Below are 72,089 nucleotides of genomic sequence, written 5' to 3' on the forward strand. Positions count from 1 at the left end.
TGACAATTTTAGCGGCTTGTTTATAATCCGAAAGGTTAATTAAAGAATAAGGACGCATACAATGAGAAAAGAGTAGATGGAAGCGCACCTTTTATTCTAGTTTTGTGCGCATTTGCAACAAGAGCGTACACTGTAGCAAGCAAAGACTGTTTAATTTGTCTATTAGAGCTCCGAAAATAGTCAGGGGAAAGAAAAGACACAACACAAGAGTGCTGTGCGGTACAAATAATGATTGACAGTAAGGTTGGCCTGATATGCTCTGTGGATTTTTTGCATCGGCATTTAACTGCTGTGCAAATAGATTAACGTGAACAGTTCAACTTATAAAGTGTTTGAAGGCTCTTGTAATGGTTATCTCATCAACCATGCGAACCATGCGGAAGAGCTCTGCTAATTTAGGGTTTTTAGTGCGTATTCTATTCTGGGGGTATTTTTTATAAAGCAAACCACCCAATTGTACCGCGGGCCTGTATACATTTAGTTAGTTCGCACTGTCACTGTGAAAATCTAATTATGATCGATAAACTCACTTCAACTGCCTTTAACATGACAGAATTTTTGTTAGAATCCCTGTATGTGGCACACATTGTAAGAAAAATGTTTTTAGGCAAGCCCAATAACCTAAATAAATGAGAAGAGGAAACACACGAGCTACAAATGTATTGTATATACCTAGAAAGGAGGGGGTTCTATGAATCCATTTTTAAAAAGAGATGGTTGGCTTTGGGGTAGCCGCTTCAAGATATTTATTGTAGGATGAGGATTGGAGAAAGAAGAAGAGAGCATAAATTAAAAAGGCTCTGCTAACGTGTCTAGCGTTCGTGCTCCTGCTCGAGCACAGATGCAATGCATTGCTACGCAGATGAATCTTTATGTAATTTTGACTTCTGTTTGTTTTGTGGTTTAAGCTTAAACTCTTGACGTACAGCCTGCACTTTGACAACTGTTTATAAAAATTGAAACGACAACACTTACATACAAGATAAGTTAACAAAATGTAATGTAGAAATGCATTGGGAAAAGAAACTATAATAAAAAGAAATTATAATTGAAAAGACAACATGAGGTGCCAAAGATGTAAGGGGAGGTCAATATTAGCAGGTCTAAATGACATTTCGCATTGGCACGTGCAGCTTTAAAAAATGCCTCAAAAATCCATTTCGCATTTCGTGAGTGTGATGGAATGGGAGATTACAACGTTTCAAACGCCTTGAAGAACATTGCAAAGGCCTCGAGGGTTTCGCGTCCGAGTGGATCTTTCGGTCTTGACAAAATGATTGTTCTATCATGCTGGGCATCGCATTTGCTCCTCGCACAGTGCGTGTCCAGGTTTACCGCGTACGTTACCTTCTGGCACGGATATATGTGCTCTCGTAGCCTTTCCAAACGTCTAAACCTCAAGTGTGTGGGTCTTTTTAGTCTGTCTTGTGTTTTAACTAGCCAAACACAACCACGGATATTTTATCTACTAAAAAGAAAGACGAAGCTTCGATGAGAGCGGTGACAAGCATTTGCTTTTGAAATACGGGTTTGGTTTGAAATACTCCTTGGGTTGAAATACTCCTTCTTTAAAACAAGGGGTTTTTCACTCAGATAGCACAGGGATATGCGGACTGAGGAAAAATAAAGAAACATTGGTTGCAAGCGCTACTTGTTTCTCTTTTTAAAAAATGTTCTCCCACCTCGACGCAAGCAAAGCTGGCCTTTCCAAATTTTGTTTTGGTTGCGTGGGCTTGAGCCCTAAAATTTCGCATCCCAAGCATGATAACACAGAAAGTAAACTTTTTGATCAGCGGGGAATTTCAAAACTGACATCCTCTTTTCGGGACACTACACCTAATGCCAGATATGATTCCCCTTCCCCCAATCGTAGCTTGTCTTCCTTACGCAAACTGGACAACCGCTCCCTTAGTGCTCACTGGAGGGGCGAGGAATGCGTTATATAAGGCCTTTTTTGACAGCCCCAGACCAAATGGTTGAGCGTTCAAGACTGCAACAAAACTGATCCGTATACTGGGTAGGGTACAATATCTGCAGGGTACAATAGCTGAAATTTGCAGTTGCAAGGCAACGTGTTATTTTCATACGAGTAATACATCCCCCTGCTCTTTCGTAAAAGATTTGTAACCGGCTAAAAAACCTTGCACTTCATCCTCTATGTTGAGCGACCTTTGGAAGGTCAGTAGTGCGACCAAGCTTGGTGGGGGCGAGGCATGTTTGTTAGCTCTTCATATCTATTACGGGCAGTGATATTGAATGCAGCAATCCATTGTGCTGTATTTCAGTCTTCTGACTTGTTGGAGCCGACGCTGTAGGGAAAATTTTGTGGGGCTTGAATATTCTTTTTTGAGGTGGTGTCTGCATGCCAAATGGCAATCTGTTGTAATTGCATCTCCGCTCGTCTGAAATATTGTCGAGACAATGGCAGGTTCATCCGAGTGAGCAACAGCGGTGCTGGGTATGGTGATGATGAAGATGAAGGTGGTTGCGGTTGTTTAAACAGCAGTCATAAAACCTCTCCTCAGACGTAGTCTGCGGCCGCATTATAATCCGTGCTGTGTTCCTTATCATTTACATTTGAATGGATGGGACATTGCATCTCCTTGAACATGCGTGGGGGAGTGTATGTAGGTTGAGTTGTATGGCTACAAATGAAATCTTGTCTGAAATATTCTTAGAACATCCGGATACTGCCTCTTGTTGTGGTACGTCATTCATGGTTCATATATGGGCCCTTTCGAGCCAGAAATTAACCCCAATCATAGCAGCCGATTGAGAGATAGCATCGACGACCTCGGTCACTGTTACCCTGTGTAACTATGATTCATTCAAGGTCATATCTGAAATCCCCCGACACAGTTTTTTATTGATGATTAACACTTTTAGTTTAGTAATTTCTCAGTTATCGACTATACCACAGGGAATAGCATAGGACGGCCAAAACACCGCAAAGGTCTCTTCGAGCCGAATGGTGCCCACCTCTGTCGCGCCAGCAAAATCTGAAGTTTGTTTATGAGACTATTACGAACATACGAATAGCGCCTACGCCTGCTTACCAGGACTTTGTAACTCAGCGGAAAGAAAATTCTCAAACATTTATCTGAGAAAATGCCCTATGGTATCACCTTACATAATAATTGCCATGTTAGGGTCTTGAACCTGAGTGGCCAATCGTAGACAGTCATGCATCACTCAAACGATCCCTAGCAGGGTAAAGCCGCTCTATCGCCGGCATAACGAAATTGTGCAGGTATATTATGGCCCTCAGTTCATCCAGTAAGCCAATGACCTGACATTGAACATGGGTGGAACAGTACCGCTCTTTGTGTCATACTCCACCTCGGAAGCCGATGGGGACTGAATCTCTGCTGCTGACTTGAAGAATGACTTTCCCACAGGATTTACTTTGCACAAAATCTGGCAAGTGATATAAACCAGCTGCATCCTATTTGCACCTGAAAAAAAGACAGTGCTCATATCTGCCAATTGACCTTGATTTGTATAGCTATCGATAGCTAATACCCGATTTTGTAAGCCTATCCTACAAAACGGACGAAAAATATTGTTCCTCGTCTAATAATACAAAAGCTGAAATGATTAGCCACGCACCAATTAAAAATACGCGATCAACTTCATCAGGTCAAAGGCAGGAAGTTCTGGCGAGATACGGTTATATGTCAACAATACATTTCTGCCACTCGCACCTTGCCAGTCAAACTTCAAACTGTGAGCATTACCGCAGTGAAGTTTTAAGATACAGTTTTGTCTGATGCCGATCTAAACATACGTTCTTCTTGTTTCAGCTTTCGCTCAGTAACCGGTGTTTTCACATAAGTGGCTTTAAAGATTTCGAAACGTTTAACCTCCCCACCTCTAAATATTTTTGACATTACCTAGAGTGGTTTCCAGCTTAAAAAACGGACACCCTATCTTTGCTAGGCGGGTGCTTAAGTGTGTGTTTTGAACTGTGCAAACCATCGCTGAAAGTTAGAACCGTCGTCTTTCTTGCAGAACCTTTCAAACAGCAAAAAACCTTTAGAAACACTTTCACAATGCCATAATAAAATAAATAAACAAGCACACACAAGCAGTTCATTAGTAATGCTCAACCAGAGCGACTACATTCAATCAGCCGATAGGCCATCATCAAACTCATTCTTGCAGAATTTACTCGAAGGTGATCCTACAGCCGGAAACACACCGGTAAAAAAACTCCCTTAATTGAGAACGCATGTTAGCATCATCATCATGTGCCTGTTGTTGTCCAGTGCAGGACGACAGCCTCTCCCAAAGATCGAACCATACCTATCGCGTGCGAGTAGAGTCCATGTTTTCCCCCCAAAATTTTCGCAACACATCTGGCAATCCTTTTCTGGGCCCACCCCTATTGCGTTTCTAGTTTAATAGACGCAAATCTGCTATACAGATGGTGCATCTGTTGTCAGTCATACGCATTTAGTCATCCGCCCCTGTCCATTTCATTTGCGTATTTTGAACTTGAAATTCCTGATCCATAGTCTGTTCACTAATCTACGCCGCTGGTTTCCTATCCTCTAGCCTCTAGCGTGACCCCTAGCATTCTCATTTCTAAAGGCCATTTGGCCAACATAAGTTTCCTTTCAAGCCGTTTAGCGAGATCCCCATTTTCTGCCCCACATTACTGGAAGAACGCACTTAATAAATATTACCTTTTAGATCGAATGCGGAAGCTTGCTAGTGCGGATATCTGAACTCTTACCCAAAGCAGCCCATCCCATGGTAACTCGGCAGGCAATTTCAGTTTCATGGTTTGGATAAGCAGATATGATTTGTCCAAGGACACGTAGGGGCGTACGGTCTCTAAGACTTAGTTACCTATCCTAAACGCTCGTGTTGCATGCTGATTGAACATTAAAGTCGATTTGTTTGTGCTAGTTTTTAAGCCTGCTGCCAAACTTTCGGAGCACAATTGGCAGAGCATACGGTGCGTACCCAGCACCTCACCAGATGTCACGTAGACAAAGAGGACGCAGCTGTCTTAAAGAAAAAAAGCTTATTGGAGCGAACTTGTGCTCCCCTAACAACTCAAACTATACACAGGCGGCGAAGCAGCAGCCAACAAACTGACGTTCCTAGGCAAATCTCGGCGAATCGAATGCCGCGGCATCTGCTCATCGGGAATTTATCCCTCAGGCGCGAGGGTTCCTGGAATAGTAGAATTGTATGCAGCACACTGTAGATCAACGAATATTATTCTAGGCTGCTCACGTTAGTTCGGAACGCTCTCCCTATCGAAAGAGGTAACACATGCGGCACAGAAAGAAAGAACAGAACACGCGCCTCCCTTGCACACACAACACTGATAACACAGACCGGCGCTGCCGGGCGGCAAAATCAAAACATGTATAAACAAACCCAATGCATGGTTCGCGGCAATATGTTTGTATGTATGTATGTATGTATGTATGTATGTATGTATGTATGTATGTACGTATGTATGTATGTATGTATGTATGTATGTATGTATGTATGTATGTATGTATGTATGTATGTATGCATGCATGTATGTATGTATGTATGCATGCATGTATGTATGTATGTATGTATGTATGTATGTATGTATGTATGTATGTATGTATGTATGTATGCATGCATATATGTATGTGTGTGTCTATGTATGTATGCATATATGTACTTATATTCAGCCTACCTAAGCAGTGATCCGTGGGAATGTAATTTATTCTGTAAAGCACTCCCAAAAATTATTTGCACTTCATTTCATTATTTCATACAAATCAAATAATCAGTTTTCTGCTATTTATAGTTCCATTTCTGGGTACCAATTTTGTCACCTGGGGGGTCCAGCGGTTTTCCATTTTGAGCAAAACATTCCCAAGCCAACTTCATTCTCAGGGCGGGTACCATCTTCTTAATTTATATCCTAACCCAAGAGGCTCGTTCCCAACCTCCAATCGTTTCTATTAACCCTCCTTTCGCAGCTGCATTGACCAACCAGGGATTCGTTTGACGAAATACCTCGCTGGGCTCTATTCGTATACGAAAACAAAACCAAGCAATCTAGAATTACGGCGAAATTACAGGAAATGCTTTCCCCTAAAAAGTGCAAACTGCCCTAAATGAAATCCCTCTATCGACTCTCCTTTGATTTTGCGGCATTGTGTATTGCGTCTGTAAACGTGTATTGCGTCTGTAAACAACGCGTGGCGGCTTGGAAAATGTTCTTTTTAGGTCTTCACTTTGAACAAGGATATCATGACGTTTCCTTAGTATGGATGGAACTTTCGGGGAAGAGGCCGCATTGGCCAAAAGGAAGTGTGTTTGTGGATTTGGTTTTGAAGCTTTTGTACGAAGAATTTCTCTTCCATTCAAATGGTTAGCTCGGGACAAGTTACATTTAACAAGTTGCCCACAAGTCACAAGTTCTATATAAATAGTCTGCCATATCATGAATATATATTCTATACCCTTTTTTTAGTACAGTGGCTTCAAATTTTCGGTTGGGAGGAAGTTTTACTCTAGACATCCTATAAAGGTATTCGCGTACTTCGGCCCGATTTTTGGTTTCCATCGACGTTCTGCTGACTTGCACGTAATTGAGACCATCAAACTCAAAATTGTTATACTCAAGGAGAAGGTAAAGGAAAAATTCAAGAGTGGAGAATCGATAGATTTGTAACCCGCCGACTGCTCATAAGCACATTATACAGTGGTGATACCATCCGTATGCGGAATGTTACTATATAGCGACACGACATCTTCGGTAACAAGTCAACGGTTGTTAGGAATTTGAATATTGATGATATCCACGAGACAATCCTTTGTATCCTTAATGAAGGACAGAAAGATGGGGGGAACGTCACGAATTACAGAGTCGCCAAAGAGTGAAAGGTTCTCGCTGACTGTACCAATGCCAGAAACAACGGGGCAGCCTGGGTTCTTCTCTTTATTAATCATAGGGAGAACGTAGAATCTACTGGGTAACTGAGACTAAAGGGATAAAAAAACGAGCCGTTGTTTTGGTAATTTCTTCATTTTGAACAAGCTCCGTGAGTTTATCTTTGACATTTAGAATATATTCATTAGTGAGATCACTAGAGAGAACTTTGTAGAACGTTAATTCTGATAGTTATCAATGAGCCTCGTTGAGATAGTCAGCTTTGTCTTGGATCACAATGGCGCCTCCTTTATTGGCTGGTTTGATCACTATTCCGGGGCAAATTGCAAGTTCTTCCAGGGCTTTCTATTCCTTGTCAGTGATGTCACGACGGAAATAGATTTGCGTTTGGTATGTTGCTCGTACATCGCGATGAATGGCTTTAAGGTATATATCGAGATCGAGGCATGTATCCCGCTGCATTGGAGGGGTCCAGTGGTTATGGCAAGGTAATGCAGTTCGGTCTTCTGCGTTGGAGGATGGTCATGGATCGAAGTACTCTTGCACTCTCATATTCCTGGTAAAGTTCTCTAAGCTCTTACAGAGTGTAAATACGTCGAAGCCGCCAACTGCCAGGCAGAAGTTCAGACCTTTTGAGATGGCACTCGTGTGATCGTCTGATCTGTTGAGAGGGTAATACCAGAGAGGTTCATCACATTTCCAGTGACATTGTTGTTAGCGGTGATATCGGGAGAGTTGAGAGAAGGGGATAATAGTTTTGGTTGGCATTGGCAGAGTGATTATTACCGGCGCTCATGTGAGCTCGTCACCACACAGTATTTGACGCTTTAATGGCGTTTAAGGGGCGATTTTCGTCTGCATTTCCTTATAATGAACAGCCATTAGTAGGTGGGCTAAGTTTATTTAACGGGTGTAGTCACTGCTAGAAATATTACCCTGAGAAAAGTTTGCGAATTTAGTTTCGGATACGGCGGATGCCTTTTTGGATACGTAGCTGCGTAGAAGGCCCGATTGTTTTCGCGCCCCCGTAGAAAACAGCACATCGGCCAGAGTGAACCACCTGGCTTGTGAGGTTTAACAATCTCCTCTCTCATGCAAAAACCTAACCTTCTTTACCTTTTTCAAGGCATATTAACTCTCCTGGTAATTCGTTTGAACAGCTAAAGGCCAAAACTCTCTAATCTAGTTTTTTAACGCATCACGATTGCGCGGTTCGTGAGTCCGACGTTATCTATAGGTTTACGACAGCGTCGTTTGGCATCAATGAAGGTTATGGGAAACTTGCGTCTGTTTCCTCCGATTAAAATTTCGGCTTTCGCCTTATCCTCTGCCCACTCCTTCTTTTCATATGATGGAATTCAGCATTCATCAGGCTGGTGTAATGGCTGTTCATTTCTTTCCCCCAGGATATTACTCTTCCATGACTTGGCGACCCCAGTAGACGATTTTAGTTTCATGCTAGTACCCCGTTCTTTATCACGGTGGCTTCAGTATACGAAATCCGACCAGCAATTCTGGACATTATGTTCTAGGTAGAAGGCTGCGGTGCCATTGTTAGCTTTGGCACTCTCACCTTGTAATCGGTTTTCGCACGCGAAGGTACGTGATGGCTTTCCTCTCCCCTTTTTTGTATTCCTGTTTCTACCGCTTCAGCGTTCTCTGAACAGGTACTATGTGCCGACCAGAGTGCGCGTCTTGTACGTGCACCTGCCTTCGGTTGTCTTCTATCTCATGGCTTGTTTGACCCTCTATTCTTTTTTCCCCACCCTTTTCACTCCTTTGTTTTGCTCTTTGGATGGGATTGTACACTCATTTCCTGTTGAAACTACCTGTCTGACTGGTTTTGTGTCCGCTGCCCTTTCCTCCCAAAACCAGAAGACATGTATAGTACTCTTCCATGTTTCAACCCCTTGACTCTGATTCTTAGAACGGAGGTGTGTGGCCACATGTGCACCATATGCCTGCTTGGGCATATGGCTTGACCACTCTTTTTCAGCAAATTACCGCGGGGCACTGAAAATAGCAAATGCCTTGTCAATTTTTTTTTCTTCGTACTATTTCCTCACGTTCGTACAAGGCGACTGTGGTTTCTTTGTTATCTTTTTTTTCATGCCAAATGTGTGTACGGACATATCTTTTTTCTACGCCACTCTTTCCCCCCTGTTGCCACCTGGGGAAAAGAAATATACCTTCTTAAATTTTCCCCTCTGTTTCTTGTTCCTTTTCTCAGTTTTTTTAATGTTTGCTCCGTGTGACCGTCATTTTAATGTGATATTTTTATGCCAATAAAAAATTCGAGCATGAGCATGTCTTGTTTTCAACCCTCTCTTTCACCCCTGTGGCACAGGGGGAAAAGTGGAATTACCTTGTTATTTTTTTTCGTTGTGTTTCTTTTTTGAGTACTTTTTTCTCATGTTAGTACCGCTTGACTGTGATTTCTTGTCATCCCTTTTTTGCATTCTTCTACTTCTCTCACTTTTTTTCGCGGCCCGCCAACCATGATCCCATTGTACGAATTCTCCCTTCCCTTGCCCCGCCCTCGCCCGTGCTACTCTGTCAATATATGTAACCTTGACAATAACCTATTTTGTAACCTGGAGAAAGAAAATCCTCTTCATGAAACGTCAGTAAACGTTTATATTTTTAATGTTTTGATCGCGTGTCTCTGTTAGACTTACCTTGTTTTGTCGTACTATGTGTGAGTTTCTATGCTTCCAGACTCTCTCTCTCTCTCTAAATATATATATATATATATATATATATATGTATATATATATATATATATATATATATATATATATATATATATATATATATATATATATATATATATATATATATATATATATATATATATATATATATATATATATATATATATATATATATATATATATATATATATATATATATATATATATATATAGAACAGTGCAGGGCTTGGCAGCTGAATAGTATATATATATATATATATATATATATATATATACACAGAAAGAAGTGCCAGCAGTCTACAACGCCAAAGAAGGCATAGGGGAATGGTTGAACTATTTCTTATCGTTAGTGACGTTACATTATTTTTTTGTTATAAATACGTGAGAAAGAAAGAAAAACACGCGCCCAGAGTGGGGACCGAACCCACGCCTTTCGATTAGATCTCGAATGTCTTACCAATTCGGCTATCTGGGCGACTGTGTTCTCCTTTACTTTCTGGGGTATTTATATGTACTACAACTATATCTTACTCTTGAGGGTGGTAGCCAGCGCCACTCAGACTACACGGGGAGAAGGGGACCTTCTTTTCAACCCCCGGGGCGTGACGCGAACGTCTACAGCCTGTCATAAGCGGGTAACTGGCGGCAAGCCCTCTTATGCTACCTTGGCATCAAGGCTGCCAGAACCGAGGCCCTCGCTAAGCTTTCGCACGATAATATGGTTTGGAAATGAGGGGCTCGTTAGGAAATACCGAAAGAAATGTCGGCACTCTACAACGCCAAAGATGGCATAGGGGAATGGTTAGACTATTTTTTACCGTTAGTGACGTTACATTAAATATTTTTTTATTACTTACGTGAGAAAGAAAGAAAGAAAAACACGCGCCCAGAGTGGGGACCGAACCCACGCCCTTCGATTAGATCTCGAATCGCCGCTCCGATACCATGCATTTTGGCAGCCATTCTAGGCACGCCGAGTTCGATATATCAGATGCGATGTTCATAATAGCGAATATGATTCATGTGTATTTCAGTAACTGATTTATATTTCTTCGATATGTAGCATACATCGCTCTATCCGGGTTCGTTATATTCGGGTTTAACTGCACAAGTTTTGACATCATTATAACAGAGCCCCTGATTAAGGAAGGTACAGTTCCGAAACTGTTGGTAGTTATATCATTTAGAAAAAAAGGAATATAAGTACCTCGGTCTTCATTTCACTCCTAACTTGTCTTGGCCCAAGCACATGGATATCACATATAACAAAGCCCTGAAGACATTTGGTTACCTACATCACGTTTTCCGCGTAGCACCAAAACCAACCAAGCTAATAACTTCAACTTTAAAACTTTATTGCGGCAATACTCGAATACGGTTCTTTCGTGTGAAATCCCCACAAAGCGCCCGACATTGCAAAAATAAAAATAACTAAAAAAGCGGTTCGTTTCATGTGCCGAAGATATGACCGCGATTTTTGGCCTACGTCCAACATAGTACCTTTGGGTTTACCTACGTTATCTGCTCAGCGCCATTCACAATGCCTAAAATTTCTGTACCCCTTAAATAATTCGCCGCGGTTTCCGTGCTTCACAGCTATCTGCAGTTTGCCACAACATCCTCTGTTCAAACCAGAAGCCAACATGCGCTACAAAATACGCAAATTCACCCCAAAACTGATTTCTTGAAGTACTTTTTTTCTTTGAATATTCAGCTATGAAACTTGCTACCCGGTGACACCCGCGGGCTGCCTTTAGATGATCTTCTGAGAGCAATATCACATGCGTGTTAAGTAGATATTTCCCTGTTCCTTTGCTTTCTTTGGACGTCTCCTTTGTTCATTCTGTATCTTGTGTAGTATAGTGAATAAGAAAATTTGTGCGATACGCTCGTGTTTATGTTCCTGCTTTTTATCACTTGATCATTTGTATGTCCACTCCTACAATACCCCTAAGACAGGCTGTAGTATGTATATATTAAAAAAATAAAAACATAAGGAAACAAAAGGACAACGCGCAATCGTCACCCTAATTATGCTATATATATATATATATATATATATATATATATATATATATATATATATATATATACATATATATATATATATATATATATATATATATACAACACTTTATGTGTCGATGTTTCGCTCGGATGCCGACCTTTCTCAAGGCAACATTTCGTATTTCCAAAAATATAGAGGGGGATTTGTGGAGAAACGCAACAACAAACACACACTCTCGGCGAGGTGAGCTAAAGGTTTATAAAAATGAGAGAGAGAAAAAACCAAGAAAACAAAAGCAAACCTAAACATGCAGAGGCGAGATAAGAGTGCACAGCTCTTTCAAAACGCTGTCGTTTCTCGTTCGTCAGCTTGTAGAAAGAGTGACAGGGAGCGCCCGCTTCAGAAGGGCGCCGCCCCTCTGCACGAGAAACGAAAGCGCAAAGCAGTAACGAGACGCTCTCACACCATCACCAGGATCGGGCCAGGAATCGGGCGTGAGAACGGCTAATGCACCCGCATAAAGCAGTACTGACACGAAATTTCAAAGCTGAGATCCGCTCTAGCAATCAAGTGCAAGGACAACACAAATAGGTGTCTGTGAATAAATGCATCTTTCTTTCTTTGTAGTTGTGTGCGTGTGTGTGATCTCTCTTTCGCGAACATTACCGAACCGCGCAAATTCATCTCCTGCATTCGCACTTTCACATTCTTCCCCTCGGGGAAATGCGGGGAACTTTTTTTTCTTTGCTGGGGTGCCGACGAGCAGCGCCACCTCCTCGCACTTCGCCGCGGGAGGACCCGCGGCGGGGGCGAGAGATGGCGCTGGCGTCTCCGCGGCCGCGTCTGCGGCCTCGGCGGGCACCGGCGCCGGCGCGGGGTTTCTTTTTTTCCCTCTCTCTCTCTTTTTTGTAAACCTTTATCTCACCTCGCCGAGAGTGTGTGTTAGTTGTTGCTTGTCTTCCCAAATCCGCCTCCCTCTTTTTTTGGCAGTATTGGACGAGAGCTTATAAATACGTGCACAGATATACGAACTGTTTTCTTGCGAAAGGTACGCATCCGATTGAAATGCCCACAAATAAACAGTTTTCTTAGAAGCTATACCCAAGCTTTATATATATATATATGTATATAGTAAGGAAATGAGGGGCTCGTTGAGGAAATACAGAAAGATAGGGCAGCAGTCTACAATGCCAAAGGAGGCATAAGGGTGCGGTTAGGCTCTTTTTTTTCACTACGGTTAAGTGAAAAGTGAAAAAGAAAAGAGCCTAACCACACCCTTATGCCTCCTTTGGCGTTGTAGACTGCTGCCCTATCTTTCTGTATATATGTATATATATATATACATACACACACACATATATATATATATATATATATATATATATATATATATATATATATATATATATATATATATATATATATATATAGCGAATCAGAAAATGGGAAATGATGGGCTCCGTGAAATAAGACAGAAAATAAGGGTTGGCAGTCAAGAAAACCTCGGAAAGCAAAGGGGAGGTTGTGGTTGGTCATAGAAAGAGATGAAGAATTTTTTTAGTCGAAAAGAAAGTGGTGAAAAAATGCCCGCCGGGTGGGATCCGAACCCACGACCTCCAGAATACCGGTCTGGTGCGATAACCACTACGCTACCAGACCGGTATTCTGGAGGTATATATATATACCTCCAGAATACCGGTATATATATATATATATATATATATAGTTTGGAAATGAGGGGCTCGTTACGAAATACAGAAAGAAATGTCGGCAGTCAACAGCGCCATAGAAGGCATAGGGGAATGGTTAGACTATTTTTTACCCTAAGGCATTCTAGATCTAATCGAAGGGCGTGGGTTCGGTCCCCCCTCTGGGCGGGTGTTTTTCTTTCTTTCTTTCTCACGTAATTAATAGACAATAATAATGTAACGTCCCTAACGGTAAAAAATTGTCTAACCATTCCCCTATGCCGTCTTTGGCGTTGTAGACTGCCGGCATTGCTTTCTGTAGGTATATATATATATATATTTATATATATATATATATATATATATATATATATATATATATATATATATATATATACATGCATATATATACACAGAAAACAAGGGTTTGCAGTCACGAAAACCTCGAAAAGCGACGGGATGGTTGTGGTGGGTCATAGAAGCAGATGATGAATTTGTTGAGCCAGAAAAAAAGTGGAGAAAAAAACGCCCGCCGGGTGTGATCCGAACCCATGCCCTCCAGAATAGCGGTCTGTATGTATATGACGAGATGCGTACACATTTGAGCATGCGCGGGTGATGTCAAAGAGGGTATATATGTGTTGAGTAATGAATATTCTTTCAGGTGTTACTCTGCGCTGGTCTTCGTGTATCCGTTTAAAGGGACACTGAAGTGAATTTGTCAAGCTCCCGTTTTTGCTTGCACTGCGTAGACTGGCTCAAATTAGCACACTTTTCATCGTTTATTCGGTTGACAAATCGGTAATTATTTTACAAAGCGCGAAAGAAGAAAAACTACCATGCGCGGTTTGCGGCGGCCTCACCAACTAAGGCTGTGACGTTGGGAGGAAAGGCGCCTTTATTGGACGATGCCCAAGGTTAGCAATCAAACAAGTTTCGGTTTCGGTTCTGTAAAACATAACCAATGGCGTTGTTGGATGGGCATTCTCAATATCTCAGTAATCATCGTACCGCGCTTCTGCCATGTTGTCGGCTGTAAAATGCACAAGATAATCCTCCAAGGACGGCTTGTAGTCGTAGCATTCACTAGCCGAGACGTACGCAGTGCATGAACGCCCTCCGCGTACCCACAGACGCCCAAATGTCATGCGCTTTTCCCCCATATTTGGAGCTTGCCTCCCTCATGCCTGTATCGTAAAAAGCGTGTTCGCACCAGGCCAAGGGTCTGTTCATTCTGGCCTGTGCCCACTGCCTGCATGCAGTCGGTGCTTATGGCAACAGCACGCCAACGAGAACTCGCTAGCGCGCCAGTGCCAGCCTGCGCGCGTTTTGTGAACTAGTTCGTGTAGCCATGAACGTTGCGGCCCAAAAAAAAGGTGAACACAATATAGAAAACATCGGCGGAAAACAAAAAAGTTAAGCTACCAAAAAAAAGCACGTACCCGCGGGGATTTGAACGCGTGACTTTGCAAAACACTTGCGGTGACACACCTAGCACCCCAGACCACTGAGCCACGAAGCGAGATGCGAAGGGCCCTGCTAATACAGGCTATATATTGTACAACCGGTTTACACTTTTATTTAGTTTTGTCGTTTCAAGCAGCTTAGGTGACTGTTGTACAGCGCTCGTGCAGTAAGCGTCGCCCGAGTTTCCACAGTAGCTCACGTCTAGCAATTGCATTTCGTAGACGGGAAAGCGTTCGCAGATGCGCAGTCGTGCTCCTGACCACTGTGCTTGTTCGCCCAGCGCAAAAAAGTGCTTCCCGCGCCCTAGTTTTACGCTGTACGGTAAAAATATCAGATGATTTTATTTCCTTAGTACCTATATTGACTTCGCTGACTCTTCTTCCGCCTTCAAGAGGCCTTATATTTTCCTACTGGCGTACCAGTCAGCGAAGCGTCGCATGTGCGCTTGTACAGCGCTTGTGTGAAGCGGCCTTGACTTAGAGCTAGATACAGTGTACAAACAAACCAAGTAAAGAAAGGCACATTCTTCCATTCACAAACGTGTCCTGGCTTCATTTCAACTAAGCGAACGAATTGCGACCCAGCAATTTTTTTTTAACCTCCTTCATTGCGACTACCCGTCGGCGGCCGGCGGACGAAACGCTGGGCTGACTGACTCTGTCTGAAGGCCGGGGAGCCGTGCAGGAGCACAGCCAATTGCCAGCTCATCCCCTCCTGAAGTCACACGAAAACGCCACAGAAAATGGGCGAGCGTAAAGAGAGGAGGATAGCATTTTCGAATTAGTTTTTCTACTAAATAAAATCGCGTAAACGCGCCTAGAGTGGTCTAAACATGGCCTGGGGTCTCCGGACTACAATTAGCGCTAGTAATCTTGCAATGTTTACATATCACTTCAGTGTCCCTTTAAGCCTCGTTTTTTTGTGCGCAAACGTTACAGCTATGAATGGTCACCAACTAGTCCGCCTTTCAGTGTTATTGATGTTTCTATGACCCACCACAACCTCCCCTTCACTTTTCGAGTTTTTTTTTGACTGCCAACTGTGATTTTGTGTCTTATTTCGCTGAGCCCCTCACTTCCCATTATTCTGATTAGCTATATATATATATATATATATATATATATATATATATATATATATATATATAAGGTTAGTAGAGAAGGAGACAAATGAGAAAGGTGAAGAAAATAAAAATAAGTTTACTGACGTTTCAGGGAGAGAACTCCCTTTCTTCAGAGGGAGTCCTCTGAAGAAAGGGAGTCTTCTCCCTGAAACGTCAGTAAACTTATTTCTATTTTCTACACCTTTCTCGTTTGTCTCTGTCTCTACTAACCTTATTTTTTTCGCGCTCGGCGAGTTTTTATCTTTTCAGACTATATATATATATATATATATATATATATATATATATATATATATATATATATATATATATTCTGGATATTTTCCCACTCATACTATAATATTTATTAATGTTCAATAATAATGTTTATGCATGTCAATTACTTTTGTCAGGTGCATCTGAAGCTCAATTACCATATAGAACGTTGGAAGACAGAATTGGGAAGTGTCATATGTGTTGGGCTTGTAATAGACGAGTATTAAAATGGCAGTTAGGGATGGCTGGATTAGGTCCCGTCCTCGCTAAGAAAATTAGTCTGTGAGCTTTCTTGGATTATCCTGGGAACCTGCTGTTGCCGGTGTTCATAATACGATAGGATGAGTAGTTCCATGTGAGTTTAAATTGGTCCTATTATTTTGTCTCAGGATGGTCTGACTGTATATTTTGCTTTAAATATCAAATGCAATGGAATGCAACGACAAGGTCTAATGCACGAAGGGTAACTGTATCGCCTCCTTATTTTAAGAAGCGAACTTATAACCGGAACTCTTTTTTACATTGGAAAGAAATGAGGAACAAAGTTTAATGCACTGATTCAGTGGAAAGTGCACAACACTGACATGAGCCGACATAATGTCACTAATAACTTTTATTGCACCTTCACAGCCATCCAGCTAACATAGCACTTTAAGCTGAATAAGCTGCCAAACATGAGTGTCCTATTTAGAGGTGTCAGGGTCTTTGCGCAAAGGTAAACCGGACTAGAATAGCAAATACTATAGCATGCATTCAAAAATATAAGTGGTTGCAGTTGGTTAATCGCTCCTACCACAAAATGTGTGAAGAAATTTAAAATTAACAATGAAGGAGAAACTTTTTATTAAGCCTTCTGATGGCTTGACAGGACAGGGGCTGTGGCGTAGCCATAATATTACATGGGTTGGTGTTATCCGCAACTTACAAAATAAAATTGCAAATCAAGTGACAACGTAAAACGCCCAATTTTCATAGGTCCTTTTCTGCATAAAATATTCCGAGGGTGTTTGGATACATCAATACTCCCGTTCACTACGCCCCTTATGAAGGCGGCTCGAAAACACCTGTCGTCTGATGCGGGATAGCACAAATTCGACTGCGCCCTTGCAATTATCAGGAGAAAATTTGAAGCTCCGGACAAGCTACGACAGCAGATTAAATTAAAGCGACCAAAAGAGCGATAAGATCGAACATACTAATCTCTGTCAGGAGCTTGCCACCGTGATTAACAGCGACAATGTTCCAGTCCCACCACCTCCAAATTGTGGCTGCCATGGTCAATGTTGTTTAGTCAAGTCCAACAGCATCCCCCAGCATTATTAATTGCAATAATTCCGAACCTGACCGACGCTGGTTCATTTCAGAAGTGTTTTGTACACAATAGGCTTTTTCTCTCTGTTAGCTGCTGTACCTTGATAACTCTGTTACGTAATTGAGATAGTTATCTACAATCACTAGGATATATCGGCTCTATCGAAGGTGACAACACAGTACCAGTCAAATAAAATGATTCAAGAACAAGGACAACAATTTATTTATACTATTAATGGCATCAAAAATGTAACTTTGCTTTTTGCTAGTGAGAAAGTGGATCCGCCATATATTCTATACGAAAAAAAATAGTTTTGCAAAATTTTCCTTCCTCACCGGACTTGAGCTCCCCAAACAAATTTTAAACTGCACCACTGCGGCTGTTGGGACGGTATAATGCAGCTCTTCAGGTCTGGTATCTAGACATACGTGCTTTTTTAGATCACTACATCAGGCGCATAGCCTTTAACGTAGCATAAATTGTGTCTATTACTTTAGTTATAAACAAGGGGAAACTTTTCTTAAGTGCTGCCAGAAGAATTGGTGTTATTTTGATTATGAGAGCTTCATATATATAGTCATCTTCAAAGGTACACTTTTTAAAAAGAACGTAAGCGATGCAGTCGGATAAAAACATTATCAGAGGAGATAAATTAAAACATCGTGTTGGTTGGCGCAAACATTATTGCTGTTCAACAAAAAGTATTCTCATTTCAGATTACAATTCCTTGCTTTTTACAGTAGATATACGCCGCCGAAATTTAAATTCGAAGTCTCAGTGCGATGAGGAATTTTTACATTCTGGTTATCACAATAGGTTGCTGCATATTGACAGATAAAAATGAATAAAGTTCAATACTCCCAACTGTACGACCACGATATACTCATACGTACAGCACGCATTTTGCTATTACGAGTTCAGTGAAGGGATATGTTGTGAGCTGCGGAGGTTTGACCTTTCTGCTATGTGCATTTTGTTTCTTCAGTGCTGGCAGAAAAAGATGGGTTGCGTAAAGAAATTACAAAAAAAACTACCAACTCGTACCTCAGCTACCCCTGGATATGCAAACCAATGCTTGACATAGCCTGGTTAGATCTTGTTTACGCTTGTGTGATGTCTTCCTAACGGTAATTTTTCAATATTTCGTCCATAGCCTTCTTTATCAGCCCTAGTGGAGCTTCTTCCTGCGTTTTATGACCAGAACGGCTCACCGGGCCACATCCGCGAGGTAGAAAGACGCCGCTTTTTGGCGCCGGACCATAGGCTCCACCTCCGCCTCATCGCTCTAGAGAATGCAGCCTGTCCTCGATTGCCCTCCATGGCGATGCTCGCATGCACGCTGGAGTATTTTGTCAGACCTCTAACCAATTGGCAGACAACGCATTCGCCAATCCCGCAGCCGCAAAAGCGGTGGTAGCGAACTCGGCCGTACGTGGAGCTCGGCCGGGCGAGTGACGTGATTCGTTGCCAAGGATAGGGAGCAGCTGCGGCCAAGTGAAGGTGATATGTACCGCAACCGGGCAACCGTGCAACCATTTTAGTAACACTTTGCTTCAAAAAGATATTTTTCTGCACCTAAGAGGAACAAAAAGCCCAGCACGCAGAAGATTTTCAACAATTTTTTTTTGTTTCTATGATAACTTACCTCACGAAAACTACCGGCAGAATAATACTGTAAGTTCTGCAGCAAAGAAGAACTTTTTTTGCAAAACAATTATTTGAGGATAAAAACTCAAAACTATTTAGCGAGCAAATTACAATTTTTAATTTTTAGGTATTTTGAATTACTACAAAGAAAAAGTACCCTACCTTTGTTATTTGACGCATCCGAAAAAATTCGGTCTTTCCTAATATTGCATGCTGCAATAAAAGACAGAAAGGCCATGAATATACAAAAATATGTGATCACGTAGGTGACAGTAGAAATATATGACATTAACATCAGTATTCGGCAATTTTGCAGGTGGGTATTTATATATGATAGGTGCAACATTAAGGGACATGAAGAGAGCGGAGTGGATCAGGGAACAAACGGTGTTAAGAACATATTAGTAGAAAATATGAAGAAGAATTGTGTGTGCACATGTAATGCAAAGGTGAGATAAACGTTCGTCCTCAAGGGTACCAGAGTTCGTCCCTGGAGAAGTTAAGCTTGGCAGAGGCCGGCAGTAAGTTATGTGAGCAGATGAGATCCCGAAGTTGGCGGAGACCAATTGGTCGCAGTAAGGGCAGGGCCCGGCAGAATTGAAGATCTGTGGGGGAGGCATTTGCCCTACAGTGGACGTACAGCTGCTCCTGCAGGTGCTAATGATGATGATCATCCTCATCTAGTGAAAATTAGGTACCACTTGTACAAGACGGAGCGTAGGAGCCATGACGTGGTTTTCTCTGAATGGAATTACAAAAAGTTTTTATTCATTGTCACTCACCCGTGTGATGATTACGATCATATCTTATCGCTATGTTCATCCAGGGCGCAATCCCATTCTATGCGTGTGAATGAACACCCATTTGCAAAGTGCTTCAAAAATGCTGGAGTGAATTGTACAACTCTTAAAATTCCCATATTCACATGCCATGTCAAGGGGATGGTCATTGCGAAGCCAAGTAAAGAGTATAAATATGCTTTGTGCACTAGTTATCTGAACGAAATCTTAACTAAACGCCACTGCACTTCATCACCTGTGCTGCAGTGTTAGCAGAGCATCTGTCTTTTATGTAAAGTCTATAGTCTTACGTAACAGGTAACGTCAATATTACACAAAACACGGGGTACCATGGCGTTCAGCTAATTACATTGCCCGTTGCAGAAAATTGAAAAGTAGAAATATATGTTCAACACTGTTTAAGGAAAAAATCATGGATGTTGAATTATATCCCGGAGCTATATCACGTATTTCGTGGAGTCCATTAAAAATTTATGCTAGTATAGAAAAAATACGCATCTTTATTACTACCCTGCTTTGTTTCGGATGCCCTTTCAACGTTTCTTCTACTTCCAAAGAATATTGCAACAAAGCAGGTGGTTTAACTAGCTTAAACATGGACAATAAAATAAAGGTTCGGTCGCCAACTGTATTTGCCATTTCGAGTTTGAAATGAATATAGAGTACATGAGATAATAAAAATATTGACCTATTCGCGAGTGATACTGAATGACGTCTTTAATAATACGTTTTCTTTTGCTGGAAACACCGATTCATTCACTGCTCTAACCTGTTCTAACAAATCCTATAGATTTATTGGCTGACTAAAAAGGAGAAAAGTACCCTTTTTGGCCTTCTCTCGGCTCGTCTTTTCAGGATATTACCCACTCGGCTTTCAAAAAACCTCTTACAAAACTTGTCAACGAAGTTATATGAGCATGACGGTTTCATGGCCAATATTTTTTGCCCAATATATTTCAGCCAAAACGTTTTTTGCCCTATATTAAGTTTTTTGGCCAAAGTTCTAGTTTTTTGGCCAATATTCAGTGCAAAATTTACTGCAGAGAATTGGATACAAAAATTTTAGTAAATGAACCACAGTACTGGCGTTGTTTATTTTAAAAGTACATCTTTCCATGGTTTTCAAACAATGAAAAGTAGAAACACGATGTTCGTAACGGCATTGTCTAAACAGTTCAGGTGCAGAATATTAAAGGAACTTGTCAGTTTCAGGTTATGCATGCTGCAAAAAAAGCGAGTGCAAACCATCGAGTGCAAATGGTGATAACGGAGAAAAACAAAAAAAACGGGGGATTCTCAATCACTGCAGGACTCTGAGGTAGAACATTGTGTGTGGTGGAAGGTCCGGGCGAAAAAAGCTTGATCCTTATGTTCCAAATCAGACTCGAGAGAAAAAGATCCTATAATTTTCAACATCGTGAGCAGTCCTTGCAAAACATTTTTTTTAAACGTGGCAGGTCACCGAAAAATTGTTTACATGCTTCTAAAATATGTTAGGTGGAGAATACACCAAAAGTATTCAATGTAAACACAAAACCGACAACATCTCTACACACAGCCTGGAAGTATACACAAACAGAGAATATGATTAGTACAATCGCATTAGGTATGTTGAGTAGGGGGAAGAATCAAAGCCTGGATTCTTCTTCCTACGGGCGGACGTTTCAAAGCTTGTAAGAGCTTTCTGTTGTTCTTAGAAGAGTTCGCTGGGTATTTTCGCGCTTTGTATTTTGAGCGACAAGCTGCGTTTCAATGGCTACTATTTTATCCGACGTATGGCTCATTCTCGTAAGAACTTCTGCCACCTGTTGGACAAGCAAGTTAAGCGTATCGCTTGCATCGTCTCAGTATTCTGAGGCGTCCAGCTACCATCATTCTATTTACGCGACCGTCGTACTTCTGACGCATGCCAAGCTGTGCATCTCCATGTTTACAGCACTCATACACTTTAGCTTAGTCTGCGTAACGCAGACGGATTTGTTGAAGCGCCAGTTGGTACAGTCTACTACATAACCCGGAACACTTGCTACAATGGGAAGCGTTACTATATTCTCCGCATTTCACCGACATTTTTTTCCGCAAGATTCTTCTGAACTGCATAAAAAAAGGCTCCCATCGTAAGACATGACGTAATGGGGCAATTCAGACAAGCAAGGCAAAGCAGAAACAACAGAGAAAAAAAATAACCAAATCTAATCAAGCGGCAATGAAGCAGTTAACCAACAGCAACCCACGTACAAAAGGCGAACGGGAAATCCGATTCTTCTAGTCGGCATTCCCTAGCTCGCCATATTTATACAACAGGCGGAAGTGAAGAGCGAAGTTAACAGCGCCCGTTCGATTGGCGTTCCCTGTGGTCTGCCAGGAGCTGGTCTATTTTATAACTACCCAACCACATAGATATTTATACGCAAACGTTGTGGAAATATGTGTTAAAAATTATATTCATTCAGGCCTGACTGTTTGGTAGGTGGCTTTCGCCGCGCCTAGAGGCGATTTGCCGGAAAAGAGGCTGTCTATGCCAGAAACGAACATGGACGCGAAAAGAAAGGGTAACTTATTGGCTCGCATACCTGTGCAAATCCAAGCCGAACTTCCGTGTCCCTTGCTGTTTTACCCCCCCCCCCTCGAGGCCTGTAGACAAGCGTTCTCACGCTCCTGGCTTTTATTTATGATTACATTTGCAATTACATACAGGGTAGCCCAACTATAATAATATCCAAATGCCAAGAAAATCCCATCGTTATAACCGAAGGTTGTTTTATGCGGGTTGCTAAATAAAAAGATGGAGCAGAGACCAAAACCTTTTATTTGCAGGCAAGCAATGTTGTACTGCTACAAATTTGTGGAAAAAATCCACACTCGGTTACCTTCGTTTGCTGCACATGAAGCTGGCATACCTTTTTCAAGAGCATCTATAGGGGATTCATCTAGCTGAGCGAAGGGTCCTTGTTGGAAACAAATTCCCTGAGAGATTATCATGTGTTGGGCCTCCTGCGAAGATACTACCGGAGTAGGCTGGGCAACCGCGTCGTCAGAGTTGTCACAGCCACCGCTGTCCGCGGCACGTATCCGCGCAACGCTCCCCTGTTCAGTAAGGCACTCAGACGTTTCCAAAACATTGGGCCTGGAGTCTGACCCGCGGAAAACCGGAGGTAGTTGAAGAGGCACCCTGTCAAATTCAAAACAGCAGGCACGGGGACGGGACCAAAGTGGCGGCATCGGCTGGAGTGTTTGGAAGGAGAACTGTCCTCCTTTCCTCTCGCTTCCTCGTAAGCGGCACAGTTGAGTCGTTTTCTGAGGAGTGGACGGGATGCGGAGCGCATCGCGGCACATGGGGATGGTGTGCTTGGCATAGAGAGCCTGTGGCAGCTCGCACTTCGGGGCTTCCTGTAACCGGATTTAATCGTTATATCCGATATCGCGGCAGTCAAGCATTGTAATAAGCGTTTTTTTACCATGGAAAGCATACAAAAGCTGACGGTGCCATAGCTGTTCATCCTTATATCCGATATATTGTTATAAACGGTATCGTTTTAAGTGGACTCGCTCTTTACCTTAAACATTGCGTATAAACTGGTCCACTATACGCGATGAAACACCAGCACCCTTGCCTGATAACCACCCAACGAATGTGGTGGCTTCCAGTACAAGGCAGTGTTCGCTGGTGACCCGTAGGGCTATACCTCATACGGGCGATTCAGGTCAGGCACTCCAAGGCGTAAACAGAAAGGGTGTGTGAGGTCATGTTGAAAGTAATGTGTCACCCAATAGAGGTGCGGCTGCACTACCGTCGTGCCCTTTATAGACAAGCTAGATTGCAAGGATATAAAGCACAGGGTGCTGCCCTTTCATCAATCCATAAATCTGGGTCGCACAACGCCTGGTTTGACACCGACAGCGTTTTCTACACAGGCAACCAAGTAAAGCGAGCGATATTCATCCCGTGGCACAAGAATCACTACTACTGTCACTACTCCGCTGGACACACGGAGCACGACCTCGTAATCGACATGGGAGGCCCCCCCTTTTTTGCACAAGTGCTTACGTGCTCCCTGAAATGTGTCAGCGTACCTCGAATAGATACGTAATTTCAGTGTCATGTCTAAATTATGTATTTGACTACGCTGCTTCTGTCAGGACCTGATACTTTTTTCTCCTTTTTTAATTTGTGTGTAAGTAGTTGGCCTGTATACTAGTAATGGGCTCGGTGGCCGTTGACCCCAAACCCCTCTTTCTGGCTCTAGTGACTCGCCTGGCCTTTATGCCCCGCATTACAGCCAATTTTCTCGGAACAGCAAAAATGGTGTTTTTGAGAATTCTAGACTGTTTGGAATCAGGCGAAGAGTATCCTTTACGTGAGTTGTAATTGAAGGAACAAACAATTGCACTGCGCACCTCATTAGAAAAACTCAGGGGAGGGTAAGGGTTGTTGGCAGCTACGTTGATTCATTAAACAAATGTGCTCAGCGAAGTATCTGGCGTTACTCTTGCTGGCGAGCTAACACAAGACATCGCTCAGTTAAAAGTAGAACAAGACGACGCCGTAATAAACCTCAAAGAAATAAATTATTCATAAGTAGAATAACTGAAACTCGAAACTCGAAACTATAACCGACCAGATTCAGAAGGAAAAATGGCAGCACCTCCACTCCGTGGATGACGCCGCATATGCGGAGTACGGGGACTAGAAATAACATCCAAGTTGAACCGCGAGTGACATCCCGTTCGCGCGCCGACCATCTTTTGATTTTAGCCGTAAGTTGCACCCGGGTTATTCCTTAAATGAAACTGCCACTCGCGGCCCAAACTGAATTGTGCTTGATTTTCGCCTGATGGTGGTGTTCGCACAGATGAACGCAGACGGACATTAGGAGGTCCTAAGGTACTCCGCACCTTTACATGCTATAGAGTAAGCTGATTGACGCCCGGGTACTGAATCATGGTCGTAGCCCAATGGGTAAGACGACTGACACACACTCAGTCTGGTCTACCAGGCACAGGCTCTAATCCTGCCGCTGGCTTTGTGATTGTTTTGCTATTTTAAAAGCTGTGCGCATAGACGTGGACGGGCATCGTGCAGTCCTAAGGTACTCCGCCCCAAAAACTCCGTGTCTCTTCGAGACCTAACCTGGCTTATGCTTTAGACCCAACCATATCTAGAGGGCGCATCGAATTGGTCAATCTTGCGAAAATCAGAACCATCGGGTTATGGCTTCGTTCTGTAGCTACAAAGATAAAGAGGGCATACTTTCCTGTGGAATGAAGCTAAAAGAGGCGTATTGTGCAACGCACAATATTGTTACACCTGTTGTAAGAGTACCACATACGAAACTTTCTCAACATGCACCTACGTTAGATTTACCGCATGAACTGACGCATGGCACGCTAGGTGTCTACATAAAGTATACTGTTACGATTATGGGCTAGACCGACTTGTCCCAACAAAAAGATAGCTGAACGGGATGCAGTTGTCCGGGCAACATGGCCCATATTCTCGTCGCTGGGAGGGTACCCAATTACAGATTATAGATATTAGTATTCTCGTAGCAAATTCCGGATGCATAAAAATAAAGTTGACTGCTTGGCTACGGCCACTTCAATGGCTAGGCCCAACATTATTATCTGCACAAATGACGGGCTTCTTAGTTAGTCCAGACACGCCGAAGTCTTCTCATTTGGCTCTTACGTATACTGTAGCGAATAAAATGCCAAGTTGTAGGCGTTTCCTGCTTATAGACGCCAGCTCACCAACGGATTGTGAAATGCGCACAATCCGTCCGGTTTAACATTCACTTAAATATAGGACGAGTCCTTAATATCGGGTCATATTCCCGTTCTCTCGCATGCGCTGTACCGGAAGCCTTATCTTTATCATATTTCCTGTCAACTAAAAAAATGACTACATACTTAGAGGTGTTTCACACTGTGGATGTCCAGGAATTCACCAAAAAGTATATTTCCACTGGCTGGTGTGCACTGTCTGCTAGTTTCACCGAGATGATATTAACAAACGACGTTATTGAATTTGTAACGATACCTTCTTGGAAAAGAAAAGACCGCGCTTCAATTTAGATTTGCGCTTAGCAAACAGGTTCTCACTGATCTGAAACACATTAGTGGTCCCTGAAATAAGATACCACGACTGAGACTAGGCTTATTTCCTACCGATGAATTTTAGAACAGGGCACATTACCGCAGAAAGTTTTCTTTAAAAAGAGATGATGTTTCATTATCTCACAAACTTGAATCATCTGTACAGTATCTAATAAGTTGAGCCACACATTATTAAGTGAAATTAAGGAAACATTTCAAGGGCAGGCTCCAGCAATTATTAGGGAAATTTTTTTGTTCCACACAAATCTTCCTAAAAATTGTACCGAAAGCGGGGGTTTGCCGTGACGTAGGTCAATTTTAAAGAAAAGTGTCATGTTTTATATAAGTATTGAAAAACAAAAGAATGCCGTAAGGCACCTAGGCAAAGACATAAAATTTAGGACCAAAATTTCTTAAGACAAATATTTCTGCTCTTTGTAACCTCAGTTAAAAAAATCCCCCCAAAATGCAGAATTTTTTGAAATGGCATGACAAAGAATGTCCAGATAGCTCAGACTTCATGCTTTCGGCACAATCGTTTACGAGGCTCATAGAAAGCTAGTTTTGTCAAACATAACTTTTAGTATATTTTGATGATGATGACGATGATTGTATTTTTATGGCGCAAGGCCGACGAGGGCAAAGAGCGCCAGAAACAATTGTGATTTAATAAAAGCGTTGAGAATTAAAATTACAATTGTAAACTAAAGTGAAGCAGAAGCTGTTTAAAAACAAATGAGATGGCTGGTGTAGAGGGCCAGGTTGTAATTACGTGAAGTATGAAATAGCTGTAAAAAAATTAATATCTTTTAAAAACTTCGAAACATACTTAAAAGGAATTGTAGCATTGCCGGCTAAAAAATGTGAGGGGTGGAGTGGGATGTGTTGTCTGTATAGTTGTGGAAAGTGTTTGCGTCGAGTTGTGGTGAGTGCGTTACATTGAATTAGGATGTGGATTACGGATAGGTGTTCTCCACACCTGCTACACAGAGGTCTTGAGGATCCAGTGAGCAGGTGGGAGTGTGTAGCATGTGTGTGACCTATCCGTAATCTGGCTAGTGTAGCTTCGTTGAATCTGTTGTGTGTGTCTGTTGTGTATCGTCCCAAGTGTTGTTTTATTAGGTGTAGTTTGTTGTCTGTCAGTTCGCTCCACTGTGTTTGCCATGTTTTACGAAGTTGTTGTCTGATGTGTGGCTTGAGGTCTGTGTAAGGTAGTGTTGTTATGTCCACTGTGTTCGTCAGTGCAGCAGCGGCGGCACTTTCATCCGCCAGCTCATTTCCGCGTATCCCACAGTGGCCCGGAACCCAGCACACAATCACTTCGAGATTTGAGGCGTACGCGGACATAATGGTTTTAAAAAGAAGATTGATCACATAATTTTTAGACGACTTTCCAGATGATAGCACGTGCACAACACTCAAAGAATCTGTGTAAACGGTGGATTTGGGTATTTTATGTTGAAGGATGTGATTCAGAATGAGGAGCACGCCATACGCCTCTGCCGTGAAGATACTACTAAGTAAATTCATAGTCTTAGAGATGCTTAAGTTTGGTCCGTGTGCCACAGAGGACACAGCGGAAGCAGTTTTTGAGGCATCGCTATAAAATTCTAAACACTGATACTTTTGCTCTAGGGACAAAAAGTGCTGCATAATCGCACTTTGTGGAACCCGGTTCTTCTGGATTTGTGTAAAAGATGTATCACAAGAAACTGGGCGGAGATGCCACGGTGGTAAAAGGTCCGTAAACGATGAATTGTATAAGTCTAAAAACGAGAAGTCAAAGTCATAAGCTTCCTTCCTCGCTCTAAGGGAGAAAGGTACAGAAACAGATGGACGATTTAAAAACAGTTGCAATGAGGAAGTATCCCTAAATACTGGTTTAAAAGGATGGTTACTTATTGATGAAATTTTAAAAGCATATAATAGGTCTATGTAGATTCGCTGATGTTCTAGGCACCAGTTATCACACTCAGCGTACAGGCTCTGGACCGGGCTAGTGCGAAACGCACCTGACGCGAGCCGAAGCCCCAAGTGCAGCAATGGGTCCAGCATTTTCAATGTGGTTTTTGTTGCTGACCCATACACCACACTCCCGTAGTCCAATCTTGAACCTATTAAGCTGGTAAATACACGCAGCAGGAGTTGTTTGTCTGCACCGTATACTTAGTGTGAGAGGACCTTTAAACTGTTCATTGTTTTTAGGCATTTATGTTTAAGTTGTTTAATGTGAGATATAAATGTTAGTTTTTCGTCAAACACTACTCCTAAAAACTTGTGTTCCTTTTTAACAGGAATTGATAGGCCGTTCAGCTTGATCTCAGGATCGGGCCGGATCGCGCGCAATTTATAAAACACAACACAGGTGCTTTTAGCTGGATTAAGTTTAAACCCATTTCGGTCTGCCCAGCTAGCTAGTTTATTGGCACCAAGCTGAATTTGCCGTTCACAGATAGACATGTTACATGATTTAAAAGATATTTGAACATCATCTACATACATAAAACAGGATATTGTTGCTGGCAGTGCCTTTCCAAGCGAGTTCATCTTCACTATAAACAATGTGCAGCTCAAAACTCCACCTTGAGGCACGCCATTGTCTTGGACATGAACCCTAGAGAGTGCAGACCCAACTCTCACACAAAAGGTTCGCTTGGACATGTAACTGCCAAGTATGTTTAGCATGTTGCCCGACAAACCTAACGACTTCAGATCGCTGAGGATGCCGTAGCGCCAAGCGGTGTCGTAGGCTTTTTCAAGATCAAAGAACAGTGTAATGCAGTACTGCTTATGAACGAATGCATCCTTTATATATGATTCTAATCCAACGAGTTGATCATTTGTGGATCGCCCTGCCCGGAAGCCTGCCTGGCAGCTCTCGAGAAGACCGTTGTATTCCAGGAAATATACAAGTCTCTTGTTTATCATCTTCTCGAGAAGCTTGCAGAGGCAGCTTGTCAGGGCTATGGGACGATAACTTGCAGGGGAGGTGGGATCCTTCCCCTCCTTGAGGAAGGCCACTACTATGGCCTCCCTCCAAGACGTAGGTAACCGCCCCGAAATCCATATTCTATTGTATAGGTGTAAAAGTGTTTTTAAAGTGTCTCGGTGTAAGTGTTGTATCATAGTGTATGTGATGTTGTCTGCGCCTGGAGCTTAAGGCTTACAAGTGTTGAGAGTGGCCGTCAGCTCAAAAAGTGAGAACTCAGAGTTGTAAGACGTAGTTGATCTGTTCTTGTTATGTAGAGAGTTCTTTTCGGCAGATAATTTGTGTTTCATGAAAGTGTCTGTGTAGTGTGATGAACTGGAGACGTGTTCGAAGTGTTGTGCAAGTGCATTAGCCTGGTCTTCTAGTGTGTCCCCTGTTGTGCTGACCAGGGGCAGGCTATGTGTATTTTGCCCTTTAAGTTTACGTATCCTTGTCCATACTTTACGTGTATCTGTGTAGGAGTTTATTGATGTAAGAAAAGCGCGCCAACTCTCTAGTTTTGCCTCACGGCGCGCGCGCTTCTCGAAAGCCTTTGCCCGTTTAAAAGAAATCATGTTTTCTGATGTGGGGTACCGGCGAAGGATACCCCAAGCTTTGTTCTGGGCCTCTCGCGCCCGCCGACAGTCGTCATTCCACCAGGGCCTCCTTGGGTGCCGCACGGCCGGCTCCGGAGGACTGGAGAATGGACTTCTCGGCGGCGTCGAGGATGTGCGCCGTGACGAGCTCGGTTGCCTCCTCTACGTGTAGGTGTCTAATGTCTGTGTAGTGCAGTTGAGATGTTTCTGTGAATGTGTTCCAGTTCGCTCTAGCTTCGTTGAACCTACTATGGGAAAGAGAACTGTTTGGCCGTTTACCTATATATGTTAAGGATGTTGGGAAGTGGTCACTACCATAGGGTTTGTGTCCACTCCCCATTGAAGAAATGGAAAGAGTACTGCAGAGCCAATAGCAAGGTCAAGGTGTGAGTAGGTGTTGTGCGCTATGATATAGTATGTAGGCTGTTGCTTGTTAAACAGGCATGCTCCCGATGATGTTAAGAACTGTTCGATGAGGCGACCTCGGGCATCTGTTCTAGAAGAGCCCCACAGAGGATTATGTGCATTGAGGTCACCCATTAAAATGAAGGGTTCAGGTAACTGATCCACAAGAGCCTCGTACTCGGAGGTCAACAAGTGATAGTCTGGTTGGATGTAGAGAGAGCACACCGTGATTAGGGTATTAAAACTTCTTACTCGGATTGCAACAGCCTCTAGGACAGTGTTCAGCTGGATGGTGTGACATGCCAAGGATTTTCGGGCAACGATGGCCACACCACCAGAAGAGTATGTGCAGCCGTCTCTGTCCTTTCGGAACACCAGGTAACTATTTAAGAAATTTGTGTGTTTTTTATTCAAGTGTGTTTCCTGGAGACACATGACACTTGGCTGATTGGAGTGCAGTAACTCGCATACATCATCCAGGTTCTTAAACAGGCCTCTACAGTTCCATTGTATTAAATTTTCTTTTCCCATTATTTTATGTTAGGAGCGACTGGAATGTGTGGTTATGTGTCGTTCGGGGCGGTTACTCTGGCTGGCTTCTTTCTTTCTTGGGATTGTGACGTCCGATCCCGTCCCTTCCGCTGCGCAGCAGCGACAAACGGATCGACGTCCATTTTCTATTCAGATGTCCTCGGAGTTGCCGACTTGTCGGGCTCCTTGGACTGTGGAACCTTTTGGGGGCCCTTTTCTGGGGCCACGACCGCCAGGGGTGCCAAGGATGGTACAGGCGGTGGGATGGAGGTGGAAGCACCTGCCGGTCCCTCCGCGTCCATTTTCTCCGTGCCATCAGTTGAACTGGGGGCCAGAGGAGTGGAACCGGAAGGAGCGGCACCACTCCCAACCGTGTTGGTTGCCACCGCAACCGCTGAAGGTTCCCCCTGCGGCACGGTGACGGATTGAGCTGCCAACAGCAACTCAGCGGGGGGCTCGGGCCGGGCACAGTCTGCGCCGCAGTACTGTGTCCCTGCCGAAGCTGAACGCCGCTCCGCCCCCCGGTGAGCTGCGTCTGCGTACCTCCCCAGGGGGAAAGAGGCGAACCTCGTTCGCGCCTCCGGGAAGGAAATGTTCTCGGTTACTTTTATGTTTATGATTTTCTTTTCTACTTGGAATTTTTTGCAGGTGCGGGAGTATGCTGTGTGGGGTCCCTGGCAGTTGGCACAGTTGAAGACCTGTGTGTTGCAATTATCAGTGGGGTGATCGTTCTGGGCGCATTTGGCGCAGGTTAGTCTTCCGCGACAAGCGTTAGTGCTGTGACCGAACCGCTGGCACTTGAAGCAGCGGCGCGGGTTTGAGGCCCTCGAGGAGGTCGATGTCTGTCTCGTGTAGGAGATCCGTTTTAGAGATCACACCCTGCGAGCTGTTGAGGCTGCGGTGGGGTGTGATCCTGACATCTAGATCGGCCATGCGGGTTTGGTTGAGAAGACTTGTTGCCTGTTGCTGATTATTGAGTTCTACTCGGAGTTCACCAGTTCTTTGTTTTTTAGCCTTATAAGATTTGCCCACAATGTTTTCAAGGAATTTCGAGAGCCGAAATACAGACTTGGAAGTGATGGGGTTTTCTTTTTCTGTTGATTCGATTATTAGGAAGCGGGGGTAGTTGTCCGGTTTAGGGGCAGCGATTGCAGGGAGTGGTGGGAAGAAAACTTCGGTGCGGCCCCTTTTCAGGGACCGATCATGTTTGGAGGGGTGTTTTGAAGAAGCCATGAATTATTAAATTCTATTCGACCGTGGTGCATCCGCCCACCCCGGGGCCCAACAATGGGACGCGACAGGTACTTGCAAGCAAGGCCTGCCTGCGCCAGTTTTACACCACGGCTATAACCACATATGGCGTAACACAGGGTTGTTGGCCACACCAGGTTAACCCTAGCCGCCAAGAAAAGGAGAAGAACCAAGAAGAGAGAAGGTGACAGGAAACTTGCTAGAAAGAGGATAGGAAAGTAAAAGATGTAGAGGAGGACAGGAAGAGGCGACTGCCGATTCCCTCCGGTCGGGTCAGGCCGGAGGTGCCGTCTACGTGAAGCGTGGGCCAAAGTGGTGTGTTGCCTTTGCCGAGGGGCCTTAAAGGTCCAAACACTCGGCATTGGCTCAACCACAAGGTTCCCCTTTTCCCCGGACACGGCACTGCCCCGCACGGCTAGACGTGGGTGCTCGGGGTCCGTGGTGTCGCACATACACCAAACATCTGCTTGCGCAGATGCCCCCTGCGGGGCTTTTAGTCCATTTTGTCGCCAGATTTATAGTGGAAAAGCTCGCAGTGTCTCCCAAAAATACATAAATGAATGATTGCCGTCAATGTCAAAGTAATGTTGTACTTAAACTTGTCCTGGACGTTCACTTCTTTGAGCGGGGGGGGGACGGGGTTGATGAAATACCCACTTACGTCTATCACGTTAGCTCGGACACCATTGCAAACTTTTTAGTTACTTTGTTTACTAAGTCTCTGGCTGCCGTTGACATTTATGAGACTTGGAAAATCGTAAACGGCGCGCCCATTGACAAAAGCTCCCGAAAAGCAATCCTCAAGAGTATAGGCACATACGTTCGCAAGTGCCTGTAGAAACATAACCGAACACACATACAGAGCACACAAAAATAAAAACACTTCGACTCTAACAGATATTTTATGAATTGCTAGAACGGCTTCCGGGCATGGTTTCCTTGAACGATTCAAAACACAATATAGCTATGATGTGTTCTCCACATTCCAAGTAAAATAACCGACACACTGCCTATGTTTTGATTTAAAAGGGCATTTTATTCAGTTTTAAGATGATGCTACACTATAAGTTGTATTTTGGTTGCCTACATCGCGACGTAGTCCAGAATTACATCTTTGTTGAATTACCACCCCCAGTGTGCCTTCTTAAGCGACTGCAGTCAGGTACTTTGCGTGCTAGTGATGGGGGTTCGGTGGAGATTGTTTTACAGCCCTGCTTTTACTGATACGTGTCAGCAATACTGTGAGTAATTTAACCGGTGATTTACCCCTTTAGGCAAACCACTGCGTTATTCACAATTGTATTGAAAGCCCAGATCACGCGGGCTATTCTCTCCGTGATTTCAACCGTATTCAAACGTGGTGTGCAAAATCAAAAATGCACATAAATGGTGCGAAATGTCAGGCTGTGTCCTCATACACAGGCGCAGCCATTTTTATCAAAATACACTCTAGGAAGGACACCTCTCGAAACATGCTGGAAAATGAACATCTTGGAGTGTATTGTGCATTCAGAATAAGCAGAAAACGTAAGGTTGAACTCGTGTTCGTGTCACTCTCCGCATAGTGATATTTTTAAAACAAAACTTCAGTGATGCACCAAAAAATTTTAGGAATTTTTTTATTTCACACACATAAGATGTTTTGTAGAGTACGTAAGCGCTGTTTCGTATGGACAATTTGATACAATATGTGCCCTTTCAGAACGCTTCCAGAGCAGCGTTCCCGAGTTATAGCAGTAGTAATACATCACCCAAGCAGAGTTGGGATGGAGACCAATAGGTAAACGTGGGTTGCATCACAAATCTGGACTAGTTTACCTTCTCGATCTTTAAAAAGCTGGCTTTGATCCTAACATGTTCTTACTACGCCCATATTATCCTTCTAAGCGAGGCAAAAATGATTGAAAAATTTGTGTATTTCTCTTTAGCGCTCATGTTTACAAGGGTTCTTTCCCTACAATCGATTGTTGATTAAAATAAGTGCCCAAGTAATATTGTTCTTTGTACATCTCACACTCATTTCTTAACGCTTTTGTGTCACTTTTAATTTTTTGGACGGATAAATTGTTCGTACATTTGACGCTTTATTATACAGTGTTGTTGAAGACCCCCTGTTTTCCCTTTATTTCCAATATAACGAAATATATTTATGCATTAGGGAATGCAAACTATTCCCCACTCTGTAAAGCCTAATTGACGAGTGGTAATGCGAATACTTATGTAAATAAATATAAAACCGGAGCCCAAGGTAATGCGACTGCCGATAACCCTGCTAAAGCAACAGAAAACTAGAAGGAAATAGAAACATGGGGGAAAAAAGTGCTGAAAACTATATTAAAATATTCTCTCGCAATGCATACTTTTCATATACACAGTATGATGGCGCTAAACAATATTTTCAATACACAAACGAACGTGATTTAGCAAAAAGCACCCTAAATAAACAACAAAACATATACTACTTTTGCAGGGAGCAAGTGCACATTTGCTGTAATTTGATTGTTCTGGCAATTAAAAATGACACTTATATTGTTCCAAAAGCAAAGTTTTCTATATTGTAAAAAGGGAAGGGACTGTACAAAGTACCGCGTTTGCAAGATTCTGCGTACAAGGGGAGGTATAAACCGAGAAGAAAATATTTTTTCCCGCTAATGCTCCTAAAATAGATTGCACGAGAACTCCATTTTCGCACAGTTGATCATTCCTTTACTGCTACAAAAGTCGCGCAATTATTTCGTAAATTATTTATAGACGGTGTAATTCTGTGACATAAAGGTATTTTTTGAGCCTTAGAATAAATTTTGACACTTTATGCTTTCAAGTAAAAAATTTCGGTGGCTTTTGTTTTACATTTTCTAACCGAAAGATTCGTTTTCGAAAGTCATAGACAAGAACGTATTCCCAACACGATGCACTCTCAACGACATTCATGTTGTGGCGAGTACAGAGTAGAGTAATGTACTTTTAAAATGCTAACTCCTAGATGTTTTTATAAAATGTATTCATGAGAGAACTAAAGTTCCCTCGACAGGAAGTCTTCAAATTGCCTCAACTCGAGTGCGTATGTCCGAAAAATATATTTGGTGTTCGGATTGCTTTCAGACGTGTCGCACGAATGATCTAATTTGTAGGCAAGACAAAATTATTTCAGAGACGACTGGTTCGCGCTGGTTATAAGTGCGCCTTGAGGAAACCCTGCGCCGCCACAACAGAGTAGAAAGGGCCGGCATTCATTCGGGAGAATGGGCTTACCTTAATCGGGTATTGTCGTAGTATCAGCTAATTTTTGTCTAATTTTCTCCACCATTGAGTACAAAAAACGGAATCTTTTTTTATTGGTTTAGTGCTGGTCAGTGTCCGACGTAAGGTGAGGCAGATAGAAAAGTAGAATGCATCCCCCCTCATTACTCTCCAAAGGCAGGTCACTCAGTAAAAGTACTTAAATGTTTGCCTAAGATTTTTGGCGTGGCGAAGAGTGAGGTCGCCAGAGTTTGAACAAAAGCCTCATTTTGTGTTCATTGTAGCATATATTTCAAGGATTCTAGCCAGTGTATTCCCTTAGATTTCGTGCCAGTGCCAGCATTCTGAGACAAGTACTCGTATGTTTTATCTCGCTTTTCGCAGACAGATATGCTAACCTTAAACGTTTGTTCAAAAAGCCTGGGAAATAATAATTCGAGAAATAAGGTTCACAGCGTTTAGTCACTATAGCTACACTCTCGCAATTACCGTCACTGGTTAGTGCGAACGGTGCTTTTGAGGAAGTAAAAAAGGGCTACAGAGACTCTCAGCTAAACATAGATGTGAAAAGCGAACGCTTTCATTAGCGTGGTCTTTCTTTGTTTTAGTAAGACTTTGTTTTCCCCATAATGATATTACTATCTGTCCAAAGGCTGCCTTCGTAGGCGGTTGTGGTCCAGCTTCCGTCGTTTTTAGAGCCGAACTACTCGCAGAACTTTCTGCTGGGGTGGTGACATACAGCTATCCGGTAACTGCTCAAAGCTTCTAGGTAAAGCGAAACACTCAAAGTGCGCCAAGCCTCGCTGTCATCCATGACCTAGCTGGCATGCACGCTGGGAGTAACTTGGTAAAGCTACGATCCAGCTGCGGAGAGCAGGTAGTGGCGGCAGATAGCAACCGTTGCTGTCTGCCTAACTCGACACGGTGAGTACCGGAATGCAGTGCAAAGAGTGCAGTGTACGGTGTAAAAGGGTCAGGGAAGCGTTCGGGGAGATTAGTCAACCTCTTCAGGGAGGTTAGTAATCCTAAGCCATAATTAAACCTTAAGCGCAAACAGACACAGGAACGAGAAAGGAAAAGGACACCAGCGCTTTCCCTTTCTCGTCCCTGTGTCTGTTTGCACTTAAGTTTCACTCATGGATGTTCACCAACTATCTCGTCTCTAGAGTTCGCTTCATTGCTAAGCCTTTTCTAGTAGTCGAGCGAGCGCGCGCGAGCTGCGAGACACGGGAGGCACAGTGCAAGCACCAAGGGCAGTGACGAACGACGTAGCATTACCTTGAAAGTCGCATACATGACCACCCTTTCCCTTTCGAATTTGTGAGCAAGGCGTTAGACGTTCTTCTGATGAGCAGGAAGCCTACGATAACCCAAGCCGTGACCCGATCCGGCAAAATGATGGTCTTACACAAAGCGCACTGTTGGGTTACTTGGAACTTCGGCATTCCAATGTTACTTTCCACAATCACACAAACTCGAACGAAACAAAGAAGAGAGGGAATAACAACGCAGACATAATCCTACTATGTCTTTTGAAGCCCCCACGTTTTTTCTTCTTTCAGGAGAAAAGAAAACGGTGCGCAGAAATCTAACACTATATTGTTGTACAAAAGTGACGCACCACTGTTGTTTACGAACTATCAGTCCTACGTTCATTCGGTGTTTACCGGTGTCGGATACGGGCTCTACCACTTTGCTCCACAACATCACCGATAGCATGTTAATGCAATTTTTTTTAAATTTTTATTATTTGCTTTGGAAAATTTTCTTGTCATTGTGTCGTTCCTCCTGGACAGCACTATTGTTTCGTAAATCTTGGTGTGCAACCACAGTCCCTTTGAAACACATAAAAAGGCAATCGCACCACAATTCCGCAATATAAATGCTTTTTACGGCGGCCAATTTGCAAATGGTATTGAGGGTCGTAGCTTTCTTTATACAGCCTTAGCAGAGTTCCTTGTCCTGAAAACGTATTTTCTGCTACTACACCTCACAAGGCTTCCAATTCCAGAAGTAAGAAAATACCGTTAAAAAGATTGCTACCTTCGACAACGGACATCCTATTTGACGGCCGCCTACGTCTACAGCAGTGTTCGAGGGGTAGCTCTAGTTCATCGTCCTTGAGAGGTACTAAGTAAAAGGTCATCGGAATTCTAGAGAGATTCGCCTCATGCGTACTGTGAAGGTTGTAGACTCATTTGCCACATGCGAAGCTCGGCTGATAATATCGACTTCGGTTTCTGTGTTTCTCACCGCTAAAAAATTCTTATCTTACTTGGACATACAAAAATATATTTGCAGCAGCTGTACTAGAATAAAGTTCAGGAATGCAGAACCCTTGGTTGAAATATCTGCTCGACTAGATCTTCATTTGTGACAAGAACTTCATAGGGCGATATGTGTAGCTGCATCAGTTTCTCAGGCTTAGCAAGCTCTGGCTCACCTTTGTCAATAAGTATCAGTCCTTTTTCAGTCCACCTGTAAAATTTTCAAAAGGTTATAATGCTGAAGTTCTGCCTGGAGTGTATAAATAATATCATGCCACGCTACAGCCCCTTCAGGTACCTAATAAAGCCGTAACTAAGCGGCTGAGCTCAGTGTATTGACGTCCAGTTAACATGTTTGAGGAGTATCGTATTTCTCCGTTCTTTTTACATGCTGGCAAACCGTGGCTTGTTGTATCGGAGCGGTACAATCGGCACAGTGTCTACTCCAGTCGAGGGTACTGTGAAGCCACTCGACCCAAGATGCGTTATTTTTTGCGATAAAATAAAGAATTGCAGATCCCTTAGTAGAAGTATTTGCTTCACAAGATTTTAATGCGTGTCAAAAACGTCGTTGGGGTATACCATGCGCACCGTCTTCACCTTTGTAGGCTGAGCGACATCGGGGTGATCTTTATTGATAAGGATCAGCCCTTTTCAGTTCACCAAAAAAGTTTTCAAAAGGCTTATCAAGGTCAAGTTGAGTGTTTAATAAGGGTGCGGTCGGGTTAGATCGACATGAGGTACCTAATTAAGCCGTAGCTTCACCAGCTGGGCTGAGTGTGCACACGACGAGCTGTATCTTTTTGGAGTATCGTATTTCTTTGCTACTTGTACACGCTGATGGGAAGTGGCTTGTTGTTTTGAAGCAGTACTCACGGCACAGTTTCTACTCCAGTCTCGTGTACTGTGTAGCCACTTGAACCGAAATGAGTTATTTTTAACCCGATAAACCATCTCGTATAGGTCAAACAAATGATCTTTATATTCTTCTTGATACTGAAGAATTTAAGCTCCAATTTTATTGCTAGAACGTCCTCCAGAAAAACGTGGTCCTTCTAGGTCATTTAAATGCATCAGTGGAAAGGGCCTGTTGTTTACGTTTCAAAAACATATTGGCAAGTGGGTTTTATTGCGGACATCTCGAGGTTCTTTCGTGAGTCAGTAGTGTATAGATGTTCCTGTGGAGCTTAAGGCACTGCCGTGTGAAAAGGTTTACCCCGTTCATTGACAAGAAACCCGGATTCAGTAATCAGCAGTGAGAACGTTATAAAATAAATTTATCTTTGGCAACGAAGCAGCAGTTTTGGGCATGTTTTCCAGCTTCACTAGTAAGCGTGCATTTAAGATGTCCCTGTTTTAATCGCTTTGTATTATATTTACGAAGTTGCACCCAAAATATGTTGCGCGTATTTAAACAAAATGCTGCCCGTATGGCACGACTTCACTTTTTGCAGCGTTTTCTTACATCTATAAAATGTCACACTAGGCATTAACATCATGTACATCACACTGTAAAATATACTGTTAGCCTTCTATTATCTGTGAGGCCATTTCAAAAACTCCTCTTGGCCAGTGTCTTGATTGTGTCAATTGCTTCTTGTCTGAGCACGATAGTCCCGTATCATCAGCTCTCTCGTCGCTATTCGCAAGATTCCCATACCGAGGAGGCGCTGTAAGCGGAGGCGTCAGTCAGCACGCGAAAAAAGTCACAAAGCCACAACGCGTGCTTACATCCGCGGAGTGCACTTTGAATAAGCGAGGATCAAAAGCGACAAAGCGAAGTGAGACGGGAATACGGCTGGATGCTGGCGGAAACATTGTGCACAAGAAGCTTGCGGCTTGGCGTAAATGCTGAGGAGACGTTTATTTCGAGCATTGGAATCTCCGAGTTACCAAACAGTGGGCAAGTACTGAGGATGTCAACACCTTGGGATTCGCAAGCACCAAGCCCATTCATTTATCGCCCCACAATATCTGTATACACCAAAGCCTCGCCTCAGCACGCCGCTCAATCACATGGGCGCGTAACTCCGCCAAATTTAGCACACTTTTTTTTGCGATAATGGATCACCCGCAAGAACAGTTTCATTGTTATTTTTGGTTTTCTTGTTGGTAAGTCTGGTTTATAAATTTGTTGTGTACCCGTCACCAGATCGCATCGACTCCTCTCCTACAGTTTTGTCGTACCGTTCTACACGTAAAAGAATGAACTTCACAAAAATGGCGTCATGGCAGGCGTCCCTGTGTAATTTCCAGAAGGCTGAGGAGAAAAGCTCTGGCGGGCAGTCCAGTACTTGTGTGCTGACACGAAGTTGGAAGAATTTCTCAAGTTCGTGAATGAGCTAGTTCAGTCGGGCACTCAGCTAAGAGAGGGGCTGGAGAAAACAGCCAATGACAGCCCCGGAGCGCCAACAACCTACGTACAAGAAAGAGTGCTCGCGAGAGATGCCGCATTTCCCAGGCTCGAACACCAATGCGATAATAGAACGTGGGAGATAGCCCTGCCAGAGAATAAAAGTCGAAGGCCGCAATTACAGGTTTAACGTGAAACTTGCTGAATTATGGAGGCATCTCAGTGAGGCATATTACCACAGGAGAGAATCGAACCTACTGATCTGACAGAGAAAGTACGCGTGTCGACACCAGCTATTGGGCCGCTAGTAAACCAAAATGCGGATAAACCGAAGAAAATGTTTTTCAGCAGCCGACAACTGAAGTGCGACGGCCGTGCAAAGGGCGAGCTCAGGAACATCCTGAGAGTGGCACGGAAGCAAATGATCCCAGTGCAGTGGAGTGTGTTAGGAGTACACAGGAAGTGGGCAAGTTGCTGCCCATGGACACGTTTAGCACGTTGGCCTATTTAGGTAATAGCAAGAAGAGCTGCGACCGCCATTTAAAAGAGGCGAGCCAGTCTGCCCAAGCCTGGACGTGTTGCAGAATAACCTTGCGAAGATGTAGTGGTTTTCCTCCAACGAACAAACCATCCAGGCATCGAGACAACGATTCTCTCAGACAGCAGCCGTGACGTTTTACAACCAATTGAGCATATTTCGCTGCACGTGATTCTGTTTGAGCCCTCGACAAAACACCACCAGTTACCGAGATGTTTTAACAACGTGTATCGAGACCTTACGAACGCTCTGCTTACTATCAAGTGCCTCAACAAATACGAACAGAAATTAGGTCAGTGCACGCAGGAGTATATAGGCCAACGCAAACATTCTCCTACAGCCAAGAGTGACCTGCTTTTTGGAGCGCGGTGCTTGGAGCAAATGAGGGCACCTTTTTTCATGCGAAATCCCACATATCAAGGGGTAAAAGTTGCGCCTCACTGTGCTAGAGATCGAGAATTCGTGTGGAGGATTGCGCGTGATGTGATACAGTGGGGGAAAATGAGAAATTGTGTTGATCTGAAGATCCCACTGAGGGACAAAGCGCGCAGCAGTCGTGCAAATTCAAATGGAAAATTGTTAAGAGAAAACAAAAGAAAAGGGTAGCCATGGGTGTAGATCAGACGCATCGCAAGAAGGTGAAAGTGAAGCAAATGCCAAAAAGCAGGTTAAAATTTCAAAATTGCCATTCCGCGGAAGAAGATTCATATAGAAAACTGACACATCCTAACACACATTTGTTAAGATTTTGTGCCTGGTCTAGGGATGCGTAGAGCTAGGATTGAAGTTTGCAGCAGAATGAAGTAGTGTTGGCGTACTGGAATATTTTTTATGAAGAGACAGAAAGATAATTGCTCATTGGGGTTTGTCATCTTCATCCAACGCCAGATACTTGCACTTGCGTCCATTTTAGCAGCTTTCAATAAGTGTTACCCTGACAAGTAACACCTTCTTTCGATCGTTGCATTGAAGTTTTCTGACGGCGTGCAATTCAGGGGAAAATTTTTGCAATCCATCCATCCATTCATCCATTGTACCATCAATGCATGCGTCAGTCTGTCCGTCCTTCCGTCCGTGCATCCGTCCGTCCACCCATCCATCCACCTACCTACCTACCTACCTACCTACCTACCTACCTACCCACCAACCTAAACACCTACCTACCTACCCACCAACCTAAACACCTACCTACCTACCCACCTACCCACCTACCCACCCACCCACCCGTCCGTCCGTCCGTCCGTCTGTTTGGCCCTCCATCCATCCATTTCGTCCGTCCGTCCGTCCATTCCTCCATCCATCCATCCATCCATCCATCCATCCATCCATCCATCCATCCATCCATCCGTCCGCCCGTCCATCCATCCATCCGTCCATCCGTCGATACATCCATCCATCCGTCCATCCGTCCGTCCTCCGTCCATCAGCTATCTATCTATCTATCTATCTATCTATCTATCTATCTATCTATCTATCTATCTATCTATCTATCTATCTATCTATCTATCTGTCTGTCTGTCTGTCTGTCTGTCTGTCTGTCTGTCTGTCTGTCTGTCCGTCTGTCTGTCTGTCTGTCTGTCTGTCGGTCTGTCTGTCTGTCCGTCCATCCATCCATCCATCCATCCATCCATCCATCCATCCATCCATCCATCCATCCATCCATCCATCCATCCATCCATCCATCCATCTATCTATCTATCTATCTATCTATCTATCTATCTATCTATCTATCTATCTATCTATCTATCTATCTATCTATCTATCTATCTATCTATCTATCTATCTATCTATCTATCTGTTTATCTGTCTGTCTGTCTATCTATCTATCTATCTATCTATCTATCTATCTATCTATCTATCTATCTATCTATCTATCTATCTATCTATCTATCTATCTATCTATCTATCTATCTATCTATCTATCTATCTATCTATCTATCTATCTATCTATCTATCTATCTATCTATCTAACAATTCATAATCTATTTTCGAGAAGGGAGCGGCCGTCGTAACTTCTCCAAACAGGGTGGATTTTTATCCCTAGCCGGAGAGCTAGAGTTTTTTTACCAGTGCAGTGGCGCATGAGAAGAGCATAGTTTTTTTCACCTTGCCAAATCCGCTTTGCGAGAAGAGCACCCGGCGGTCGGCGCTAGGCAAGGGCTTACGAATGCAGAACATTTCCTTTGTAATATATTTTGAATCAGAGAACTGAGAGCACGTACAAAAGCAGCGCTGTTTACAAACTAAGGTGAAAAATAGCGCAATACAAGTACCACCACAGGAATACACAACACGAGCACTAACAACTGAAATTTGTTTTGCACCATGAAATATAAAGGTAAAAATAGAATAACGTATCAGTGCAGATAGCCCATGAAAACACGAGCACATGTCCAAAGCCGAGCGCATCCGCTTGGCCGTTCAGGTTAATCATATGTTAGGTATCCAAGTTCTTTTTTTAGGGCTAACAAAGGTGCGCTTACGCAATCTTTCCCACGCTTGGCTATCATCCTTCACCTCATAAATTTCGTTAACGCGTATGAAGCGAAACCATCTCAGAACCTTTGTGTGTTTTAAACGTCAGGTGCACTCGTAGGCTTAAAAGGGCGTTTAAAACTGCTTCGAGTGCTGAATCCAAGGAAGTGGGAATGCTCTTTCACGCCATCGTGCACCGGTCACCAGAGGTGACCCGCATACATGCGAACCTTTCAATTGCCAACGCGATACTGTTGAACGCAGTAGCACGGTCTTGTCCTCACGGCGTTAAACACAGCTTGGACACGAAAGTGGAGCGGTTGCATTGAGCAGGATATCCCACGGCATTCATTTTGAGTATGGGCGAGGCACTCCAGAAAAACGTCCACTCAACTCAAGAGAAGGATCAAGTCATGCAGAAGAAGCCTTGTATCATCGCTGTTAACATACGAAATTTTTTCAAGTAGATAAAAAATTTGCCGAAAAAGCATGTGTACGGACCGTGTGTTGGACCAGAAACAAACTTAGAACTGTGTGCAGAAGAGTGAATATTCCCTGGTGCTATACGATGCGATGCACAATAATATTCATGAAGTACTTCGTTTCACGCCGCGACCGCGTCATTTATGAGGGGCCCTAGCATCGGAGCGCTTGTCTGTGTGGCCATCCGAGCGATGCCGAATCGAGCGACTGAAAGGGTATGACGAATTCCTCCAAATCAGTACACAAAGAAATTTTTACACGCCCTGCAAAGTCTGCGAATGCGCCTTGCGTTCAGAGCACACGAATGGGCTTAAATATTTCACAACACGCGCACGCGAAATTTGTGGAGCATGGATAATAGCCAAGTATCGCAAACATTCTGTGAGCACCCCTTTGGCAGCCCTCTGCAAAAGAGTTAGTTGACAACCCAGATGGCCTCTTAGAAGGGAAGATGGCTCAGTGGATGCGCTTGCGCTCCGGACCGGTGTTTCTGTTGCAATGTGATATCTTCATTGGCACATAATGACGTCATTACATGTCTTCCGATATGTTTCCTCGTGCCAAAAATGAGCTCAGTGGACAGTCAGTGCTCGTGTCTGTGTAATATTTTCTTGGTTCTTGGTAAACGCAGTGTTATTTGCCTTTTCATGCAGACAAACCAGTGGCAAATACCTTGGTTAGGCTTATCACCGAAGTACGAAGCCTGTTGAGGAGAAAGCGCTGCCTACACATGCTTATAAAAGCTACTTACGACAAGTCAATCTACATAAACTTCAATACACAGCGCTCACGTTTGTAAGTACTCCCCGCCGACGGCAAAAAAAAATTGCTCCAATCCACGCTGTGAATGTAGTTCGAACGCAAAGCTTTAAAGGACACCCAAAACAATTGCCCATGCGACGTCACTTGAATACACACGTGGCTCTACAACGAACGAAAACAGACTTTCAGCCAGCCGTTACCTGGACTTCGCGGGGGCGGCGTCTCGAACGCAAAAGCATTATCGGGCACTGCCGGGCTAGAGCGGGGTACGCCGCCGCTGTAGCCCGGCCGTGAGTAGAAAGAAAGAAAACAAAGAAAAGCGTCTTTCGAGGGGTGCGACAGTGGAACCCAGCCATCCGGATGTGCTGTGTTGGGGCTACACCACCGTGCGACACAAGCGTCGACACGGAAACACCTCGGCATGTTAACCTACTGAGATTGAGAATTGCGACAAAGCTGAGGGAACTTTCATAATCGCTATTTATCAGGACCAGTTGCTCCTTTATATTGTCTAATGCCTCGTAGAACACAACCGTTTTGGTATTCACCAATTCAAAAAAATGGAGTCCCATTCCTGGCAAGCAGTGCGCAAAAGGTGGCTTTTCTTAAGGGGCCAGATGTCTGTATCTGGTTTGTACATTTTGGTGCCGCGCCATGCAAACCAATCCTTACCTTGATTATGGTTACCCTGGAGGTGCTGTCGAACAAGTAATCAAGCCGTGCGAAGGCAGCGCGCCATGGACGCGAAGCTGCGCAAAACAGGCCCTAAACAACCGTCGATACATTAGAGGACGAAGCCGCAGGCACTTCGGCGCGGGGAACGCCAGGAAAATTCTCCGCGCCATTTACAGTGCGCTCCGCGGGTGAAACCCTCCATCCCCGCTTTCCCCCAGCCCCGCGACCACCACCGCCTCCGCCGCGTTGGGAGTTTGCAGCACCGCATGCCACGAAATAACCGTTGGCTAGCACAGTTAGAGAGCGTTGCTTAAAAAAACATTTTTCCGTCTTTTACGGAATTTTTTCTTACTTGTACTGAAGGCGACTTCTTGCGGGAAGTAACAATGCGACAAGGACGTTTCCCGAGCGGATTACTCTGCACGATGACAGTACCACCTTTTCTGACCCAGCGAGCATAGGCGATATATTCGCAAAATACGTATAACTGCCCGTTTCTCGGCACGGGATCGCGTCTCCACATTCGAATTCGCGCCCCTAGATGTTGTCATAGTCAAGCCCAAAATAACTGTTTAGGATGTCGCGGTTGATATCTGCAGTGTGCTTTCACAGAAGTCTTCCGGTCCCGATAACATCACACGCTTCATAGTAAACGGCTGCACAAAAGTCCTCTCGAAGTTTTTCTGTCATACCTTTGTCCTTTCTTTGCAGAGCGACGTTCTCCGAAAGATTTGAATCCTGGCTCTGTTTTGCCTGTCCATAGGTCATGAAGCTCGTCGGTTTATGAGACCTGTCGACCTATATCTCTCCTTTCTTCTCTGCAAAAGTTTTGAAAGGGTAGCACGCCGTTATCTCTTGAATAAAAGTGTCTACTTGTTCGGCAATAATCAGCACTGGTTCATGCCTCTCCGCTCTGGCGAGTCGAACCTTGCGTACATTCTGAGTGACACCATAAAATTCGTACTATACCGTTATCAGAGGGATTTGTTAAACTTTTAATGCAGTAAAATCTTTGACCGCGTGAACCGTGATTGGCTCCTTCAAACAAGCCCTCCGTCTTCCGACGAGCTTTTTTACCTCTCGCCCCATGGCGCTTGGGGTATGTAACACCCTACACAAAATTACGGAGGCGCACGCAAGCGTTCAAAAAGCTCCCCTAAGTACTACGCCCCCAGCCGGAATTTAAGGTTTGTCCCCCGTACGGAAACTGACATTTCGGTAGGCTTACCCAGGTAAACAAGATTGAAGCTAAACATTTAACACTGCCAAGAAACATGAGCCGCCAGCACCACATAGGCAGAAGAACGGCCAGGGTGCTAACCCTAGAGACACAATACGGCTACTCGAGTACCACAGTCTTCTTGTACACGGTACACCACATGCACAAACACATAAAAGGCGGTAGCCGCAACCTCAACTTTTCGTTCTACATCTGTCACCCTTCATAAGTCCTCCAAACGCGGAGCAGAAGAAGCGGCACTCGTACCAGCTATAACGAAGACCCAATCAAACATTATCATTACGGACTTGTAATCCGAGTGTCAAACGTACACGGCAAGAATAATTTCCAAGGGAGCTGCACAAATTATATACCCACCCCTCTCTCCCCAAAAGAACAATGATGATCATATGGACGCCTGCCTACTGATCCAGTCCCGGCTATCAAGCACCGCATGCTCACACACGAGAACCTGCTCGCCGAGCACTGAAAGGGGGGATGAGAGAACCACTGACTCACTCATTAGATACAACGATATCGCCCAACCCTACATGCTCACAAGGCGCACATTCCCAGCGCCGCCACAGAAGCTACAAAAGTACAAGTGACCCTTCTGTGGTTTCAAACAAACAAATTTCCACACCCCACGCGGCTACGCACCATCCACCCCGCATTATACTACCCCTGTGTAGTCACTGCGGCAGCCCAAAAACGCTCTACCACATTGTTTGGGCATGGCCTTCATACCCAAACATTCATGTAATCCTTAATGCAATTACGACAAGTCGGAAGGGAACTTGCCAGCTCGGGCGTGTGTAAGCAGCTTTGGCTCACTGAAGAAGCGAAGACGGCAGGCCGCAGCAAGGTAGTCTTGGACGGAGGACCCCACCCACGAAACAGCTGTCACTGTTAATAAATTGTTTCTGATCCTATTTCTGCTTTGCATGCTGTTGCGTATGGCGTGTCTCCTGTTTCGCGTGAGTGGTTTGCTACCTTCCTCGAACATGGAACAAACTTTCTCCAGTCCGTCGGCACAAGCCTCTCAGCTTTGCTGTGCCATCCAAGGTTCTCCAGGGCTCCAGTCACTTCAGGGCTCCAGTCCAGGGCTCTCTTTACACTTTCACTTATTTGTGAATGATGTACACTAATGGTAAAATATTATTCTATCTGGAACTTTGCAGACGACGCGAACCTTTATTGTGCAGTGGTATTACAGGCCGATTGCGCACGCCTTCAAAGCCAACCTCCACGCGATTTCTTTGGTGCGAAACTAATTTCCCGGGCCTGATCTATACGAACCCCATTGCTAATTATACACTGAAAAATCTACGTTAACCGTGTCGTGCCACCTTGACTCTGAGATTGGTAAACAAATTAATCGTAACGAGTGATCGCTGTATTGATGTATTCTCAACTTCGGTTCATATACCATGTTAACTACCAAACAGACGCATCCGTTTTGACTTCGGGTGCAATCTCTCCTGCAACAGAGGAGTTCTCAATATGATCCGGTTTACTAGCTTTGTATAAAGCCCTTGTTATCTCAAAGGGGGAATTTGGAATGGAAGTTTCAAACTGTTGTGTCGCGTGGTCATCTTTGCGATTGAAGAGGTTGAGAAAAAGTTTCACTCGCGTCTTCTAACGCCGCTACACCCCGCGTGATATTACTCGTACAACGACGTCATCCAGCGGCTTAACCTTAAATTACAATTAATGCGTGCGATCCGCGATTTATTTATTTTTGTAAAATGGTTCCAGTACAAATTCCCCGCCCCGACATTACTGAGCTCTGTTCGGCTAGAGGGCACCAATGCGAGCAATACGTCACTACATGTTCTTTGATATAATGTCCACAGAGTTCCTTTGTGTAGTTAGCCTCCTTCAACGCGGGTGCAATGGCGATTTTTTTGCATCCATAGACGTCTGGCAATATTACGTGTTTTATGCTCGTAAAATGCAAGTATTTCAAGCTCTTCTTGTCCCCTCAGTATGATATATAAGGGATGTGTACTTTTCTGTTTTGTTTCCTGCAGCATTCCACAGGGGTACCTTTTGTTGAAAACATGCACACACATACGTGTTGTGTATACATATAATTGTTCCTTTATATGTATCTCGCGATATTTCTCTTCCCGTGTATGATGCAGCTATGTCCTTGTTATGTACGAGAGTGTGTACAGATGGCTGTACTTTGTCATGAATCCCGTCGTCGTGTGTGTGAATGTACCCGACCGTAATGGTCATCTTACACGTGTAATAATGTATGTTTGTGTCCCTACGTGTGTGTGTGTCTGTGGGTATGCGAGTTTTGTGTATGCGTGCGTGCGTGCCTGTTTATGGGCGTTACATTACTTCGGGCTTCGAAAATACTTCGAAAATTTATTTGAAAGTGGGCGAGTTAACGATATAGACGTTAGAGGGGCAAGCAGAATACGATTACAAACACCAATATTTGAAACACAAGATGTTAAGATACACGAGTTTGGTGACAACGAGAAAAATAGCAACATTTTCTATTTCAGTATAAAAGCACGAGCACCATAGATGAAACGTTCCACGTGGTACGCCGCATTTGATCCGAGAACGTTGGTTAGACCTCGTTTTCGGCGACTTTTGATAGATGAGCACAGGAACACAACGCTGCACCGTCGAAGCTGGTGATTTAATGTACGGTCTAACAGCAGATAGTACGCGTGGCTGCCATTGCGGCATGGGTAGGTTTCCGGGCGTCCTCGAAGCACCACACCCAGCAAACCACGTTACGCCGTGCAGATATCCTGCAGACGTCAGCAATCGACATTGCAGATGTCCAGCAGACGTACCGTTGGGGTCGAATTTACATATAATCAACCTTGCTACAACTGCGAAAAAATTATCCAAAACAAACAAAGAATAACGTAGAATAGACATCTCATGGTACTTTTATATGCTGTTTATGGGACGTTATTTTAGTGGTACATCTTATGGGTATTGCAGTGGCACACCTGCAAGACGTATAAAGATGTCTGTTGTACATTGTTTTTGTCTTTGGCACAAGCATTAGTTTGTTATATTCATGACTAGCGTACGTTAGTATGATATTGTTGAGATGAACCTGTATGCTTGAAATTTACATTCTTTATACAATATTTGGAACTTTGGCCAGCCCCTCTTTCCAAGGGTGTCTAAGTGTTGCGGGCATTTATACTTCAAATGCATGTCTTGCTAGCTATTCAGCACTGTTTGCTGTTACTTGGCACCTGGTTTCTAGAATATTGAGCGTCCATTTTTGAAGTGCTGCATACTCAATGAAGTCTCACTTGTCAAGTGCCAAGGTGACAACACACTCTTGCAGAAACACATGAAGCACAGCTCTAAACATAGAAATGTCGCATCGAAAACAAGTGGCCGTAAGTACCCGCAAACCAGCCCAGATCAGCACAAGCGCACTTGGCAATAAGGCAAACACAGTAGCGTCATCGAATTGTACCACGCAGCACGGCTGTACAGGCCTTCTGCAAATAAACTATCACAGAGACAACTAAAAATTAAAATAATTAAAATTACAGTCTCCCAACCTAGCTGTAAGTAAGTGCAGCTGTGTAGTAAGAAAGCTTTCAAAGTACACATAAAACACGAAAGAGTTCGGGTAAAACAGTTTATATTGACTTCCAAATTTTGTAATATGCTTTCGCAAAGCAACCACTTTAATTTTTTATTCCTATCTGCCCTGGCCCACAGGTTACGCATTGTATAATTAGAAGAATAGTAAAAATATTTATGACTATAAATAAGTCACACACAGCAGATAGGTTGGCAAAAAATAGGAAAGAAAGCAAACATGTAAATCCAGTGGAAAAGCACAATATAGTTATGCAACTTGAAATATCTCATATTAGGTGAAATGGGTGAAAACAACACAAGAAAAGTCTGGGAACAAAGAAACAATTAAATGGCTGTTACAAAAACAAAGCAATTTTACAAAAATAAATAATTGACATCTAGTAAAAGTTTGGGGAACAATAAAACAAAAGCGCCTTGGAAACACAGAAGTGCTCTTGAGTGGTGGTTTTGAGTGCCATACAAATTTAAACTACTCTAAACAAACTAACACTGGAGAAATGGTTATGAAGAATGGAAAGGGTGTATATACAGAAATGACTGTACGGCGGTTACAAGAGCAGTAGAAATTTATGTGATAAAATGATTGACACTTAGTAAAATGGCAGGACAACAGTAAAACAACCAAAAACTTTAGAAAGAACTTATTGAATTCTGGTTAGGAAAACAATACAAAGTTACACAATTTCAATATTTCACACAAAGTGATATGATTTGGGAACAAACGAAAAACGGGGAACACAGAAATGATTGAATAATAGTTACAACAAGACATATTTACACGACTACATGATACACACGAAGTGATACGCTCAAAGAACTATAACACAAAATAAAAACAAATGGAACCACGAAAATGATTCAATGGTGGTTCAATGGTGCATGCCTACATCATCAGTTATGGTAGGGGTTCTTGAACAGTTTGCGTCCTTCGTTGTGGTGCCAGAAACTACCAAAATAGTTGCACACCAGATTGGTTGGAAAGTGAGTAAAAATTTCTTGGTCCAAAGGGTGAAAGACATTTATTACCTCTTCTGGATAAAAACTAAGGAGCCGCAGGTTGTCGACAAAGCTGATATTTGCGCAGGATGTGACTGACAATAACATTCTGGGCCCTATACATTGCCTGGTGAAAGAATTTGATGTCTGTAACACCACAAAGATATCGAGTTAGACACAAAAAAGGATGCTAGTCGCAGGTGGAAAAAAACGTGCTTCTCTTTTTCCCAAACCAGGAGAACTCTTGCGCCAAGTTGACCGTCAGTAGTTGCTTGAGAAGGCGCCTTGTGCAGGCAGACTGTTCTAGTAGCACCCCCGTTGCAAGCCAGTTCTTCAATCCAGGCGCGGGGGCAGGAAAATCTGTGTTGTTAATACAGCTTTTAAGACTGGTATAATACAGAATGGTCGCCGACCATTGTCCCTGAAAAAGACAGTGTATGACAGCTGCATCTTACCGGTACTCACCTACGGGACAGAAACTTGCCGGCTCACTAAAAGGGTCTAACTTACCTTAAGTCGACTTAGCACGCAATAGAACGCCAGATGATGTGTATAACATTAAATGACAGTAAGAGAGCAGAGTGGATATAAATAAATGTCAGAACTGGCATTACTAAGGCAGCCCAAATATATGACTGCTAATGTGAGGTACCACTGCTTGTAAGAACTATATTTCGTGAGTAGAGACTCTGAGGACATTTACCCCAGCTACAGGTCCCACCTCAACTTGCAAAATATTTTTCTGAGTCTATCCAAACCGCTTGGTTGATTCAAGTGACAATATATATACGGATGAAGCCGTGTCCACAAAATGTGGCAAAAGGAAACATGCACAAACCCGGACAGCGTCACTGTCCGGGTTTACATCGTATACATCCTGCAGCAAAATGGCGGGGTGGGCTAGTTGATATATATGAATAACTAAACCTTCGAAAACACATCACTGAAAAACTCGTCCTGTTGTCCTGTTCGGTTGTCGTGTTAGGCCAACATTTTTAGTTGAAGTATACATTGTACAGTAGGAAGCATCAAAGCAGTGCAAGACATTTTTACACCACATTATCATATCAACATAGGCTTCTCTTAATTTAAACTCTATGTCAAATTTCCAGTGGCCACTGTATTGGAATTGCCGAGGTTAGAATTCGATTGTAGTGAGTTTTTTAGGCAGGCATTTCTTAAATTAAGGGCATTTTGCCTATGTTCTTTCAGTGGCCTTTGCGTTTAGACAACGGCCATGTGACGGTGGTGGCGGCGGCATTCCTTAAAAACCGGGTGGGAATGGAACTAAAAAAAAAAATCCCCCCACTTACTTTGGCTACTTCTGCACCTACTATACCCAGATCCCAAGCAAGCTGAATAATTTTGCAATACAACTCTGCATAAATGCACAGTTATTGAGGCCACATAAGAACATCAATCACACAATGCCTACATTTCATTGCAGGGTGGGGCATGAGACGGCATTGGCTTGCACCAGGAGCTACGTAGGAAAAATAAATTAAAAAATCTTTGTCTCAGCAATGAAGCACATGCAAAATATGAGGACTTGGGTGGCATTATGCAGCAAACATGACTGGCAGACGAAATATTCCGGACGCAAACAAGATGCAAGTGAAGTAAAACATGATACACGCAATCTGCAATTGATACTGGCTGACGTTTCAAGCAGACAGCAGGCTTTGTTTGTTGCATAGGTGGGATGACTTGACTGTGTAGCATGCTATTCGGGGTAAGTCTTCCCCAAGTAAGAGTTGGCAGTCAGTCTTGTTACGAATTTGGTGTTGCATTTGCAGTTCAGCGCTGAACATAAAAGAGACACCAACTTGTGCGAAAACAAGGTTGCTATATTCAGCAGAATGGTTTCCTAAAAATAGAAATGTCACAATTGCATTCTTTTAAGCTGCTTATGCTTAAATTGCTGAACCACTGAAAGGGAGTCAGCATTACCACCAGCCAATCTACGCCCACTGCAGTGCAAATGCCTCTCCCATATATCGTCAACTACCCCGGTCCTGCGCTAACTGCGATCAATTTACCCCCGCAAACTTCCTGATCTCATCTGCCCATCTAACTAAATATCTGCCGCCCTCTGCCACGCTTGCCTTCTCTAAGGATTCACTCTGTTACCATTAATGACGAACGGTTATCTTGCCTTCGCATTACATGCCCTGCCCACATCAGTTTCTTCTTAATTTCTACTAATATGTCGTTAACATACGTTCATTCCCTAATCTACTCCGCTCTCTTCTTGTCGCTTGATGTTATACAATCATCTTCCGTTTCATTGCGCGCTGAGTGGTTGGGCGCTACCGTTCGATTGCTTTGTGAGTGCCATCGCACAAATTTTGTCATTGTACAGTTTGTCCGACCAAATCGCAGAAATATATACACACAGGATGTAAAAATGAAAATGCCTGCCACTCGTGTTACTTTATATCACTGCCGCACATCAGGGTTTCCCTATTGTGGTGACAAATCTCTCGTTCTCTTTTTTTTACTGACTGTACTAAAGGTGCCTTCTCTGCTGCGAACACAAACAAATCGCGAAGACACTTCTAAGGCGTTGTGCCTTTACGCACGAGCGGGAAACTAGGCTTCGCTAAAGAATATGGACAAAACATCCACACAGCTAGGCCACTGTGGCAATTCAACATTGCGGAGCCAGTAGGAGCAACGGGTGTAGCTGGCAGTGCGAGATATGATGTTCACGTCAGGTGTTGTTGCCATTCCTATCGGATGTGTCCCGCTTGATGTCTTTTTTGTCTGAATAAAACTCAGTTACAGTTAAGCGCTTTTCCCTATCTTCTTCTTGTTATGTCCTCGTCTAAGTGCGCTACTAATCAATTGAAGATCGCGTCGCCAACAACCGTTTCTGCTGAAGCACGCTTCATAAGAGTTTGAACTTCAGCTAATTTGTTCGAGAGAAGGCGGAAGCCAAAGGAGCGGACGGGGCGGAAACTAGATGGTTTTAGAATAACGTACGCAACCATACGCAAACAGTTAGCGAACGCTATTTCTTTGCGTCGTTCTCACTGAGCATGCTCCGTACGTTAAGCCGCTTCTGCGTTTAGCGTACGGAAGACGAGCGGACGCTACTTCAGCGAAATAGCGTGCGTACGCAAGGCCTCTTGCATTTCCAACACGGCGGCAAGTAGCGCGACAAGCATCCACGGCTCCCCTTTTTTGTCAACAGAAATTTGCTTCCGATGGACAAAGTTCCCTGCTCCTATGTTTTTAAATACGTCGAGTGCTTAGCACATCACCCTCGCGCAGCTCTGTATCGTCGTGACATCGCTGACTGTCTAAACGAATCTTTGTAGCCAGGCCAGCTACCGAAGCGGTGTGTAAGTGTGTGTGTTGTCGGGGCGTACGCGATCAGATGCGATGTTGCGTTTCTGCGGTGGACAGTGCTTCCCATGCTCTGGATTATCTTTCTCGAGCGACATCCGAATCAACCTCGTATCCGGTATGTACAGTGTGCGTGGCTAAAAGCTTTCTTTGCTTCCGCGACAAAGTTAACTGATTGGCTGTTGGACCCAGCAAACCGCTCGCGAAGTGAGTGCCGAATTTGTGACGGGGAGGAGGCAACCGATCGCCGATTAATCGCGGTTCCGACTTGCAACACATGTCGTGACATTGTCTTCGTTCGAAACGCAACTCTGGATTGTTTTGAAGTTCAATAAAATGTATGCGTCAAACCTGGGCTTTCGGTTGAGGGCGTACTGTGAGATTGTGAAACAAGTTCCGCGGGACTTCAACGCCTTCTTTATGGAATGTACTCAGGTAAGGGAATATTCATGTCGTGCTGTGCCCGTGTTGCATTCAACACGAACGGGAAAGAGTTTGTTGGCAGTTGTTTGTATAGTCGTAAAATGTCCAAGCACTCCAGCACTCTGCTAGCAGATCAGCCGGCGAGTCATTTCGCAAAACATTCAGAGATGGCGCCGTAGCATTAGCGTGTCGCTACGCAAATCTGATGAGACGCTCTACTAAAACTCCCCTGGCGGTGTTTACGTAACGGGACGCAAAAATTTAGCGTTTAGCGTACGCAAAGGACACGAACGCTGTACTAAAACTCTCTACTAAAGAAACAAAGCGCAAGTGTTTATCTACTTATCGCTCCGTCCCAGCTGTAACGGCACCGCTTTATTTGGAAGGCACGTTTCACACAACGCAGCAACAAAGTACAACCTACATGTTTTTTCACAGATATGGTGGCAAAACCAATAAAGCGTGATATTTCAATAGTAATGACGTTGAGATGCACAATACTCACGAGGGGAAGGGGATGAACAAGGTCGCAACGGCAACGGTCTGCAGAGCGTTGCATCGGTGACAACTGTCGTCGCGCTTTCGACTCGCTGAGCTCTTGCAGACGAATTGAGTTTACAACACAATTCACACGGCTGCACACAGTCTTGATTCATTCACAGTGGTAACAGTAAACATTTGAGTAAAATTCAAGGCTCTCATCCTGTTACACGTAGAAACTGAACGGCGCAGCACGCGTCTGACAGTTGCACTTGTTGCACGCGACGGTCATGACCAGTGGATTGTATTGGCTCAAATGATCTGGCTTAACAGCATCGTCGTTATTTTGCGGTCTCAAAACAAGATCTCAAACAATTAACTTTTCAACGGTTCAAACTGTAGCGTTAGTACACATTTTGTGTATTTTATGTATTTTGTATCGTAACAAAAGGCATCCATGCCCCACTTTGGGCATTGCGGGTATAATGAAGCAGACGGCGCTCCTGGCTATGATACAAATAAAAGAACATTGTTGGCCGCGAACTTGAAGCCTTGAATAAAGTCCGTTGTTTATTAGGAATTTCGCTAACTAAAATAAAATAAAGATGGATTATCTGCCTAAATCTCGCATTGCTAATTCGAGTAGCCCAACATACGCAAACGGCGAGAAATTCAAACAAAAGAATCCAAAGCGCGCAGGTTGTATGTTTCATATCTCGAGACATTAGGTGGGTATACATTTAAATTGAAAATATAACGAATAAAGCTAACGTCTTATTTCATAAACTAATACTAGGAATGCCCATTTCCTATCCCAGCAGCTTAATAAGCCTCGCGTACGATCGCGACTGCAGAACATTTTTTTTTCAGGGAACTGCGCTAGCTCCAGTAACGGCTCCTTTTGCTTTTAGAATTTGTGAAACACACGTTAATGATGTTCAAGAATGTAGTATTTTTCTACTGACTATTAAGGCGCAAAAAAACAAAAGGTGTCAAATTTTGGCGAAACACATATGGACACTTATATTTTTTTGTGGCGGCATAGGCTTTTACTAAGCCATGTGAAAAAATTACGCCCACCTCCCCTCGCGGGAACCCTTGTGTGATGCGACGATGAGGGGGGGTTCAAGCGCAAGCGGAGAGCAACCGTCGACCGAAAGGCCACCGGAGAGCGGCAGACCGGTTATATGCGCAGCGCGCCCAAAGGAGAGGAGGCCGTGGAGAGAAAGAATACTGCACATGCGGAGCACCGCGCCCAGCGCCGCCAACCGGCGGAGTGAGAGCGCGCTGGGCCGCACACCCGCAGATGTTGAGAGAGAGTGTTCGCTCTCACCTGGGCACGCGCCGGCGCCAGTGCATCTGCCGCGGCTATGACGAAACACAATTCAACATTATCCACTTTAATTCAATCCAATCCAAACCCAATCCAAGCCAAGCCAAGCCAAGCCAATTCAATCGAATCCAATCCAATGCCCGTCGCGAGAGAGTGTTCGCTTTCGGAGAAGAGACGGGGGGAGCGGAGGAGAGTGCGGACGCCGACGAAGGACGGAAGCAGGAAGGACAGGGCCGCCGGCAAGAGATGCTCTCAGCGTCACATCTGAAAGCTGAGCCCAATGCAGGGAGTGCATGCCGTCTAGACATCACTTACCATAAAATGTTTGCTTCACCTCTTAAATTTGTCACCACTCCAGTGTGTGTTGCAAATTATTTTAATATTGGAACCAAGCTGAACAGTGGTGCACGGTTAGAAAACCATTCCACTCACACGGAACAATTACAAGGACAATGAGCTTTACAAAGATTTGGTAATAATTCTGGTGCTCCAGAAGTGGGATAGTAAAGCTGAGGAATTAAGTTACAAAACCTGCCAACCTTGAATGTCTCCTAATTTTTAAATTCAGCGATGCCTTTTTCAAACAGGGTATTTCACCTGCCTTTGAACCCGTATATTCGGCTGGGTGTCGCTAGAATTGTTTTCAGAACATGGAAAGCGTTTTTTTACAGAAAAACATTGTTGTACATTAGAAAAGCCTTTTGACATTTTTTACAAACATTTGGGATCTTTTCACTGCTGGGGTGCTTATTAAGCTCTTGGTTGGAAGATAGAGAGAGAGAGATAAAAACTTTGTTTTTCATCTTTGCTGACCGTAACCACCCGAGAGGGAGGTTCCGGGTGGGCGCTTCGTCAGACAGCGGCCAGTAGCCCATGGACCCTGGCGGCGTCTTCCGCAAGCTGGATGACCGCGGCTTGTTCTTCGGGAATGCAGCTGAGCAGCGCGGCCTCCCACTGCTCGGAATTACTGATGTGGAATTTGGGGTTGGCGGACTGGGGTTTGAGATGGCAGGCCCAAACCATGTGGGCAGTGAAGCAGCTGGCAGTCCACACTATTTGCATGTGCCCTGGTACCTTTCTGGGTACTGTTGATGGCATAGGGCGGTGGGGGGGGGGGGGAAAGTGAATGTCTGCAGCCTACGCCACGCTACTGATTGTCCTCTTGTGAGGGATCTGTGAGGTGCCGGAAGTTTAGGGCGACTCAGCTATAGTTCTCTGCAATTTCGTGATATGACCAGAGCCTATCCCTTCCCCACGTGTCAGACGGCACCTCTTCGGAATCGGAGTCAGCCTGGTTGCAGAATCCTCGGGCTGCCTCGTGTGCCATTTCGCACCCCTGGGAGGGACGAGTGCGCTGGTGTCCAAACCAGACGGACTTGTCTTGATGTCGTCTCAGAGCGGGTCCGTAGTACATGCGCCGCTTCCGTAGAAACTCTCCCTCTTGCGTAATTCCGAATGGCGGTTTTGGAATTCGATATGATTACGCTGGCCCGTGTACCCGTGATGGCGAGGGCGATGGCCACTTTTTATCCCGTATCTGTGCAGGACGTGTTGACTGAGGACGAGGATACCGCATTACCTTGGTGGTCAACCACCACTGCCGTTACCGTGCTTCGGCCAGGGTAGCTTGCCGTGATGATGATGATGGTTGGAGTTTTGTGGCGCAAGGCCAGCTGGGACAAAGAGCACCAAACAAAAGTATCTTAAAAAAGTAGCTACTAAAGCCAGAAAAACTATAAAATCAATTTACGGCAATGGTGATGGCTGGTGTATAGGGCCAGATTTGATTATGCGTGATAGTAAATGAGGTTTAAAAACTTAACGTCTGACAAATACTCAGACACACGTTTTATGGAAACCATGGCATCGTCACCTAGAAACAGCAATGGATGTAGGGGGATCTGTTGTCTGCAGAGTTCTCTGAAGTGTTTGTGTCGTGTTGTGTGAAGTGCTTTGCATGTGATTAGTATGTGCACTACGGGTAGGGCCTCTCCGCATCTGCCGCACTGGGGTCTAGAAGATCCCGTCAGCAGATACGAGTGCGTCGCATGGGTGTGCCCTATCCGCAGCCTACCCAAGGCGACTTCCGTGTGTCTGTTGTGTGAGTCAGCTGTGTACCGTCCCAAGTGAGGCTCTATTACATGTAGTTTGTTGTCTGTCTGTTCATTCCAGTGTGTTTGCCATGTTCTGCGCAAGTGTTGTCTTATGTGTGGCTTGACGTCTGTATAGGGTATTGTTGTAATGTCTACAGTTTTTCTGAGTGCCGCAGCAGCGGCCCTTTCATCAGCCAATTCATTGCCCGCGATCCCCGCGTGGCCTGGAACCCAGCAGACGGTTACACTCAAATTTGAGGCATACGCCGACATTAAAGATTTAAAAACCAGATTGACAACGTAATTTTTGCAAGACCTTTGGGATAATAATGTACGCACGGCGCTTAGTGAATCTGTGAAAATGATGGAGTTTGCGATATTATGTTCGTTGATATGATTTAAAACAAGGAGTATACCATATGCTTCCACCGTAAAAATGCTGGAATTCACATTCATGGTTTTACAAGCACTGAAATTGGGTCCCTGTGCAGCACAAAACACCCCAATGGACGTTTTTGAAGCATCAGTAAAAATTCTGTTGCCCCATATTTCACCTGGAGATACATGAAATGCTGCAAAAGTGCTGTTGTGGGCACCATGTTTTTCCTAAATTGAGTAAAAGACAAGTCACATAATAGACAGCGAAGATGTCATGGTGGTACAGAATCAATGACAGATATTTTGAAGGTGCCTAAAAACGAGACAGAAAGTTTAGAAGCCTCCATCCTCACACTGAGCGAGAAAGGCACAGAAATGGTTGGACGATTTAAAAACAGTTGGGATGTATATGTATCGTTCAATATAGATTTAATGGGATGGTGAGATATTGATGAAACTTTAAAAGCATATAGTAAATCGACATACTCGCGCTGGTACCCTAGGCACCATTTGTCACACTCGACATACAAACTTTGCACAGGGCTAGTCCGGTAAGCACCAGACGCAAGTCGAAGACCCAGGTGCTGCACTGGGTCGAGCATTTTTAAGCCTGTTTCCCTTCCTGAACCATATACAACACTCCCATTGTCCAACCGCGAGCCTACCAGGCTGAGCCTACCGGAAGCAGAAGTTGTTTGTCAGCACCATACGAGTGATGCGACAAGACCTTAAGAATATTCATTGTTTTAAGACATTTCTGTTTTAGTTGTTTTCTAATGAGGGATAAAGGAGTTTTTCATCAAGAATTATACCGGGGAACTTGTGTTCTTTTTTGACCGGAATCGAGACACCATTCAGTTTGATGTCTGGATCTGGCCTGATCCCACACCTTTTGGAAAACACAACACAAGTCTTTTGACTGGGTTCAGCTTAAAACCGTTCTGATCAGCCCAGCCTGCTAGTTTGTTGACACCAAGCTTGACTTGGCGTTCGCAGATTGACATATTGCACGATTTAAAAGATATTTGCACATCATCTACACACATTGTACAGGAAATGGATCGTGGCAACGCCTTTTGAAGTGAATTCATCTTGACAATGAACATTGTGCAGCTCAAAAACCCGCCTTGAGGAACGCCGTTTTCCTGCATGAAAACATTTGAAAGGGCAGTGTCAACTCTCACACGAAAGGTTCGCTCCGCCAGGTAGCTATGAACAGTATTAAACATATTGCCCGAGACAGCGAAGGCTTTTAGGTCGCAAAGTATCCCGTATCGCCAAGCGGTATCGTAGGCTTTCTCAAGATCAAAACAGACCGTAGCACAATACTGTTTATGGACAAACGCATCCTTGATATACGACTCAAGGGCGACGAGTTGGTCGTTTGTGGATCGCCCCACCCTAAAGCCGGCCTGGCAGCTTTCGAGAAGACCATTGAACTGTAAGAAGTACACGAGTCACCTGTTGATCATCTTCTCCAGAAGCTTGCCCAGGCAGCTTGTGAGGTCGATGGGCCGATAACTGGCGGGAGAAGAAGGGTCTTTACCCTCCTTCAGGAACGCCACTACAATAGCCTCCCTCCAAGATTTTGGGATGTGCCCCGAAAGCCCTATGTTGTTGTATAGGTGCAGGAGTGTTTCAAGAGTGTCCGGGTGTAGGTGTTGTATCATGGTGTATGTAAACTTATCTGCGCCTAGAGCTGAAGGTTCACATGTGCTCAGGGCAGCCCTCAAGTCATAGAGTGTAAATTCAGAATTGTAACCAGATTTTGACCTGTTATTGTCATGTAGGGAGTTCTTTTCAAAAGTATTTTTATGTTTCAGGAAAGTGTTTGTGTAGTGTGCAGAGCTAGAAACGTGTTGGAAGTGTTGTGCAAGAGTGTTAGCCTGGTTTTCGAGTGTGTCCCCGGTTGTACTGACCAAGGGCAGGCTATGTGTATGTTGTCCTTTAAGTTTGCGTATTTTTGTCCATACCTTGTGTGCATCTGTGTATGAGTTATTGGATGTAAGGAAGGTGCGCCAACTCTCTCGTTTTGCCTCACGGCACACACGTTTTCCGAACGCCTTGGCCGGTTTGAACAAAATATACGTTACCCGACGTGGAGTACCGACGAAGGATACAACACGCCTTGTTCTGGGCCTCTCGCGCCCCCCTACAGTCCTCATTCCACAACGGCCTCTGCTGGTTGCGCGATGCACCAGAGGCGTGGGGAATGGACCTTTCAGCGGCGTCGAGGATGTGCGCCATGAGGAGTTGGGTAGCTTCTTCAACGTGTAAGTGTTCCATGTATGTGTGGTGTAGTTTGGATGTCTCTTTAAATGTATTCCAGTTAGCCCGTGCTTCATTGAACCTATTATGGGAAGATGTATGTTAGTGAGGTGGGGAAGTGGTCACTGCCATATGGGTCAGTGCACACAGCCCACTCTAGAAGAGGAAAGAGAACGGCAGAGCCAATAGCCAAGTCAAGATATGAGTATGTGTTGTGTCCTATGTTATGGTATGTACGCTGTCTATTGTTGAAAAGGCATGCTCTCGAGGATGTAAAAAACCTGTCTATCAGGCGAGCCCGGGCATCCGTACGAGAAGAGCCCCATAGAGAATTGTGAGCATTAAGGTCGCCTGTTAAGATGTATGGTTCGGGCAGCTGGTCAACCAACGCCTCGAAGTCAGAGCTCGAAAGTGCAAGATCAGAAGGAATGTATATGGAGCATACCATTGTCAACATAATAAATATTATTGTTCGTACTGCTACAGCCCCAAGGACAGTGTTCAGAGTGACAGGGCGGCAGGCTAAGGATTTCTTGGATATTATGGCCACACCGCCAGAAGAGTGCGTGCAGCCATCCCTGTCCGTTCTGATATCAAGTAACTGTTCAAGAAATGTGTGTGTTTAGAATTCAAATGTGTTTGTTGAACACACATTACACTTGGCTGATAAGCATGCAGTATTTCGTATACATCGTCAAGATTATTCAGAAGGCCTCTGCAGTTCCATTGTATTACGTTTTCTCTTCCCATTATGATGTGTTCGGCGCTACTGGAGTATGACTATTTATGTAGGGTCTTTCGGGGCTTGGACTCTTGGAAGGGGTTTTCTGGCCTTCTCTACTGACATGGACGTCGCAGCCCGTTCTTTCCGCTCCGATGTAAGCCGGAAGGGCTCGACGTTCATGTTGTCATCTGATGGCAAGGGTGTGCCCAGCGGACTGGGCCCCCTTGACGTGGTACCTTTTCGGGTGTTCTTTGCCTGCGCTGCCAGTGCCGAAGGCGTGGGGAGCACGACAGATGGCAAAGGCAGTGAGGCGGGGGAAGGGGTCACTGCGACTGCCTCCGTCTCCATCTCCATGCCCTTTCGTGTGGTTTGGGACGGTGGAGCGGAAGTGGGAGATGTAGCATTACTCCCACTGGACGTGGATGCCACCACAGCCGCTGCTGGCCCAGCGAGCGGTGCGGAGGCGGGTTGGTCTGCAAGAGGCAACCCAGGTAGGGAGGGCGGGACGGGACCAAGTTCGATTCTCGGTACTGGGTCCCCGCCGACACAAGATGCCGCTCCGCCCCCGGCGAGCTGCGTCCGCGTACCTGCCCAGAGGGAAGGAGGCGAACTTCTTCCGCGCCTCGGAGAAGGTGGTGTTTTCGGTTACCTTGATGTTTATGATTTTCTTTTGAAGTTGAAACTTTTCACATTTCCTGGAGTAGGCCGCGTGTGGATTCTGGCAGTTTATGCAGAGACTGTTGCACGTTACAATTTTCGGACGCGTGGTCATGCTGGGCGCATTTCGCGCAGGTAAGTCGGCCGCGACAGGAGTTCGTGCCGTGCCCGAACCATTGGCACTTGAAACAGCGCCGCGGGTTCGGAATGTAAGGCCGGACTGGACATCGCACGAAACCTGCATTGATGTATTCCGGAATGCTCGACCTGTCAAAGGTTAGGATGAGGTGCTTTGTTGGTATGTGTTTACAGTAATTCGCCTGACCGCTGTTACGCCCTCTCCACGAAGGCCCTCCAGCAAGTCGGCTTCAGTTTCATTCAGTAGGTCATAGTCGGAAATCACGCCCTGGGAGCTCTTTAGACTGCGGTGGGGCGTGACTCGGATTGGCAGATCGGCAATGCTGGTTTGAGCAAGAAGTTTTTTGGGCTGATCCTGGTTACTGACCTCGACAAGAATTTCACCGGTTTGATATTTTTTGGCCTTATACGACCCTCCAACAATACCGTCTAGAAACTTTGAAATGAGAAATACCGACTGTGAAGCAAGAGGTTTTGATTGGTCTACAGATTTCATCACGATGAAGCGAGGATAGTTGTTTGGTTTCGGAGGACACAAGTCAGGAAGTGGTGGAAACGAAACTTCGGTGCGGCCCCTTTTCTGGGGCCGATCACGTTTGGGGGGGGTGGGGGGGGTTTGGAAAATGCCATTTGATACATTCGAAAGCGGGGAGTACTTTCTCCTTTGACCTTACCCTGGTAGTCAAAGAGGTCCCGGAGCTCCCTGCCTTGTACACAGGCATGGACCCCATCGGCCGGAGCTTCACCAAGGCTCCGACGGCCGGCGTTCACGGCTTCTAACCCTTCACCTTTCAACTTCTAGCCACGGTAGGTGACAGCTTTAGTATTCGGGGCTCGTGGTACGCGGTGTCGCCACTCACTGTCACCAAGATTACTCAAGGTGCCCCGTGCGGGGAGCTTGCCGTGTCGACGTAACAGACCTCTGGATTAGAGTAGTACTGCTTCTGCAGTGCCATGGCCCTTGCTTGTCGGCGCTCCTGGTAGTGTGATGGATGCATGTTGCGGGGGATCGGTGCCACACCGATGTGCTCCCAGATTTCCCGATTTAAGGTGGTCTTGTGTCCGTGTTGAAGGGCTTAAGGAATGCACAAGGATTCTAGGATTGTGCTCCCGGGTATGGTAGCTGCTAACCGAGTGTATTGGCCCGTACGTTGGGCTTCAATGAGCTCGTCCAAGGTGTTATCAATGCCCATCTCTAGCAGCCAGTCTGTGGCGGCCCTGATAGGGATGCCGACTGCTGCCTTGGTGGCTTTTCGAATAATTCGAATGATTTTTTTCTATTTCTGGTTTACTGAGCTTTATGTATGGGGCGACGTACGTAATTCTACTGATGATAAAGGTATGTACATTGCGGAGAATTTTGGGCTCCTTGAGGCCACGCTGTTTGTTTGTGATCGTTGTTAATATTCTGCTAGTCTGGGCAGCTGCATTGTGCAATGCTTGAATGGTTGGTAAGTTGGTGCCTTTCTCGTGGATCCACAGACCAAGAAAGCAAATGCAGACAGTTTTGCGAATGGCGTGACCTTGGAGGAATACTTGAATGTCTGGAGCAGATGCTGGTCGCTTGCATGGCCTTGTGGGTTTGTACAGAAGGATCTCTGATTTCTGTGGGGAACAGGCCAAACCTCTATCGTGTACGCATGTATGTACAACACCAGCGGCTGCTTGCAGGCGTTCCTGTATATCCGCATCACTACCACCTACTGTCCACACCGTAATATCATCGGCGTACATGCTATGGCTAATGTTGGGAATCTGGTCGAGCAAAGGAGGCAGCCCAAGCATGACAGCATTGAAAAGGAAGGGGGAGGGCACGGAGCCTTGTGGTGTCCCCCTTCTGCCCAGGCTTATGGAGTCCGATTTGAGACCCTGGATGTTGATTTGAGTGGTTCGTTGCGAAAGGAAGTCCGCAATGAAGGTATATGTCTTGACACCAACGTTGAGGTCGTTGAGATTATTAAGTATGGCCGAATGGCTCTCGCAATCAAAAGCCTTCGTAAGATCCAACCCCATGATGACGCGCGCGTCGAGGGGGGATGCTTCAGGGTTGTCAATTATCTCATGTTGCAGCTGCAGCATCACATCCTGAGAAGATAGGCCGGGCCTAAATCCTACCACGGTGTGAGGAAATAACTGTGGTTCTTCCATGTGCTGGCGCAGTCGACTGAGAACTACATGCTCCAGAAGCTTACCAAGGCATGATGTTATTGAGATGGGCCTGAGATTTTCCAATTTTAGCTCCTTGCCCGTCATCGGGATGAGGGTGACGAAGGCATGTTTCCATGCAGAAGGGAGCTTACTTCTATCCCACACTCTTTTCATGTAGTCGGTGAGCGCGGCTAATGATGAGTCATCGAGGTTTGCGATGACCTTATTGGTGATGCCATTGCGCCCGGGCGCCGATTGTGTGTTTAGTTTGGTGATGGCCGCATATACCTCAGCTCTACTAATGGTACTGTCCAGCGCTGAGTTTGGTTTTCCCGTGTAGGGTCGTGGCGGTTCTTCTGAACTTTGGGGTATGTACAGGTTCTGTAGTTTTTGCAGCAATGTTTGCGAATCAGATTTTTCGGAATGCAGCAAGGTTCGTATATTGTTGCGTTGAACGATAAGCTTTCCTTTGGGATTTAGCAGGCTTCAAATTGTGTGCCACGTGCGTGGTGTGCTTATTTGTCTCTCCATGAGATCACACACGGTAATTCAGTGCTTATTTCTTATAAAGGCTGCATGCTTTTCTATATCCTTGATTAGTCGAGCCAACTTTCGCCGCAGGGGGCGGTTGTGTCTGTTTCTGTGAAGGCGGCTCTGTATGCTTCCCTCCTCCCACATATTAACCAGCCGCGAGTCTACTTGCTCGAGATTTGCTTCTTCAGGAACGATTTTAGTGGCCAAGTCGATGTGCTCATGTACGATTTTCACCCACTCCTCGACATCTTCGATATTAGGGCAGTCTTGCGTTATTCAAATTTTCTGGAAGAGGTCCCAGTCAATTACTGTGTGCTTGCGCCCCACAGATTTCGTCGGCCTGGCTACGAGGAGTGTTTCCACGATATAATGATCGCTGCCTAGGTCGATAAGCGTGTTTCTTTATTGTGCGCTGTTTACTTTCTTTACAATACTCAGATCCGGCGTGGTATTTCACTGGACTCTGTTGCCCTGTCTGGGTGGGTGCGCCGGATCCGTTAAGACGCTGAGATTCAGCGTTGCAGGGTATCAAATACCTGCTGACCCTTTTTTGTGGGTCGGGGGTATCCTCAAGCTGGGTGGGGCGCATTAAAATCCCCAACGATAACCAAAGAATGACCATGGGCACCTGGTGAGCCATCTGGAGTAAGTACCCGACATTGCAGTATAGTCTTGTGGTGCTGCATACATTGAGGACGTACAACTTTTGCTTCTTCTGGAAGAGAAAAAATACCAACAAATTTCCGCGCGCACGTAAGCGTGCATTTCATGAAGTGCGCACGGCTTCATACAGGCTTTTGTGGGCTAAAGAAAATACTGAGTGCAGAAAATACAAGCCCATGTGAGCGTGAATCACGGGAGGAGCACCAAGCATCATGCAGGCTTGGGCGTGGGCTTACGCCACCTGAGGGGCACTCAAAAAGCAATAGAACTTACCTAGTGCACGTGCGTGTGCGCCTCGCGATGAGCACCCGGCATCATCCAACTTGTCCTTCTAAAACACTCTGCCCAGCGTTTGTGGCATGATATTTCGCGTGCTGTTCTACTCGCCAGTTCACGTACGCTGGCGCCGGAAGTAGGCAGCACCGATCAGCTCGCGCTGCAGACGCCGAGTTCGCGAACCCTGTATCCGCCGTTTGGACCACGTGCTACCCGGTCCAACTTGTTAAATATGTTTAAGCCAACGAACGAAACGGTCCCAGCCGGCCACTCATGGTGAGCTTTCATGAGCAAGTTAGGAAATTCATGTCAGGTGCAACTGCCGGGTCTCCAATGCAGGGAGAGGGAAAGAGAGAGAAACTTTATTTTCCAAGCAAGCTGAGTAGGAACGCGTGGTGGCTGCCGGCGGCGGCTGGCAGTGGCAGTGGCGGCTCTAGCTGTGCCCCCGATTGCAAGCAGTCGAGCGCGTCCTCCTACTGCTCGACGCTGGGGATGGGGCGGATTGGGCTAAGAAGACAGGCCCACATGTCGTGGCTTAGTGCGTCCAGGGATTCACAGAGGGGACAGTTGGGCGCAGGGAACTCAGAGGAGTAGGTCTTGTGGAGGAGGGATCGACGGGCGAGGGAGTTGGTATGAAGGAGTCGCGATAGGCGCTTCCGCGTTAGGTGCAGTGGGAAAACGGCGGCGGTGGAGGCGATAATGCTCCGTGGCTTCTTGATACGAGAGCAGAGGATCGCGTGCCGAACGGGCACGGTGTTAGAGAGCAGGAGCGAGCAATGCACGGCTGTTTAGTTCTCGTACTGCTTTGTGGGCCACCTCGTTGCCTCCCACCCCAGTGGGGGCCGGGGTCCAAACGATGTCGAGTGGTTGAGTATGGAGACTTTGGAGAATCTTGAGTGCTGTAGCCGAAACGCTACCACGATAGAAGTTTTCAACGGCCGTCTTCGAAGAAGTGATTATAATGTGTGGTGGTGGTCTGGTGATGCCGGCCAGGGCTATTGCCGCCTTTTCAGCCGTTGCCGGGTAAGATGTCCGTACGGTGAGGAAAGTGACCGGGGGGAGAGCCTTCCGGCTCTCCTGTTCCTTCAGCCTTTCACCATCGGTGCAAGCTGGGGAACTTTGGTTAACATATGTGGCTGAGCATGGTCTTCAGCGATTTCTCAGGTCAGCATTTGTATTTTCATTACGAAGGTAGAACGACAAATTGAATGGTGGTTTGACTGAATAAAAACTCCTATGAGCATCAAATTTTGTTCAGGCATATGTTGAGTCTTATTTATTTATTATGTCCTCCACATTTATCTTTCCGTAAAAGCAATATTGGTGAATTACAAAACTTGCACACAACCCCTCTGTACAAAACTCATACAAAACACATAAAAAACATCTCGGTAACTTCAAACAGTGCGCCTGCGGAGAGTTTGAAAATAAAGTATAGCAGATATAGTTGAAATAAATGCAACTGCGATGGACATATATGAAGTAAAAAAACGGACATACGAGCACCATCTGAACAACGTCAGCAAGATATGTCTAAATGCCGTTCACAAATGAAGCAGCAGCAACATCGAGAGTACGTCTTTAGCATAGTTGAAAGAACGTCCGACATTAAGGTACCAGCAACGTTATCTCAACATTCGAAAATTTTCATAAAAATATTGCATGTTGTACGGATGTCTAATAGAGATAGTGCTGGGACATAGGCGTTCGGATCTTTTTTGGACGTCACAGAGATGTTTGTGGTTTGCTGGGCAGCTACCGTATTACCACAGGATCCTTCCAAAGCATGGCCCTTCCATTCCGTTTATTGTTTCGTCACTAGGCACGCACCCATCTTTTCTATTTTCTCCTGGTACATACACATATGGGATATTGTCCACGGTGTGCGATCGCATTTTCTTAATAAACATTTCGTCATGGAAGCCCAGTCAGACGCGCACACCACCGATGGCTTCTGGCTCAACACAATGCTTCCCGCTAAGAAAGTAATTGGCAACACAAAACAAACTTTAGCAGAATTTTACCATGAGAAAAAAGTTTACGCCTACCGAATAGAAAGGTCAAAACACTTTTGTTACATAGTTTGAAGATTATGTTGTTTTAGGTTCAGTCCTATCATAGAAGTCGCATTTTTGGTTGGACTCCAAAAACGATTAGAAAAAGCGTTGAATTTAAATAATAGTAAAATCATCCGGTAAAACCACAAGTTTTATCTGTACTTGCAATTAGGAAACAGTGACCGTTCCACTTATAAATGCGATCGGCATACACGCCGTCACGTTCTCCCGCTTACCAGGAGCCTCCCGCCCGGCCGCCTGATAGCAGGAACCTCCGCCCCGGTAACGCGGAGTAAATTCGCTGCGCCATATACAGTAGGCTCCGTAAAAAATTGGCCATGTATCTGCTCCTTTCGTAGCAAATGTCTACAAAGGACGATAGTCTGTACGACCATTGCCAAGTAAATGCCTCCCCTCACCTCTCATGTGGTTCATCTTGTATTGCGCTCCTCTCAAGGTAACGACGCCAAAGGTTTACTTTGATCGTTTTAAATTTTGCAGTGTCTACAGTGCCGTACGACGGCACTCTAGCTGATCGCTGCAGGCATGGCTACAGCGCCATCCGACAACATTCGAATATTTATTACTAAGCTTGCACCGGCCAAAACATCTGTCGTTGTAGTGTAGAACATTAAAAACTGGAAAATGTCGTTGTAGTGTAAACAAATTCTCATATCTTCTTGATCCCAATGACCCAGCGCTTCCTTCGGTTTTTTTTTTTCATCTTTAAATACCACTATGATTTTCATGGCTTAGGTTAATTTAGGTGTTTTAAATGATTTCTTTGAGTGCGTTAGGTCATGTTTTTTATGTTTAGGTCAGGTTGCCTACCTTTAGGTTATCTAGAGGGAGGTAGCGTCAGACGCGGCAATTTTGTTGCAAAATGCCGGGAGACGTCGATATAGTGAAGCGCTAATATTAGCGTCAGACGGCACTCTAGACATAGCCTTTAAATTTATCGTGTTCCACTGCTCCACACCCGGTGTCTCGATGCCAACGCTGCCGTACGGTGGAGAAACGAGTGAATCGAGGCACCCTACTTCAGCGTTTATAGAACCACATGGCCCTAGTCCACGTGCGTTCCAAGCAGAACGTGTAACCTATCTAGTGGAAACTTTCGTAACTGCTGCCGGTTGATTTCTTAAAATGGCGCCAGGAGCTGTAGTGGCGCTCGCGACCGCAAGCGACTGCGGAGTAAATGTTTTTCTGGAGTTTATGAAGTATTTAATTTCGCAAAAATCAAGCATGTGTGATCTCTTATAATGGAACACTGCAAATATCACTTCTGTATTAATTTGTTGTCTTATATTTGCGTAATATTTTGTTCTTCTTCAGCAATGTTGATAAGTATGAACATTACACCGGACTTGGACGGCTAGATTTAGCTGTGACTATATAACACAATTGCGCACACCTTGTATTACTTTGGCTGGGTGCTAACTCGAGTCACAGACAGACAGACAGACAAATAGACATACAGACAGACTAAAATTTACTGGTTTAAGAACCTGAGTGGCTACCCATTCTGGATGTTCTCCCGCAATTATGATGTTTTAAGCCACTCCCTTCAGCCGATTGGTGGCTGGAGCTACTAATTTGTGTAATGAGCAGTGCGTGTTGTGTTGTCGCCAAACAGGCAATAAATATTTTAAAAAAAGTATCCAAGAAAGACTATCGTCTTCAAAAAGCCCTCCCTCCGCACCCCCCGCCCATCGCAGCCGAGGCCGTGTTCGGTGTTTATTTTCGGAGTTAATTAAGAACCGTCGGCTGGTAGGGGTAGAAGGCTTTGTTTTGAAATAAGGACGCGCTCTACTTTCTTCAACCAATCCTCAAGGTGTTCACCGGGGGAACCACCGAACGATGGTGGTTCCGGGAAATATTCCGGGACGGTGGCAGAAGTGGCCGGTTGTACTTATTGACCGGTTGACTATATTGCAATATTCGTTGCTATACTTGTAAGATACTCTGGCACTGTTGTGGCAATATTGCCACAATATTGCGCTAACATTGCACTCTTCCGGCTGATCCTGTATTATCTGGTGTTTCTCAGAGAACAGTGCTTGGCCCATTACAATTTCTTATTTACACTAATGGTCCGCCCCTTACAGTCTTATCTAATATCCATCTTTTCGCAGATGACTGCGTAATTTATCGTCGCATACCAACCGCTGACGACACCGCTATCCTTCAACTAGACGTATTTATTATTCAGGAATGCAGTCTCAAATTTCCGATGAAAATACGTTAGCAAGTCCCCATTAGTTTCCTTCAACCCACGTCACAATTATATAAATTTTACGTATGTCTGTAATAACGCCGCCATTGTTGTCATTGACTCATTCAAATACTTAGCTATTATCATCTCCCATGATCTAACTTGGACCTATCACATCAACTACATTTCCAATTCTGCTAACCGTTCCCGTGGGTTCTTCCGCAGATCTCGATCCTCCGCACCGAGTACAAAAAAATTATTAGCGTACAAAACACTTGTGTTGCCTAAATTAGACTAAGCCGGTGCTCTCTTTGACCCACATCAAGCTAGCATTGCGCACTCCATCTAATCCATTAAAAATCGTGCTTGGAGCTTCATTCTATCAGTATACTCTTTCCGTTCCAGCACGTCAGCATTGAATAGCGAGCTCCACCTGCCATCATTGGAATCTCGGCGCCGCATATCTCGTCTCAGCTTTTATCACCGATTGAATTACTCTCTCCCCCGCAATTCCCAGATCCTTGTTTCAGCGCATCGTATCTCTCGCTCTTCTCACTCTATCGCAGTGTATATTCACGTACCCTACCACTTTTCAACGTTCTATTTTGATATTCACTGCGCTCGAATAGAACAACCTTTACCCCAACATCGCCACTATTACCAGTAACATCCACTATAAGAATTCAATTTATAATGCCTTACTTGACTAATCATCTTCTTTGTATTTGCTGGTATGTTATTATGTTTGCCCACCCTTCATGTAATACCCCTCCCGGGAATTTTTGAGGTACTAATAAATACATAATTAAATAAACAAACATACTGTAAAAATATTTGTAAGAAGGCATTTTAAATTTCCGCGGTCCAAACTATTGATAAACCGCTGAACCGAAAGCGGAGCTGCACAGGTTTAAGTCCAAGCTCTACAGCCTTATCGAGAATATTTACTGTCGGCTTCCCTGGTCAGACGGAAAACAAGCGCTAAATAAAAACACAGGACGAGGAGTGGACGAGACAAGCGCTACGTTAGCAACGTAGCGCTACGTCTTGTGTTTTTATTTAGCGCTTGTTTTCCGTCTGACGATAGACCAACATGCCCAAACCTTTTCGGCTTCCCTGGGTTCGGCAAGACAGATCAAGTATGATGCAACCTTTCGTATTTACAGGCTATTTGTGACAACCGTATGATGTCGAAGGTAACACGCCGATTTTTCTTGAATTTCAGATGACTTGATTGCCCCTACGTGCCTTTATATAAAACACTCGCTCATAACTTGATATCCTCCATCAGAAGTTCTGGTTGATATTGAAAGAGTTGGAGCTGGCGCTGACATCCGGTTTTAACAATGTCCCTTTTTGGGCAAGTTCGAGTTCAATTCATCTTATCGTTAGCAGAACGACGTTGCGGCACTCCTACCTGTGCAGGGCGTTCCCAAATTGACAAAGAACTGGGTACTTATTGAGTGTGTTATCCCAAGGTCATCACGCCACGATATTTTGGTAGGGTTAACCTGACCCCCAGCAACAACCAATCCGTGCGAACGGGCTATGAACAACATGGCAGAAGTTACCTTTTTTTCCGGGACCGAGGACGAGTGACTTTTTGTTGTTCTCTACCACCCAAACATAGCTGCTCCACGCGCACGAGTTGACAATTCAGCGTTCAGTAGGACTGGCGATAAGCTTCGAATAACTGTCAAAATTATAAAAAAGCTCAATGTTCTGCTTATATCTTCGCTCTTTTCAGGTTCGTAAGAGGTGGCGGGGTTTTGTGGAGGAAATGTCGAACGTACACAAGAGTGCGCGGCAAAACTTAATGGGGCGGGTAGCCCTTGAAATTAAAGGGCGTCGACGGTTTTTTCTTGTAGCTCACAGCGACTGGAAAGTTCAATTTTCAAACTCTGGCAGTGGCACCGACGCGGATGCCTAAATTCGCTGAACATGAAAACCGTAATGAAATGAGCGCCTGCCGAAAGAAGCCGTA

Source organism: Haemaphysalis longicornis, unplaced genomic scaffold, assembly GCF_048455015.1.
Source record: "Haemaphysalis longicornis isolate Haplotype H1 unplaced genomic scaffold, Haemaphysalis longicornis Haplotype H1 scaffold_8, whole genome shotgun sequence".
Classification (NCBI taxonomy): domain Eukaryota; kingdom Metazoa; phylum Arthropoda; class Arachnida; order Ixodida; family Ixodidae; genus Haemaphysalis; species Haemaphysalis longicornis.